General features: G+C 37.8%; 5 protein-coding genes and 1 long non-coding RNA gene across 9 annotated transcripts; 3 read left to right on the top strand and 3 right to left on the bottom strand.

The window, feature by feature from the left end:
• The first annotated feature begins 12,453 nt into the window (after positions 1-12,453).
• On the top strand, positions 12,454-17,245 carry LOC132307826 (1-aminocyclopropane-1-carboxylate synthase 6-like). Of its 2 annotated transcripts, none has more exons than XM_059805701.1 (4): positions 12,454-13,102; positions 13,247-13,372; positions 15,560-15,720; positions 15,815-17,245. In XM_059805701.1, the coding sequence occupies exons 1-4, from the start codon at positions 12,644-12,646 to the stop codon at positions 16,659-16,661; spliced, it is 1,593 nt and encodes a 530-aa protein (XP_059661684.1). In that variant the 5' UTR covers positions 12,454-12,643; the 3' UTR covers positions 16,662-17,245. The 2 variants fall into 2 exon arrangements, with proteins under 2 accessions (XP_059661684.1, XP_059661683.1); XM_059805700.1 differs by having other exon boundaries at positions 12,455-13,102; positions 15,806-17,245.
• Positions 17,246-17,937: 692 nt separating this feature from the next.
• Positions 17,938-21,613, bottom strand: LOC132307825 (probable LRR receptor-like serine/threonine-protein kinase At1g12460). Its single transcript, XM_059805699.1, has 2 exons — positions 19,773-21,613; positions 17,938-19,675 (listed from the first exon to the last, which is right to left on the bottom strand). The coding sequence occupies exons 1-2, from the start codon at positions 20,936-20,938 to the stop codon at positions 18,199-18,201; spliced, it is 2,643 nt and encodes an 880-aa protein (XP_059661682.1). The 5' UTR covers positions 20,939-21,613; the 3' UTR covers positions 17,938-18,198.
• A 2,613-nt stretch (positions 21,614-24,226) lies between these two features.
• Positions 24,227-30,176, bottom strand: LOC132307824 (uncharacterized). Its single transcript, XR_009482321.1, has 2 exons — positions 29,717-30,176; positions 24,227-24,666 (listed from the first exon to the last, which is right to left on the bottom strand). It is a non-coding gene; the product is annotated as an uncharacterized LOC132307824 (long non-coding RNA).
• Positions 30,177-37,117: 6,941 nt separating this feature from the next.
• On the top strand, positions 37,118-42,904 carry LOC132307822 (probable sodium/metabolite cotransporter BASS5, chloroplastic). Its single transcript, XM_059805695.1, has 9 exons — positions 37,118-37,374; positions 37,497-37,544; positions 37,723-37,823; positions 39,541-39,671; positions 40,390-40,583; positions 40,655-40,907; positions 40,993-41,246; positions 41,332-41,414; positions 42,363-42,904. Exons 1-9 carry the CDS (start codon positions 37,221-37,223, stop codon positions 42,423-42,425), a joined length of 1,281 nt encoding a protein of 426 aa, XP_059661678.1. The 5' UTR covers positions 37,118-37,220; the 3' UTR covers positions 42,426-42,904.
• A 719-nt stretch (positions 42,905-43,623) lies between these two features.
• On the top strand, positions 43,624-65,135 carry LOC132307823 (uncharacterized). 3 transcript variants are annotated; one of them, XM_059805697.1, is made up of 4 exons: positions 43,624-44,139; positions 44,244-44,322; positions 46,775-46,843; positions 64,805-65,135. In XM_059805697.1, exons 1-4 carry the CDS (start codon positions 43,814-43,816, stop codon positions 64,829-64,831), a joined length of 501 nt encoding a protein of 166 aa, XP_059661680.1. In that variant the 5' UTR covers positions 43,624-43,813; the 3' UTR covers positions 64,832-65,135. The 3 variants fall into 3 exon arrangements, with proteins under 3 accessions (XP_059661680.1, XP_059661681.1, XP_059661679.1); XM_059805698.1 differs by lacking the exon at positions 64,805-65,135 and adding an exon at positions 62,615-62,962 and having other exon boundaries at positions 43,626-44,139; XM_059805696.1 differs by lacking the exon at positions 64,805-65,135 and adding an exon at positions 62,621-62,962 and having other exon boundaries at positions 43,628-44,139.
• Positions 65,136-65,578: 443 nt separating this feature from the next.
• On the bottom strand, positions 65,579-66,616 carry LOC132310385 (protein LITTLE ZIPPER 2-like). Its single transcript, XM_059808563.1, has 2 exons — positions 66,173-66,616; positions 65,579-66,066 (listed from the first exon to the last, which is right to left on the bottom strand). The coding sequence occupies exons 1-2, from the start codon at positions 66,274-66,276 to the stop codon at positions 65,823-65,825; spliced, it is 348 nt and encodes a 115-aa protein (XP_059664546.1). The 5' UTR covers positions 66,277-66,616; the 3' UTR covers positions 65,579-65,822.
• Between the last annotated feature and the right edge of the window lie 5,117 nt (positions 66,617-71,733).

The following is a 71,733-nucleotide window of genomic DNA, read 5'->3' as shown; positions in this document are numbered from 1 at the left end:
CTGATCTCTAAAATTTGGTTGATGTTGTTTGTTTGGAGCTCACATTGGTCACTGGTGAAGCACGTCGAAAAATGTGGAGTTTGAACGCTCCCGTTGTTGAAAAAGATAGATTTTTTAAACTGAGGCAGGGCATTTTAGTCCTAAGGTGATTAAAAGGGCAGTTTGGTCAGATCAAGTAAAATATTATTCTTCCCATTAGTTTTAGACGAAAAATTAACGGGAAAGGATGATATGATAGACTTTTTAAAACATTAAGGGGTAATATGATAGTTTCTTTAGTTGAGGGGTTAGTTGATAGTTTTTGTAAATAATAGGAGAGTTTTATGATATTAGCCCTACAATATATATAGAGAAAGACGCATAGTGGAGAAGAAGAGGAGGAGAGAGAAAGAGAGGAGATATGAAAGAAGGAGAATAAGAGGAGGAGAAGGACGAAGATGAGAATGAATTTAGAGACAAAATTGTTTAATGAGGGTAGATATGTCTGTAATGGACATTAAATTTTAAATGGTCACTATTTAGCAATTAAGTTTTAAAATTGGTAACTATTTGACATTTTTAGAGTTTAAGATATTTATTAAGCATTTCTTTTTCAATTCTGGTCACCAAAATTTAATTTTCCCATTATTTTATTCTAAAGTTGGGCTATTGCTAGAAACATTTAGGGCCACACCTATATATATATATATTGAACTATCCCGCATTCGAGGGGAAAAAAAAAAAAAAAAAGAGAGAACTGCAATAACCATATTCCCATCGTTTAGATGTTAGCATAGTATTAAAAATAACTATCTCTATTGAAACGAAATGAAAAAAAAATGAATTAAAAATATTTTTTAATAAAAAAAAGTTGTCTAAAATTAAGTTATAATCTTATTATGTACAATAGAAATAATTCTATCCATTTTCTCCTATTTAAATCCCCAAAATGGATCACCCATGTACTTCCTCAAACGGTAAATAGATATCAAAACATAACATTAATATTTTATGTAAGGCATAAATGACTATTTTGTTTTTTTGTCCAATTACTAAAGAAAATTAAAAGGCATGATTAATCTACAACTTTTTTTTACAAAAAGTACTTGAAATCATAGGTCGGTATGGAGCTAAGCATTGGGTATTTAAAAAGGCACAAATATAATGCATTTATGTAGCGAACATGAGAATGTTATGTTAAATGAATAAATTATTAAAAAAAAATAAGATAAATAAAACATGTATGCGGAACAATAAATCGAATGCTTATAAATAATAAAATTTAGATAAATAGACTTAACTGGTATAGTCATACACCCGAATGTTGTACCTGTTAATGAAAGAAGAGTTATTTATTTAGAAAGTAAGCAACAAAGAGGGCAACTAAACTAAAACTTAAATGGAATGAGAAAAGAAGAACGAAAAAACCACTTCACAAAAGCCAGGTTAGGATTATAGTTCATGAAAATTCTTTAATAAAAGCTGAAAAAGTTCCAAGGGTTTCTTTCACATTTTGCCTAAGTCATTTAATGTGGTCGCTAACTTTCAGTACTAACTGAGAACAAATAATGAGTCTGCAAATGTGCATAAATTTTCAGGTGACCTTAACCTAACATAGACTATGCTGTGACATTTGACATTTAACTTCTCCTCAATAATTGCCCTTCAAACTTCAATGACAATCCACTTTTGTAACAACTTAAAAATAAAAAAATAAAAATAAAAATCCACTTTTGTACCAAATATTCACTCATGAAACAATGTCAGTCGCAAATTTTCACAAAGTTTTCAATTTAGGGTGTGTTGAATTGCATAGAATTGAATCTTTAGAATTGAAATTGATGGAATTTAAAAATAAATAAAAAATAGTTCAATTTACTTAGATATTTTTTTTTCAAATTTTACAAATTTCAATTTCAATACTTCAATTCCATCCAGCCGAACATATCCGAACATATCCTTAGATAATTTTGTAAAACTATAGGTATTTGATTAAAGATTAAATGGTGCAAAAAGGAAAATGACTCGGAACAGCAAAATGGCCGCTTTAACGCTAATCAATCACATAATCTCAAGTTCTCATTTCAGCAATTTAGTTGGCAACGAAACATGGACCAAAGAGAACCAATTCTTGCAGCATTGTTAATCAATAAATTATTAGTTCTCACACTTTTTTAATTTTTTAGTTTGAATAAATCATATATTTCAATTTTCTCTACCTTCTAATTTTCTTTTCTTTTTTTATTTTGTGACAAAAATGACAATTTCAACTATTATCATTTACCAAAACCACGATAAATCATAGATCGAAACACCATGAAAAAAAAAGATCAAATTCTATCATATAGCTTTGTTTGGCAGCCAGCCTAAGGGTTTGTCCTTTTGTTTAGAGCTGAAAACATAAGAAAAGACAATACATCCTCGGCCTAGACTAAAATGGGCTGACAAATATTAAGCCCAAATCTGCTCCATCATGACCCATGAAATTCAAATGTTATTCCACTTCATAATCTCTAATATGCCATTCAGTATAACCTTACTTGTTCGAATCCCTCGTGAATGATGTGTGTGTGTGAGAGTATTTATCGGAAAAAAAAAAATATTCAATATCAGCTTCAAAGTAATTTCACTTAAAATTCAAATTTATGGTTTTTTACTCGTAAGTTAAAGGATTTAAACATTAACGTTAACAATGTAACGTATGGATTAGTTGATTCTCATTTGCTTGTTATGCCGGACAAGATGGTGCAAGACAGGAGTGTGATAGATGTATATTATTGGACTCATAAAATTTTGTCCAATCCCTTCAAGAGTCAATTATGTTTTCTCAGCCAAACACCCTAAATTATGAAGATTTAGACTCACAAGAAAATAATAACCAATCAATTTTTGGTTACTGCTACAACACACGCAACAAACTTCGCATTCAAGCCTCAAACATCCACATCCATCATAACACACACACGTAAGTTTATTTGTTTTATTGAGACTTGAGAGCCATTCTGTCACTTGTAAAAGCCTTGGCAACCCATTTTTTCTTATCCAAGGAAGGAAAAAAAAAAAAAAAAAAATCTAGATATCAAGAAGTTTGTGGTTTTCCTGAATTTTTTTAAAGGGCTAAAATCGTAAATAAATAAAACCCCTCTTATTTTTTAAAACATCATATAACACTCTCAATTATCAAACAATTACCGTTAAGTTATTTCGAAATGACAATAATGCCCTTGATAGTATATTAATATTTTATTAAATTGAAATTATAGTATGAGAATGGCGATTTTGTCATTACGAATTACAAGGTTATTTTTGTCAACAAAATGATGCAACTATTGTACGTGATTATCACGTGATACAATTCCGTTAGTTTTAGACAGAAAACTAACGAGCAAGGGTGATATAATAGACTTTTTAAAACATCAAGGTTGATATAATATTTTCCTTAGTTGAGGGGGTAAATTGATAGTTTTTAAAAATAAAATGGGAGTTTTATGATTTTAACCTTTTTTTAATTAAAAAAAAAAAAGGTTTAGTAAGGTGGAGTGATCCTCATTCAAATAAATTCTAAATCTCCTTATTTCACTAATCAATGTGAAACCGTAACATTTGTTACATTTTGCATAAGATTTGGTAATGGGACTTTGCCAAGTGTTATGCACATGTATGTAAATATAATATATGATCGAGAGTTGGGCAGAACCAATACATGCCCAGGGAGACATGTGCCCCCTCTGACTTGACTTGCCGACTATATTATTAAAGTTATTTTTAATTTTTTTTTATATATATATATAGAAATTTGTATATAATGGTAGTCTAAAATTATTTTAGTTTCTAAAATTTTCTTTAATTTTTTTTATTTTATTTTCCATCTCTTTAAATTCCTTTATTTTTTTTTTTTTTTCAAAATTATGTCATTCATCTTCTTCTTCTTTTTCTTCTATTACCTAAAATTCTTCTTCTTATTTTTACTCTTTCCTTTATTTATTTATTTATTTTTGTACTATGCTCCTTAATTAAAATCCTGGCCCCGCCATAGTGGAGAGTCATGTGAATCTATCCCTTACCCTACCTGTATTGACCATGAAAGTAGTTCTAAATCAACAAAGCTTGTGGCTCATAAAAACATTGTATTTTATATGATCCTCGCTAAAAGGTTTAGACAAGCGACCACTGACCAGCCATCGACCAACGTCCATAACATCTAAAATTATATATATACATATACATACTATATATTATAAATTAAATACAACGAATGTCCCCATTGTGTTATGATTTTTATGGTGGGTATGTATGTGAGCTGGGCTGAATTATTTTGTGGTTGGCAAAAGAAGGGACAAAACCGGAATTTTGTCTTACGCAACCAACGACTTCGACAACCGAATGGTAACCAGATTTTCTTTTGTTTTTGTATGGAGATTCCTTGGAGTTTCAAGTTGAGGCGGAACCATCCATTGAGGTTTGGATTAGAACAATGTTGCTTACCTGTAATAGCATTCGATGTGAAGTCTCATTGTCACAAGAGAAAATTTGTATCATATTAGACTTGAATGAGAAAATAATTGAATATAAATGGGTGATTATGCAGGGCAATCTAACATTTTAATTTTTTTAATAAATGAATAAGAACTCTCCTTGTAACATTCTTTGCCAACTGAACTTGTTATTATGAATATTTTAATAAAAATATATAAATAATATTTAAGTGGTTTAGTTTGAATATATGAGTTATTATTTCAACCGAACTTGTTATTAAGAATATACGAGTTAAATTATAGTTATGGTAGTCATTATTTCAATCATAATTACTGATAGGGAAAAATAAACCCAACCTATTTTGACCTAACGATAAAGTCAACTAGGTGGGATAATGACAAATCTTATAAATGATAAGATTTTCATGGGATAAGGATTATGATATTCCCTTATCAAGAAAAAGGAAAGTGACAATAAATAGGAAGACGACTCGGGAAAAAGGTACGATGAAAAAACTATTATTAAATCCCTGCCTTTCTTTTAGACCTCCGGTGACTAACTTAATCGTCGGAGAGCTCTTAGCAAGCACCACACCGGTACCGTCAAGATTCATCAATCTTCTACTATCTTCTTTGTAGGAAAACGGTATCGTATCAGACCGCGTGGATTTCACCCTCAACAGTTGGCGCTGTCTGTGGGAACGACAATTCCCTTAAATCAATTACTCGGTTGGGTATATGCACTTGCAGTTCGGTATGATAACTGAAACAGAAACATCGTTGCAGGGATCCAATCAAAGAGAAGGGTCGGGTGAGCACCCAGACGTCCCGAATGACTAGGAACGGCTTACAGCGTTAGAACTACAGGTCCAAACTCTGCATCAGAGCATGGACCAGTTGATCCAACAAAATGCAGAGATCCCGCGACATCTTATCCCGGCGGGACCACCACCTCAACAAGAATTGTCCGACCCATGTCCTCCCAATCTGAATAATGGGGGACAACATGAGGAGGACCGAGAAAACAATCATTCTCACAAGTTCGAGGCAGAACAAAGCCAAGTCGGAAACCGACACAGAGAACCTCCTTCCCCGTCTCCGCGGAATCTCCAATCTCAAACAGGCACAACTTTCTATGTTAAGGAAAAGACAGAGAAAGTTACCTATTTCGACCTACAGATCGAGGATCTCAAGGCAAAAATGGAAGATGTAATGCAGGCTATGAAAGGGAAATGTCCAGCCGCCATAGATGACCCGGTACAGAGGACCAACCTGCCATTCAGCCCCGCTATTATGAAAAGCCCCCTGCCTAGCAAGTTCAGGATGCCCTCGTTCGAAAGCTTCAATGGGACCAAAGATCCCCTCGATCACCTAGAGACCTTTCAAGCTCTTATGCATTTGCACGTCGTGCCAGATGCAATCATGTGCTGAGTTTTTCCTACTACACTTAAGGGATCGACAAGAGTTTGGTTCAACAAGCTGAAGCCAGGAACCATCAACACTTTCGAAGAACTGAGTAAGCAATTTGTGAGCCACTTCATTGCAGGTCAGAGGCGTGGGAGGCCGGCCACCTACCTGTTTACCGTAAAGCAACAGAAGGGCGAGTTAATCCGGGAATACATTACCCAATTCAACACAGAGAAATTACAGGCAAAAGAGGTGAACGACAATGTAGCTTTGACCTCTTTCATAGGAGGACTCCAAACCTCCACATTCTTGTTCGCCTTATCCAAAGAACCTCCCACCAGTATGGCAGAGTTGTTGATTAGAGCGCAGAAACACATGACCGCTGAAGATGCCATGAATGCACGGAAGGGAAAGGAAGGAGAGGACAAGAAGAGGTCAGCCTCTCTCACCAGGGATGAAAATGATACCAGCTATAAGAGATCATTCTTCAGCCAAAATGAGAAGATATATAGTGAAGAGAACTTAGATAAGTATACCGATTAACAATTATCTCACAGCTAGAATTAACCTTATCAAGTCATTCAAAATAAAGACTGGGGGCATCTCAGTTCATCATTTCACATGTTATTTTATTTTCCAATAAGGTTACCATCACCATTGAGATAGATGACCCTCAACTTTTACGCAATAAAATATTACGTTTTTAGTTACCTACCTATGTGGTAATATTGAGCTCATAGTAATCTATTTTTCTCATTAAAGGAACCAAGGGCCAACAACACATTCTTCCCTCATTAAAGGGACAAGAAACCGATTACTTCTTCTACACAGAAGGGTGAGATAATTAAAGCTTCCTTCATTTAGTAGAGAGACGAGACGACTACTTTTTGTATTAAATGGGTCACCCTCCTTCAGACTATACCTCTTTCCCCCATAAAGAAATGAATGGTCAACTTCATCTTCTTCCCTCGGTAAAGAGACGGAGGGTTAACTACTCCCTTATTAAAGGGTGAGCTCACAACGCTCGAGCAAATCTACTTCCCTTATTAAAAGGGGCAAGAAAGTAATCATCAAGCATGCTTAGCTTAGTAGGACTTGGCATTCCCGATGTTTGACAAAAATTTAATTCCTTTACTAAAGGGAAGAGCTGAGTGAAGCTCGTAAAACCTAATTCCCTTACTAAAAGGACGAGCTGAGTGAAACTCATAAAACTTAATTCCCTTACTAAAGGGATGAGCTGAGGGAAGCTCGTAAAATTTAATTCTCTTACTAAAGGGACGAGCTGAGTGAAGCTCGTTCCCTTATTATAGGAGTGGCAAGCTAAGTAAAGCTCGTAAAATTTATTCCCTTGCCAAAGGGATGGGCTGACTGAAACCCATGAAGTTTACAACTAGTATATTGGATTTTCAAAAGAAAAATCCAGTTTTACATCACTAAGAGTCATTGACCATGGGTTTGAATCCACACCCTTCCAAAACAGAACTTTGATTTGGTATATGTGTTAATTTCATCATTGGGAAGAGTACCCAATGGAACATTACCCAAGGGCAAAGTACCTAAGGGAACAATACCCAAGAGAAGATTACCCGAGGGAAGATTACCCAAGGGAAAGAGTACCTAAGGAAAGATTACCCAAGGAAACATTACACAATGGCAGAGTACCCACGGGAAGGTTACCCAAAGGAAGATTACCCATGGGAAGAGTACCCAAGGGTACCCAAAAAAAAAAAAATGTATTGTTCAATGAACAGTACCCGCAGGCACTATACTCGAGGGAACAGTGCCGGGGGCAAAAAAAAAAAAATTACATTCCTAAAGCTAGACGAGTAAGTTTGGGAATGGGGGGCAACTGATAGGGAAAAATAAACCTAACCTATCTTGACCTAACGATAGAGACAACTAAGTATTGACCAGCCACCAGATCTTTTCTACTTTCGAAAGATAATATTTCGTTATCAAGGATAACGATTTCCATTGGATAAGTTCCATGGGATAATGACAAATCTTATCAAGGATAAGATTTCCATGGGATAAGGATTATGATATTCCTTTATCAAGAAGAAGGGAAGTGATGATAAATAGGAAGACGACTCGGGAATAAGGTACGACGAAAAAACTATTATTAAATCCCTGCCTTTCTTTTAGACATCCGGTGACTAACTTGATCATCGAAGAGCTTTTGGCAGGCACCACACCGGTGCCGTCAAGATTCATCAATCTTCTACTTTTTCTTCTTTGCAGGAAAACGGTGTCGTATCGGACCGCATGGATTTCATTCTCAACAATTATTATATCTCACCGTTACATATTTTTCCTATATATATATAAAGCATCCACTATGATTAGGGATGGTAATGGGGCAGGGCGGGGCGGGGATCTCATTCCCCATTCCCATCCCTAGTCAAATTTTTTACCCCCATCCCCGCTCCCCATACCCGTTTAATTTTCAACCCCTTCCCCCATCCCAGGCCCGCCACATTAGCCCCCATCCCCGCCCTGCCCGTCCCGCATAACATTTTTTAAATTCCAATTCACCTTCAACAAAATCAACACAACCATAATATTTTTCAACCTAATAATTTAATAAAACTTCAGCACAATTATAACAATTTAAAATATGAACAGATATTTGATGCACAATGACTATGTTTTTTCTTTATGGTACAAGGGAATAGAACTAGGGTTTCACTTTCAAAAGTGAATATATTATACATATAGCTATGTAATTTAGTTATTTTTTAATTACATGTAAGGGCAATTTGGTAAAAATGCACTATAAACAGGGCAGGGCGGGGCGGGGTTACCCTCCCCCCTCTCTCGCCGGGGTTTCAAATACAATCCTCATCCCCTCCCCATTTACATAAATGGGCCCCCAAACCTGTTATAAACAGGGCGGGGTGGGTCAGGGACCCGCTTGGTATGGAAATTTCGCTATCCCTAACTGTGATGGGGCGAAGGTGATATATTCAAAAAGATGAAAACTCTACACCATGTCTTTCTCTACACTTCTTTCTTCTACGAGATATTATTCTATTTTATATACTCATTTGTCCCCCATTAAATGTCTTTTTTGAGGAGTTAAACTTTTTAAAGGGACATGCAATTATTGTATTGTTTCTTTAAAAATTACAAAGCTACCCTTTCAAGTTTAAAAATATATATAATCAAGTTTGAATTTTTTTTTAAAAAAAAATTTAAGAGTATTTTATGAAAAGATGTGAAATATGTTGTTTAAATTTGGTAAGTGGACAAGTATATTAAGATAACCTAAAAATGAAAGATGGACAACTAAATTGGGATAGAGAGAGTATTGTGTTTATGGGTGCATGGAAGAGATTCTATTCCGACCTAATTGGGTTGTATCTTGGAACTGACTAGTTTCGTCATTACTTACATAAATAGGAGGAGTATCACCTAAATGTATTTACACATACCTCTATAATCATGTCAACTTTTTCTGAAACTCTATTTTACTTATTATTATTTTTGTATAAGTATTGCATCTTTTATTTATTTATTTATTTATTCATAGCTTTTATGTTATTAATTATTAGTACGATTCATGTTCTAAATTTGTCCTAAAGGGTGTTCTTTTACTTCACTATAAATTTAGTATCACTAATATTATTTTATTCATGTTGCCAATTGTAATTGATGTATTATTCATTATAGCGAGACAACTATTGATTATTGTATATAAATAAAATAGGTGTAATTACCTCCCATGAGATTTGGATAAATCTCATATGGACAGAGCGTTTGAGGTTTCTTACTCTGGCCTCTCTTAATATTACAAAAAGTTAATTATACCCTTATATGTAATATATTTTTATAATACAAAATATATTATAAAATCTAAAAAAAAAAAAAAATCAATTTTCTATCTTATTTCTCTTATTACTTTCTCTCCTTTTTCCACCACCGCTAACCACTCTTAAAAAAAATATTGCAAATAAATAAAAAAAGGGTAAAGTACACCAACACCCCCTGAGGTTTGACATAAGGACATGTAAATGAAAGTTGTCCTATTTTTGGACATTCACACCTCCTCAAGTTCGAAAAAATGGACTAAGACACCCCAACAATGGTGAATTGACTTTATTACCCTTTGACATAAAATTGACAAATACAATTGACTTAAATGCCCTTGAATCAAATAAATTTAAATGGGTTATTGGGTAAAACCCATATAATAAACCCAAAATCCTTTCCCTCTTCTTCTCTTTCCCCTCTCCTACAACACAGACCCAACCCAAACAACTAATGCACACACATATATATATTGTCTGTATATTACACATGCACACACATATGTCATCACTACTGCAAATCACGCACATGGAGGTGCTCTACGCTCTGCCTCGATTTCTTCAACCCTTCACTTCACCACACACACACACACACACACACACACATATGTATATACAGATACGCACATATATATATCCACACACACAAGGCAGCGACAAAGGCCCATACACTGTAATTTTGATCTCGTTTCCACAAATTGGAGATATAAATCAGCATCAAATCACAAAGGTTTTAAGATTAAAAAATAATAATAATAAAAAAAAACCAACTCAAGATTGAAGCCATGGTGATTTTGACTGGATCTAAAATAATAAGAGAAATTGATTTGTTGTGTTCTGTTTGGGTAGATAGGTGATTGACTGAAGAGGAGGAAGAGGAGCAATCACAAACTCAAACACCAACACCCAATCACAACCTTAAGCCATAACCCTTCACCACCAACAGATGATGCCAGAGTCATCCTTTGATCATAATCGTCATCGGAATCAAGTCATGTCTTGCCTCCATCGTCGCCGGAAGCCATTGTTGGATGATGATGATGATGTTGACGGGCGGCGGTGATTTCGTCTTCCGTTTCGGTGATTGCGGCGATGGTAAGTGGTGTGGGGTGGAATCGTGGAGAGAGAGAGATAGAACGGGTGGGCGGTGGTATTGGGATGGTGGGTGGTGCTGGAGCGGCAAGAGAAGGAAGAAAGAGAACGGAGAGAGGAGAGAGAAATGGGTTGTGAATGGATTGTGGAGGAGAGAGAAAGGGGTTGGGTAGAGAGAGATGAAATGGGTAACTTGGTCATTTAACTATTTTGATATTTTATAATTAAAATTAATAAAATAGTGAAGGGTAAAATAGACTTTTCACATATTTTAAGGCTCTGTTTGGATGGCAAATTTTACGAGGGGGTGTGGTTATCCAAAAATAGGTAAACTTTCATCTGGCTGTCCTTACCCCAAACCTCAGGGGGTGTCTGTGTACTTTACCCATAAAAAAAATTAGTGTAAGAGCAACTTGGTCATTTTATGATTTTTTTTTACAAGTTTTGATGGAGATGGGGTTATTGAGCATGCACCCAAATCTCAAGGGAGGTCAAAACATTGAATCTGAAACGCTTCACTTGTGTGAGATTTGTCCAAACCTCATGGGAGGTCAATGTAATTTACCCAACAAAAATATGATGTATTATACTTTATATTTTTTCTTTTATATGTGAAAATTTCACATCACTTGTAACACCCTCATTTTTCGTTGTAACAATCTTCTCCATCCGAACATATAACGCACTCGTTGCGATCAGACGATCCTGCCTACCCGGACTATTGACTCGGACCCCTCCAAACGTGACACCGAATTAATGAGTTTGGCTTTGATACCAAATATAATTAACTGAGTGTTTCGCGATCCAACTCATAATATTAAACTATTAAATTGGACAAACACCCAACTCATGTATACGTATTTCTCTTTTTATTGAACTCAATGTGAGATAAAACCCCCTTATAATAACTAGCAAGATTGAAAATCAAACATCATACAAAATACATAATCAACTTAAAAAATTTAATACTAAGAACTCAGTCGAGATGGTGTCACCTCTTCCCTATAAATAGGAAGTTGAATGTTCGAGTTAGAATAATAATGAGTAGGGATGGCAATGGGGAGGGGCGGAGATCCATTCCACATCCCCATCCCCGCTAAATTTTTCAATCCCCATCCCCGCCCTTATCCCTGCTTAAAATTTCACCACCACCCCTATACCTGACCCCACTCCCTAACCCTTATCCCCCCGACCCCGATTAACATATATTATTTTTATTAAAAAAAAACATAATTTTTCTTATTTTCATATATATACTAAATCTAATTTAGTAATAAATTATTAAATGTAAGAGTATATTAGTAATTTCACACTTAATTGGGACGGGACGGGTTTACCCCATTCCCGCCTCCGCCCTAGACATTTTCATCTCCATTTACATAAAAGAGTCCCCATTTCTACTATAAACGGGACGGGACGGAGATGGGGAATTAGCCATCCCTAATAATGAGTGGCTTTGCCTGTGTTTTCCTTTTTAATAATAATTAAAAAGAAAAAACTTAAAGAAGTTTGTTTTGGTAAGTATTTGAATTAGTAGTATTAACTAATTTCGACAATTACAAACCCACCAAAGGGGACATTTCGGTAAACTCACACGATCCCCAAAAAAATCCCAACAACTGGATCCACTCTCCGCCCCGCAAACAAGGAACGGCGCAAAATCGTCAATTATCAGTAGCAAATTGAAATTGAATATATATATAGAGAGAGAAACATGTACATATAGAGAGAGAGACAGTCAGTCACCCTCTCGCTTCTACTCCCCATCAAAACAAACAAAACATTCTCTTCTACGACACTCCTTCGCACTCTCCGTCCCCTCCGGCCACCGCAACCACCATTTCTTGTCGTCAGATTCCGGCTGTTCACCATGTCCCAACCATGACCCGGACTCGAATCCCCATCGCTCAACCCGACGAAGACACCACAAAACCAACCACCAACACCGCAGGTGGCGGCGGAGGAGCTACTACAGCCATGAGGGTCATCGTGCCCTTACAAGGAGTGGTTCAGGGCAGAGGAGGCCTCGTTCTGGGCTCAGTCATACCCTGTGCTCTCTTCTACTTCTGGCAGCTATACCTCAAACGCAACCGTTCGGACCCACAACCACCGCCGTCGGAGGTGACGGAGTTATCTTCTGGGTTGTCCAGGTCTCAATCTCGGTCTGTTCTCTCTCCAAGAGGGTCAAGTGGGCCAGCTTATATATCTTCCAGGGCTAATTCTATTGGTAAGCAAGCGGATAGTCCTTACCATGTTGGATTGAAAAGGGTTTCCGAAAATCCGTATGATGAGGCAAGTAATCCTGATGGTGTTATACAGCTTGGATTGGCTGAGAACAAGGTGAGTATGTGTGTTTATGTACATGTACATACAATTACATATACATACAACATTGATTGGGGTTGATTGATTGATATTTATAGTTTTTAATTGATGATTTTGCTGTGTTTTGATTGATGAGTTTTGGGGTTTTGGTGAATATAGTTGTCCTTGGATTTGGTTCAAGACTGGCTAGCGAAGAATGCGAAGGATTCAATTATTGGCAGAGATTTGAGTATAAGTGGAATTGCATCCTATCAGCCATTTGATGGTTTGATGGAGTTGAAAGTGGTATTGTTAACTCTTTCTCTGTTTCAATGGATCCAATGTGTCCTTTTTGAGAAGTATGTATATTCATTGTTGCTTATATGTTTTTGTATTTCTTATATACTCAGTCACTGTTACAATTGCATTCAATCTGTAGTTATATTACTTTGTGATTATATCCAGACAATTTTATAATATAACTAGACATTATAATTAATCAAGTAGTCACGAGTCAATCTCATTCCCTGCTTAGATGGTTTACTCGCACAATCTTTCATGAGTGTATTAATAACAGTAGCTTATGTGACACTTAAGTCTGTTGCAAAGCTCATTCACTTTTACAATTGCAATCAATATGCAGTTATATTACATTGTTGGTTATATCGAGACCAAATTTTAATTTAACTAGGCATTATAATTAATCATGTAGTCATGAAGTCAATCTCATTCCCTGCTTAGATGGTTTACTTGCACAATCTTTCATGAGTGTATTAATAACAGTAGCTTATGTGACACTTAAGTCTGTTGCAAAACTTTTATACAGCTGTAAACTCTACTTTCTTAATACATGACTCTCACATGAGATAGATTTTGAATTTTTGATGCGATGTTATTAGCCATGAGACGATGGTGTTTGTTTACTATGTCAATTAGCTTATGGAATTGTTAATATCCTAGCAAAAAAATCATTTTAATAAATGAGGAATCATCATGTTATTTGAGTGAACTATGTCACTGATCATATATGAAGTATTTGTTTACTTAAAAAATATTGCAACCTGAGGATAATGCGGGCTGGATATAATGCATGCATAGTAGGTGAAAGTGTGGGGCCCAATTTTAGGTCCTTCTAAATCTCAGAGAGTGCTTAAATGAATGAAATTACAATAAAATTCTTACCTATTTTTATGTGATTGGTATTGGGTTTATAGGAACTAGGGCTAGAAAAAGAGCCGGTTTGGAACAAATTCATGTCAATTTCGATTCAAATCCATATCTGGATCTGATTTCAAGTCGGGTCATGTGGACATGATCCATATCAGACCCATATATAATTTAAACAGCATCCATATAGAGTAAAATATACTTAATTCGGGCGGGTCTTGAGTAAAACTCAATCTATTTAAGAATCACCTAAATCACATCCAGCTCGAATCCACAACAGACCTTTCAACGAAAATCCATACCCCGCCTGTTTTTCATTTGGATTCAGTTACAATCAAACTCGTTAAAATGGACTTGGGGTTGGATAGGATCTCAGGTCAAATCCGCTCCATTTCAAGACCTGATATGAACTAACCAACTTTGGCAATTGCTACTTTCTTAATTTTTATTTAATTGACAAACTTCACCCCTCCACTTATGATCTTTTTATCATTATGCTACAACTGCTTTTTCCTACTTAACATTAGAATTAAAAATTTAACAAAATTTTGTGTTGCAAAACTTGCTTAGTATGCAAAGCCTGTTTTACCGCTTTCTTTCAATTTGATCTTTGCAAAATGGAAGAGTGGATGAAATTAGTTTGGGCCTGGACAGTTGGATAGTTATATCTCAATAGCCTGTGATGCTTGGATTCTTTGACCCTCAAACTGTATCAATAAAATGCAAGGATTTGATAAGAAAAATGTATCTGACCATTGTATCCACCTTCTGATAGAAGTTTTCCCATATTGACCATGTGCATATAGTAACTTTAAAATATTGTTTTATGAAGTCTATTTTATAGTTTTACTCATTGTTGTAGTTTACTTTTGTCTCATTATAGTTAAATGTTTGCTTTAGTGGCTATGTTTAATGCCACTTTTTCTTGTTATTATTTGTTGTGTTCATAATTCCTGGTCTCAAATGATCAAACAGCTGCATTTGTATATGAGTGTACACTAGTCAACGTAAATGGAAGGTCTAATTTAGATATGGATTTCTATTAATTGTTTTAATGTATCTCTCCTTTTTTTATGCCTCTTTGATGAACTCTTGGATTTCTGTTTATATATAAATTTTCATGGATGCCAAATTTTTTTTTTCTTGGCACATACTTGTTTACTATGTATGACTATGTATTGTAGTGTGCCTTTTGTAACTTTGAACATCATGTTTCTTCCAATCCCCGTGGACAGTAGATGATGCTTTCCTGTAAAGGAATAGAATTTGTTGTTGTATCTCTTTGAATTGCTTTGTGCTCCTATCCTAATTTCAGGTGTACTGCAGGCTGTGGCTGGATTTATGTCTCAAGTCATGGAAGGATCAGTGTCTTTCAGCCCATCACAAATTGTATTAACAGCTGGTGCAACCCCTGCAATTGAGATGCTCAGCTTCTGCTTGGCAGATGTGGGAAATGCATTCCTTGTTCCCTCACCGTATTGCCCCGAGTAAATTTTTTATCTCCAAAATAAATTTCTCCTTTTAATCGCTATTTATCCATTATAGAAACTGAATTCGAAAATAAATATGCAGTCTTGACAGGGATGTAAAATGGCGAACTGGAGTAGAGATCATACCTGTTCCTTGCCGCAGTGCAGACAGCTTCAGTTTAAATATAACTTCTGTTGATCGAGCATTTAACCAGGCAAAGAAACGTGGCCTAAAAGTTCGTGGGATTATAATTTCAAACCCCTCACATCCTGTAGGCACTCTGCTCAATCGGGAAACACTTTACAGCCTCTTGGACTTTGCTACAGAGAAGAACATCCATATTATCTCCAATGAAATATTAGCAGGATCCACTCACGGAAGTGAAGAGTTTGTCAGCATGGCAGAAATCATTGAGTCGGAGGATTTCAACCGGAATAGGGTTCATATAGTTTATGGACTTTCCAAAGACCTATCCCTTCCTGGTTTTAGGATAGGGATTTTATATTCCTATAATGAGAATGTGCTTTCTGCTGCTAAAAAATTGGCTAGATTCTCGTCCACATCAGCTCCAACCCAGCGTTTGCTTATCTCCATGCTCTCAGATACAAATTTCATTAAGGAATTTATCAAAACCAATAGAGAAAGGCTCAGCAGGATGTATATTAAGTTTGTGGCAGGATTGAAGGAATTGGGTATTAATTGCACAAAAAGCAGTGGAGGTTTCTACTGTTGGGCTGACATGAGTGGATTAATCCGCTCATACAGTGAGAAAGGAGAGCTTGAGCTTTGGGATAAGTTGTTGAACGTAGCTAAGGTTAGCATAACTCCTGGATCATCCTGTCAATGTATTGAACCTGGGTGGTTCCGGTGTTGTTTTGCTACGATAAGTGAAAAGGACATTCCTGTAGTTATGCAACGCATTTTGAAAGTCTCTGAATTTTGTAAAACTCGCAGTTGACATGGTACTGAGCCATTATATTTCCAGTTACAGAATCATATCACCCAAAGTCTAAGTTGCCTTGGGTAGAAGATGCTTTTTTTGATCACCCACAGTGCACAGACTAACCTGCCTTGGGTAGAAAATGCTTTTGTGGTGATTTTTGAGTTGCAGGCACAGTTTAGAAGCATTCGTTGCGCTTTAGGCCGAAGTAAGAGTGCTGCGAAAACAATGGACTAAGTTGCCTTGGAATTGTTATGTCTTTTGAGGTTTATATAATGCAACTTGTGCGCATCTAAAAGATCTGAAATTGAAATGAGGTGGTGTTGTTGAGTTACTTGGTAAGAGAAAGTGATTCAGAATCGTAGAGCCGTATATCAAATGTCATGTACCAGTTGTTGTCTCTTACTAGTCACCACAGTTTATTCTTCATTCTTCTTTGTCATCTCTAAATGCGTAGATAATCCTTTCCCATATTTTGCAATTTATCAACCCTACATGCCTCAAATTGTGAAGATTGTAGATAGGCTTTTACCATTGATGCAAAAGCATGCAAGTAGTGACAATATTTAATTAAATTCATTCCCCAATCTTTCTGCAGAATATATACACATGATTTGCATATACTTGAAAGTTACATATGGTTCTTTCTTTGATGAATGATTCTTTTGTTGCAAGTAGAGACAGATGTTCAATGAAATTCAGTTCCAATAGTTTTGCAGAATAAATATAAATGATTTGCATATACTTCAAATTATAAAGGATTCTTTCGTCCAAACAGATTCTTTTGCTGCCACTAAATGCTGATTAATCCACTTCACAGACATGTGAGAAGAGAATTTGCTTTCCACTTTATGTATGCAAAAATGTTGGATAGCAAGCAGCCAACCATTGGCACTACATGTCACTTTCTTTTTATTCCAATTCAAGGCACTGATGTCCAAATGTAGTTGATGACGAGAGAAAAGTTGAAACCAAAAATTAGGTATGGGTTCTAGATTTGAAAATAGAATCTTCTCTGAGCAGTCTATGCCAAATAACCCAATATCAACCATCCAGATTATCATAGCTCTCTCATTATAAGGCTGTAATTACTTTTGGTAGCAACCAAGACTTGGCCGGTGATAATAAAAGCATGAAATGGTAACTCTTTCCATCAAATCATCCAAATATTGTGGCAAAGGCATTCTTAGAAGCCCGCAAAAGGCCTGTTATCTGTTTCATTAGAGGTGATTTGTCTAAAAAATAACATTGTATTTGAGTCAACTTCATCAAATCCTTGTGTCTGCAAATGAGATGCACCAAAAAAATGAATGATTTATTGAGAAAATTACAAGAAACAATTGATGATGGTAATCTCAAAAAACTCAAAATGAATACAAAAGAATTTTTCTGCTGTTATTTTGCTCTAATTGACTATGGTCTCCTATTCTTTCCACCAACCCAAATTTCATTCCAGCTTTGATTGCTAGACTACCATCTTTCATCTCTTGTATCAGGCACTGCCAACTCCACAAAGGTGGTCCAACAGAGGCCCTCCATTACATTCTAATTACTACTATTCCACTCCTGATCTGATGGACTCGAGCACCTGAACAACTTCAGCCATGCTTGGTCTCCTGGAAGGCACCTCAGAAGTACAAATCAATCCCAACTTCATGACCTGAATCAACTCATTCTCTACAAAACCGCGCAAGCTTCTATCAAAGCAATCTGAAGCAATGCCACTCTCTATCAAGCCCCTAACATATTCACACAAAATCACAACCTCATTCGCTGCCGGACTTTCCACTGGCTTCCTCCCTGTAACCAGCTCTAATAGAATCACCCCAAAGCTATAAACATCACATTTGTCGCTCAGTCTGAGACTTTGAGCCAACTCTGGAGCAACGTACCCAACTGCATTGTGAAATTTTGTTAAACCATAGTTATCGAGCATGGGAAGCAACTTTCCCAACCCATAATCAGACAATTTGCCCTCATAGTTTTCATCTAAGAGTATATTAGTGGACTTGATGTTGAGATGAAGAACTGGAGGTTTACAGTCGTGGTGGAGGTAAGCGAGGGCTCTCGCTGTCCCTAGAGCAATCTGAAACCTCCTAGACCAATTCAATTCACTATTGCCGACACCAGTACTTGTGCCAGGATAATTGAGTCCATGTAAATTGTCATACAAATTTCCATTCGGAATAAATTCTGATAAAATCAACTGCATACTAGAGGACCAATAGTAACCTTGAAAAGCAACAAGATTAGGATGTTGAAGGTTTCCTAACCTTCCAATCTCGTGCTCAAATTCTTCTTGGTTTCTCATCCTTCCCAAAGTCTCAAGCTTCTTTACTGCAATTGAGATGCCACCTTCAAAATTTGTTTTGTAAACTGTTCCAATTGATCCGCCGCCAATCAGGCACTCCTTGTCAAGCAAAGCTTTGGTGCCAGCTTCCCAATCTTCATACCTTGAGGGCACACTTTTGCTGAAGAGAACCAACTTCCCAATAATGACATTTGAATCCGTGGAACCAACTGGAGTGCTCTCCACAACCACTGTCTCGTCGTCTCTTCTACTTCTGCGAGCCTTGATGTTCACAATGGTTATCACACAAACACCAGTAAGAATAACCGCGGCAGCAACAATTGCTACAATGGCAGTAACACTCAGCTTAGGTTTTCCCGACGCTGAAGTAGTGCCATTGCCTGAGCAGGGAGTGTCCAATGGGGCACCGCAGAGCCCTGGATTGTGAAAAAATGCTGAGAAATTAAAACGTTGGATGGTAGCTACCGAAGGAATTTCACCTGAGAGTGTGTTATAAGAGATATTAAAATGAGTTAAATTTGCCAAATTCCCAAATGATAAAGGGATTGGCCCAGACAGTGAATTTTCTGACAGATCCAAAACTTTGAGGTTTGACAAATTCCCAATACTGGATGGTATGCTTCCATTGAGCTGGTTATGATGTAGATCAAGAAGTACAAGGTATGACATGTTATAAATGGTTTGTGGGATTTCTCCTTGTAATGCATTACCAGAAATATCCCTGCAGCAACATTACATAATTGGTTCAAGTTTGATTCTAAGCAATGTTGATGTAATTGGACTTATTCATCGAAAAAAAAGAGGGTAATTGGACTCACAGCTGAAGAAGAAACCTGCATTTGCTTATATCGTCTGGAATTTCACCAACAAGGTTGAGATTGTGCAAATCCAGAACTTGAAGCAATTCAATGCTCCCAAATTCTGACGGAATTGTTCCACCTATTGAATTATTCCCCAATCGAATGACCACAAGGCTCTTCAAATCCGCAATCTCAGTTGGTATACTGCCATTTAGCCTGTTAAACCGCAAGTCCAACTTCTCAAGGACATTGCAACTTTTGATGCTCAATGGGATTTCCCCATACAAATCATTTCCTGCAGCATCCAAAGTTTCCAATCTCTCACTACAAGTTTCAATCTCTGGAATCTGCCCCTCAAACCTATTATGCGATACATTGAAATATGTAATATTGTTCAATCCAACAACCCCAAAAGGGGCCAACCCAGTGAACAAATTGCTTCCAATATCAAAGAGTTGTAAGCTCTGGCACGCCGAAATCTGTTCTTGAACACTTCCGGTAAGCACATTGCTTCCCAAAGATAAGTACAGTAAATTCGGAACATCGCAAATTTGTGAGGGCAGGCTTCCACTAAGATTATTGAAAGACAAATCAATTCCAAGAAGATTGGAGCAATTTGCTATGGAAAGAGGAATTGAACCAGAAAGATTATTTCTAGAAAGAGAAATGTACTTGGTTTTGTTACAATTGTTGAACAAAGCATTTGGAATCTCTCCACTATACCCATTCCTTGACAAATCAAGAAATCGAATGTTGGGCAAATCACCAAGAAACTCTGGAATCGACCCAGATAAGGCATTGGAGCTCAAATTGATCTTCCAGAGTGTCTGAATCTCCCCGTATTCGGACGGAATGTTGCCGGTGAATAGATTCCCAAAAAAGGAAATAATCCGGAGAGCTTTCAATCCCGACAAGGACGGCGACAGAACTCCGGCGAGACTAGTGTTCCACAACACAATCTTCACCACATTCCCATCGGAATTACAGAACACACCCTTGTAATCCTCACAAGGGCTTTTACCTGAATCCCATGAATTCAAGCTGTTGTACGGATCACTCGAAATGTCGGCTTTGAATTGAAGCAAGATCTCCTTCTCGGTGACCGGAAACACTACGGTGAACTCCAGAAAACAGAAAACGAACCAGAAGAGAATGCGAGGGAAACAGAGCCCGAATCTCTTCATACTCGCAACAGAGTCTCATAAATGCCGGATCGAATTGCGAAAGGTAGAGATCTTCGCTTCTACACATAAGCTTCTGGTTTTATCTAAATTGGTTTCGATTATGAGAAAATGGCAATCGCAACTAAACAGCAACATGTTCACCGTTGAGTCACATTTAAGAAAAAAAGGTTTGCTGAGATCACAATCAGCTTTAGAGTGTCTCTCATTTTGGATCTTATATTGGAGAAGACACATAGATATGGGGGGTTTTGGTAGCTTTGTTGGGTCTACCAAAACCCTAAATTGTATGTTTCAAGTGTGTGTAGAGAGAGAAAAAGAGAGAGTTTTAGAGAGAAAGGAAAGGGTTGTGGAATGAAAGAGGGGGAAGTTGTGGAGTGATGAATTGCGTTGTTGGCTGGAAAGAGTAACCGGTGAGACAATTAAATACTAACTGATCTGTAAATCAGACAATCGCGACCACGTGGTGTGATGCGTCCCTCTCTGTGTGTTTACGTATATCTTATTTACTGTGTGTGCACATACGCACTACTGTAGCACTAACATTTTAGCAAAGAAAACAAAAGCTGGGTTGTTTCTATCTCTCCACCACCGAGTAGGGTCTGTCTCTTGAACAGCATTTATTCCCTTCACCAACCACCCCACCACCACGGTCACGACCCCCAACACCACCACCACAGACTCATGTGAAAAACCGAAGTTACACACACACGCGTATATATAGGTTCTATATATAGATAGAGTAAAAGAAAGAGGTTGGTTGGTCGAATGTCCGAAGTGATGAGCTTCTTTGGATTGAAATTTCTTCAGTCTAATGTGACAGGGACTTTGAGAAGACATTCGTCTGTTTTTTAAACGTAAAGATAACATTTTCTTTTTAAAAAAATTAACTTGTTTAGGAGCTAACGTACAATTTGTTTGGTGGTAAGTAGTTTTCTAAACTTTAAAAAAAAAATAAAAAACTAGTAGTTTTCTTCCCCTCATCTTTTTTACTAAATTACTTTTTGCCCCTACATAGTCCATTTCATGTTGATTGACTCTCAAAAGATAACAAAAATGAAGGCAGATAAAACATCCTTTCAGTGGGTCATATATTATCTTCTAAATTTATAAGATGTATTACTGCTCTAAAATAAAAGAAAAAAGATTTTCACTGAATCGAAGCTTCTCGTTTCAGATTTTTTTTCTCAAAGTCAATCATCATGAAAAAAAATTCAATTGCATTGAACTTTTTTTCCCTTCATATTAGGGATTAATGGGTGATGTAATGATAAAAGTTTAGGACAATGTTCCCTTGAATAATGGTAAAAGTTCAAAATAATATCAAATATTAGGGCAAGGAATACATATTTCATTATAATACTTGTATGCAACTAGAATCATTCTCTACATGAATTTTGAATAATTTCTTAAACCATGCTATTTAAATATGTAGTAACATTTATAAAGCTCTCAAACCAATTTATTCATATCATAAAAACTTAAATATAATTATTGTTGAGGTTGTGGATGGTTATACCACTTATTGAATTACTTTCCCAAAGACTTCGACTGGTTTAAGTTTTTTCAGCTCGCTCAATATGGTTACAATTCAAAAAGATTTGTTACTGAAAGAGTTCAACTTTTTTCAACCCGTTCAACTTTACATGTTAACCGGTTCAACGATAATTTCGTCAAGTTCAACCGGTTCAACTAATCTTCAACAAGTTGAACTCCCCTGTGAAGTTGCGAAATTAGTTTCCAAGATGATTTTTGACTTTCCAAAAGACTAGACTTGTTGGACAAGTTGTGTTTCTTTGTTTATGACTATTAATATCAACCCTAATAAGATTTTAGGGTGGTGATGAGAATTGATTTGTGCCTACACAAGAGAAAACAATTCAGATCAGTAGGAGAATAGAATTCGACACACTTGCTTGAGGAATTGAACGCTTTACCATTTAAACTACTTAATAATACTCTTCTTTTTTTCTTTTCTTTTTTTCAGAATTGGTACTTACATATACATATTTACATAGAGATTCGAACCCCTAACTTTTTTTTTAAAAGTAAAAACTTGATATCCCTATGTCATTGTCTTATTGATCATAATAGTCTTCTTTAAATATATGAAACCTTGATTTTGTTTATTTTAAATGATTCCATCCAATTGTGGTTTTGGATAATTGAATACCGTTAAAGAGAGTTTTGAGCCTCATTTGATGAGATGCCAATTGTAGGTAGTATATTTATTAGACTATTAATAGTAGTTGGGAAATTATTGGGGGTGGACTTCCTCACGGTGGGTGACGACGCACTGCAGCCTTTGATTTTTCTCTCTCTTAGAACCCTTCTGGCTTCTACCAATGGAAAACAACTACTGCCAAGTACTTTAATACGGCTCCAAATGACGACTAGGCCTTTGACGGTAATTTACGCAATCACAAAGCGTATAAAACATGCAGCGTTTTGAATAGAGTGCAAGTGGTGTGCGTGTGCGAAACGAATTATGTAGGAGCGTCACCTACATCACTGCTCCATACGTACGTACATACATATATATATATATATATATATATATATAACTATATATGTTCAAAGTCTTTCCGGACACATTTGCTGTGTATGGTCCACGCTACGACGGACTCCTCACGCATCTTGGACACCGACGTCTATACCCCGTCAACCGACCCGATATTAAATTTAGTTTTGGTTGGATTTTTTAAATTTCAATGCATCAATTCAATTTCATAGCATAACTTTTAAAATTAATCATTATCAGGAAAGTTTAAAGTAACGACTCTGAATTAACTCACAAGTCATGCGAAGAAGATGTAACTAAAAACCCACTTGTAATCAAGCTGTTATGAGTTTTGACCATTGTGTTTTAAAATTTTAATGATCAAAATGGCTACAAATATATAATGAATTCAAGGTATCAATAAACCATTTCACATTGAAGAGGTGAAAGCTGTAGTCGCATTTGTCACCCACTTGATATCAAAATTGTCCGCAGATCACTTCACATGCAACAATAAGATTTTCAACAATTAATTTGGACGAGAGTGGGCACAGATTTTTGACCATCGAATGGGAACAAAAAGATGGGGCGACTCCTGCCATTGAATGATGTGTCTCTCTCCATGAGCTGCCATCTCAACACTAAATGTTGGAGAAAGCGATAACACACGATGGAAGAAAAAATCCATTTGGTCTCGTTCTAGACAAAGTGACAATATATCATTCCAAACATACATATTTTCCGCACAATTTAAATCATTAAATTAAACCTTTGAAGACAAGTCAGAGAGAGAGAGCAAAGACAAACTATAATAGAACAAACAAAAATTGAAGTCACTTTTTTTTATATAAATGTAAATCAACCATCTCTCTTTCTCTCCATTTCATACCACGTTGTGTTTCAGTGCCATAATATAAATTATACCACTGATCTATACTAGTTGAAGTGGGTTAACAAAAGAAAAATCCTTGTCCAGCCATACATCGTGTTTAAATGTGAAAATCTGACCTTGCTTCGTTGGCATATGATTCCCTGCCTCGACCCAGACAAATAATCAAATCAAAAGGTTACTGCAGTAATACCTCTCTTCCCTTTGTAATGCGTTGAGCCGGGTTTTTGCGTACACCAGCAATCATAGCGGCACAGAAACCAGCCACATTGGAGATCATTTGTGATGCTGAGGGAGTGTCGATCATGTGATGCATCAACCAGTCATCATATTAGAACGCCACTGCAAATAATTCAAAATCAAAATATGAAAATGCTCATTGGGTTGGGAGAATTCGAGGAAACAAGAAAAACCTTCATGATTTTCCATCATCAACAAACAGACAGCTACAATACAAAAGGATTAATGTTGCATTTCCATCATACCATATATAGGAAGAAAGGGAGAATTTACCAAACAAGTAGTGGAAATGAAAAGACAAGCAATCAAAGGGGATGAACATAATAGATGACCGGATAATCCTTCAACAAGATAGAAGAGAAACGTATCATTACCAAACCAATTCCTGATAATTCTCAGCTTTGCCAGCAGCCCAAAACTAGCAACCTAACCATGTAAAATGATACACATCTCAGGCAACTGGAAGTGTGATCTGAATCTCAGGTTCAATTCTGAACACCAAACTTCCTTCCCCTCTCCAAACAAAATAATAATAACAATAATAAATATTAAGAATCCACAGCTAATTAAAACTATTCAGTGAACATGATTCAATGGCATATTGGCTAAGATACACAAGGACAGTAGATATCACCATTACTTTGACAACCACATGTCCACATGAAACATGTGCCAACCCATGTCTGACACTTGCTTGGGCACATACAATCTGCAGTTTGATTTACTTAAATCTGTGCGATGTAGAGGTATTATACCATTTTGTTTAGGGTATCTGAAATGCAACCATTATTTTAAATTTGTTTGGCTCGCTATCGGTTATTTTGCATCCACACAATTGAAAATCAATAAATATATTTGTCCCGACTAATTTTTTGCAAATACAAATAAAACATATGCAGATCCGTCTTGTGTCTAGATTCAGGGAGTTTTTGTGTTTGATCTCCTGTCTCTATGTATACTTTATCGAAGTTATCTATTGTAGAGAAGGGTACCCAAAAATTATGAGATGTAGAGTTACTCTTAAAGGAACACTCTGGCTCTCAAAGTACCAAAATCAATCTTGCTTGGTGCAATGATAAAATTTTCTAATTGACAAACATGAAGACACAAGTTGAAGTCTCAAAACAGTCATTTTGTGGAACAATAACAAAATGTTAGATCTGCCATTAACCTTCATGACCATATCTGCATAAAGCACTTCAATCATTTCAAGATTTTTCAGAAAAATGTCAATATATGGCCTTAAATAGATTGTTTGGCTAGCGGAAGTAAGAAAAGGTAGACTGCAGCACTGCTGCAGAAAGATTACCAGGCTCAGGGTCAGAACCAAGAATTTCATTGAGTAGGGTCAGCTAACAAGAACTAACAAATTTAATACAATAAAAACCTAAATAATTCAATTTCAATTCATCATCACAGAAAAACTAATAATAATTAGGAAAAATGGTTTACATGTGGAGCTTTTAGTAAAAATTTATATGCATGAATAATGTGATAATGACATTTTTAATATGGTACTTTGTTTGAAACAATATGGAACCAATATAGCATCTCCTTAAATGTGAATTTCAAGTCATAATTATTTTTGTTTAGCATTATTAAATAACGTAAGCAGGAAAATTGGAAATAATAACCCTAGACTATAAATTTAACCCAATAAACAATTCATTACATGGAATCATAATCTTTCAATCTAATAAGTAAAATTTGAATAATGTTTCTTTTTCTTACTTTTATGCTAGACTTGCTAATTGAAGAAAGATAATTACTGCAAGAGGAAAAATCCTTTTAATTATCTCCTACTATCCTCTCCCTTCTTTCTTGCTTCTTCCCCCCTCCCCCTTCTCCTTAATTTGCTATTGGGAACTAGGTGAGTAACTTTAAAAACATATTACCGCCACCCGTCAAACTTGGCTTGTATGCCTTGCCAATTCCTTTCGCTATGTCTAAAAGAAAAGAAATAATAACACTAGTTATGAGAGAAAAGAAAGGAAAGGATACTGTTAACCTCTCATCCTGTTTGGTTGATTAATAAGGCAAAAGAAAGGAAATGATAATTATTGTAATGAATTTACCACTATACCTTTCAGATTTAAAAGACAAATATAAAAGTCAGAAGTTGTAAGATAAATAAAAAAGATTGTACTAAACATCATTCAAACCAAAGTGACAATTTGAAAACAAATAAAGGTTAAAGAGAATAAAAACATGCCCTGGAACTCATATGGCATTAAGATTTTGTCTTTTATAAAAATATGGGCAAATCCAGTATTATAAAAGTTTCATTAAACTTTGTAGCTCTTTCCTTCCATTTCCTCCCATTTTGGGAGGATAACTAATCCTATTCATCATGCCTAATTTGTATCCCCCAAATCCCTCCATTTCCTTTCTTTTCCTTTCAAAATTTACACCAAACACAGCATACCATTTCCCACCCTTATTTTCTTTCCACTTCTCTCCAACCAAACTGGACCTAAGGGAGATGTATGATTAAGTAAGGGAAAAAGAGAAAGGATTGAGAGAGGGTTAAGGAGGGCCTGTCCCATTCTATGGCCCAACCAAAAGATAAAGAAAAACATTCCCTGAAGTTTTCTCACAACTTCTCAAGATCAGGTATCGGACCCACCTTCTAATTTCCACAACATCAGAGAAGATCATTTTTAGGAAAACCATTTTTTAACATTATAGAACAGACCCTATCTTTTTCATATCAGTGGTGTCAATTGAACCCTCTCAAGTGGTGGGACTTGGTTGGGTCTAACCTGGGTACCCCGAACCTAACCAAAAAAATTGGCGGGATTGCACAGCATATTTGAGATCTCGAGATTTGGATCTGGTCCAAAATTAAGAACCCTGAATTCATTTTGGATGGGACTTGGGTAAGAGTTCCTCCAACATGAATAACCCAAAGTATAAGAAAAATTCATATTTTTTTAGATTTTTAATACAGTATGTTAATTACATATATTAAGGTTAAAGTTGCACATTTTACCCTTTGGTTATATTGTCCTTTTGGAACATGAATAGTTGTCATTATTACCGTTATAATTATTGTTTATGCTGTGATAAATTGTCTGGTTGCTTTTATTACAAGTTAAAATGACATGGTATGAACACTTCTATTACAGGTTACACGGATATAGTTCTATTATTTAATAAAGAGGTAATTTATGTTTATTTCATGTATATAAGCATTTTATATTTACCCAAAAAAACTCACTCAACTTGTATGCAAACTGAGTAACCCAAACAACTGAGAAACCTATAGGAGATGGTGCGGTTTGAGGTTTATTGGATTTCTTGGGTCTTGGGCTCGGTGCGAACTCAAAGGTTTACCCCCCACTCACTCTTTTGTAGTTCCAAAACTGAGTCCAGGATTAAAATCAACTGCAATCTCACAGAGCCACCAATTAAAGGGAAAGAAAATTAGATGCTTGTGAACTACCAGGATTGGCATCATAAAACATGCAGGTATAATAGGTTAATAACTGTGGAGATTGTAGAGGACTCTCTTCTCCTGAGAAGGCAGAAGGAACAGACACAACCCCTGATAGATGGGGGCACTCACCAACCTCAAAAAGCCTCTCATCTGGCCAATAGTCCAAGAAGATTTGTCAATAAATCAAGCAATGGCAGGGTCATGCATCCTGCTATAAGCTCACAGTGTAGCAACAGTGTTATGAGTTATGACGTTTTCGAAGTTAAGTGACACTGGAGACAGAAAATGCACAGTTGTTTGCCCTGAAACAAACATCCACCTAAAGATCAGGAGTGTTACACTTCCCCCTCATTTATCCAATAAAATTCTAAAACATACATTAGCACGCAATGTGAACTTTTTTTTTTTCATAAAGTATCAGTCGTTTCTTAATATGCAAGGTCACTTACTAAAAAGAAATACACAAGGCCCACACAAGCCAGTGAAGCATAGGTCTCCCCTTTAAAAAGAATGTTTGTCCATTGTATGAAGATCAGAGAGCATATGACCATGAAGTGCAAACCGATGAAGAAATAGTAAGCAATATAATGAAAATTATGGGGAAGAATTTTCCATGTCAGCCACAAACATTAAAACAAAGTGTGGACAATGAATTATCATAAAGCTAACATGATTTCATATTCAATGTAACAGAAGCATGACATCACATCTTTTATACATATATTTCATTCTATTCCGTGGAAAGTGATTCTCATAACACGACAAACAAAAGCACTTAGTGAGATACATCAATATCAGAGGTATGCACTTACCGGTGCATGCTTTCAGGTGTCAAAAATTAGAGATGGCCAAAAAATTACCCTGCCTGATTTTCATTAAAACAAAAATAAAAATAAAAAAAACTTGGGTAAACCTCCCCAATATATGAAAGAAAAAAATATCATTAGTTAAAGATCCGACTCCACATTGACCACCATATTGATTCTCCTTGAAGATCGAGATTCATGAGGTTTGTTTGAGTCAGTTAAAGATCATGACATTTGCACCTGTTCGAGTCAATCCAACCCAAATTGCAGGGTTCTCTCCATCAACCCTATTAGGCAATCGCATTTGCACCTGTAAGTTTAGTTTCCCAAAAAATTTCATTCTAGTTTAGGTCATCTCCCAATTTAGACTTCAATTTCTTGTGAATTTTTTGCTGTGTGTTGTTTTATTTTGTGATAAAGATGATGGCTTTACATGCCTAGGCTAGATTTCTGTCGGCATTTTTGTATGGTTTTGTGTTGAATAAATGTATAACATAATGATTTCTTCTCATCATATCTTTTATATATTGCAGATTACACCCTCAAAACATGAATGACATAGCATAACTAATGACATTTTTTCTTAATAAGTCACGAATTAATTGACACTAAATAACTACGTCCAATGGTACTTCCAAAGCCTTTTTTCTTGGTAAGGAAAAAGATACTTCTAAAACATATAGACCGATTAGACAATTCCAACATATACAAACCGAAAAAGAGTACGAGCTGTGCAATCATGACAGATCTCTCACTGTAAACAAAATATCCTACAGAAGATTTTGATAGTATAACTATTGTCTCATACGTATAGAAATTCTGTAAAAAGCAGTTAAAGCAACACTAAATCAATGTGTGCGTGTGTACTTTTATTTATATATATATATATATATATATATACATATACCTTATATGAAGAAGGGGCGGACTCATTTGAGATAAACAACGGCCAACATCCCACAGAAAGTGAAGACCACTTTAGTCCAGCACAACCGTCCGACCGATTCCCTCAATTTCATCAAATCCCCATTCCCTCCACCTCAACTGCGGCACCACACCGTCGTCCTCATCATTTATGCAATATGTAATCGCCAATGAATCAAACGTAGCAACTGCTGGACAGTTGATCGATAAACCCCATATTCAATGGCTGACAATAGCTGCTAAAACATTGTAAATAAAATGAATCGATGAACGAATTTACGATGGCTGAACGGGTCTTTACTACCCTCCTGACGACCTACGTCTGCCGCTCCCGCCTCTTGCGTGCCTTGGATTTTGTCATTTTTTTTATTTGTTCTTTTATTTTTATCCTCAGATTTGTCGATTAAAACATATTTTGTTTAAACCCATGAGCTCACTCTTTACTTAAAGGGGAAATTACAAAGTTTCATATTTACTTAGAGGTTGAATCAAAGTTTCATATTTCTCTAAAATGGATTACTGAGGTGGCACATAATTTTTTACTGTTTAGAAATTGTGGTGCCTAAAATACCCTTCCGCGAAGGTACTACTTTTTCTTCGAAGGTATTACTTTTTTTAACTGAAGGTACTACTTTTTGACGTCCAGGTACCATGTTTTTTAAATACTCGCGAAGGTACTATTTTTTCTCCGAAGGTATTACTTTTTTGAACTGAAGGTACTACTTTTTTGTTAGGAAAGGGCATTTTAGGTACCATAATTTTCTAAACAGTAAAAAATCATGTGCCACCTCAGCAATCCATTTTAGAGAAATATGGAACTTTGACTCAGTTTCTAAGTAAATATGGAACTTTGACTCCATTTATATATAATTTTCCTTTACTTAAATTTGTTTAAACCCATTCTTCACTTAACATTTTTGGTGAGGCCAATATAAAACATATTATGAGCGTGTTTGGGATTGCTTTTTTACTACTAAAATGTTCCTTTGTGACCACTAAAAAGTATTTTTAATTTTAAAAATTAGGTAAAAAAACTAAATACGTTTGGATAGTAGAAGTTTGATTATAAAAGCAGTTTACTTTTAGAATTACGTATTTGATAGAGGTAGATTTTTTTAGATAATTATATTTTTTTAAGACAATTTAATCCCTCTTTATTTTTTTAAAATACAATTTATCCCTATTAAAAATAATATATAGTGATTCTGCAAATCAAATTTGTGTTGTCTGGGACTCTGTCACATATCTGTACCACTGTACCACTATTATTATTGTTATCGAATCTAGTATCACCCCTTTAAAAACTTATATTATAAATTCAAATTATATTAATTCAAATTATATTAGAAGTTTTGTTTACTAAAAGTTTAGTTCATTTTTACCATCATCCAGCCAGGAATTAAAGAAAATTCACACACCTGTAGCTAGATCGGAAATCTTATTGGTCTAGTCTATTTGAGTATCTTGTAAATTTTATTTTATGAATTAAAAAAAAAATAAGCAATATTATTTCTGGAACTTCTATTCTGATTGTGATTATTTCCTATTTATTAGGTGAGTTCATTTTACAATATCTATCGCAGTTAAGTTCTAAAATGTGCAAGTGTATCCAAAAAAGGGTTTGGATGGCCAGATAAGGATGGATGCACAAAGCATGCCTGCTCAGCTGAATAATTCTGGGAGATGTTGGAAATTGAAAATAAATTGGATTTCACTATTGAGTTAACTTTATTTAAAATTAAAGTCACATAAAACAGTAATTAGTATATTCATGAAAAAATTAAGCTATAATTAGTCAAACTAAACTTCAATATCTTGAATCTTATACAATTTGAATTTCATAAAACATGAATACTGATGATGTTTTATTTTTTTCTTTTGTAAGCAAAAATTAATCTTATATAGAACGGAAAAATACATATATAAGATAGGGATATTATTAGTAAAATCAATAGTAAAAGTGTTTTAAACAACATTTTTATCAAAAAAAATTTAAAAGTGATTTAAGTATAAAAAGTGTTTTATACAATTCATCACCAAACGCATAACATGTTTTTTACTGACAGCAATTTTATAATAGCTCTACTAATAAAAGTGCTTTCATCATTCTAATAGCAATCTCAAACGGGTAAATTTTTTTTAAACTTACTAATAAGTTTTATTTTTTGGCACATCTTTTGTTTTGAAAGATGAAAGAGTACCACTAATCTTAAATTATTACTTAAATTTTGCTCAACATTTAATTTTATTTTGTTTAACTATTCAAACATATTTAATATTTTGATAAATTATAGTTTCAATGATTAGACAATTAGTATATTTCAGAAAAGAAAAAATATTCAAATATTTTTCAAGCTAAAAAAATGTATTACTATTTTAGAAATAAACTTAAACTTCTTAGAGAAATTTAAGATTAACAATTAGTATTCAATAAATTGAAAATATGTAATTATAAACTATAAACTATAAAGAGTAATTGTTAAAGTGTGTGATGTTTAGGACATGCATACTCCGTTTGATAGGAAAGAAAAAAATTGGATGAATATGAGAGAATAATTGATGGATGTCCCTAGGGGAAGAGTGTAATATTTTTAATTTTTACCATTTTTCATTTCTTGTAATTTTTTAATTTTACGAGGGCAATTTCATCTTTTCTCGTTTTGCGTGTCGGACAGCGTAAGGTGTGGTGGGTGTGTCCGAGAGTTGGTTGGGGTGTTCCATTGAGTTTAGAACTCTTGGAAATACACCGGTTGCTATTTAGGCATTTTTTAGTTTTTCGGGCCAGGAGGTCGTGGGCAGGACCCGCAACCGGTATTGTTGGTGCACGGAATTATTTTACGGGGCTATTCCACTTCATATATTATTATTTAGAACATGATTATGTGGTTGTGTGTATAATTGTATCAATTATAGTGTGTATAATGTATATATAGATATAAGGAGGCAAAAGAGATTTTTTTTTGACACGTGGGACCTGCTTGGATAAAAGGTGATTATATATCACCACACTTATCGATTTTCAGCTAGAATTTCCTCTCTCTCATGCAGCATTTGTTTCTCTCTCTACAAGCTTCTTTGTTTTTGTTTTTCTTTATTTTTAAGCTTCATTTTTGTTCTCTTCCATTTTTTGGCCAATTGATCTTCCGGTCTTGGTTTCTTGACGGAAAATGTTCATCTCGTCGTTCTCTATCACATATTAAAATGATTTAATTTTTGGAGGTGCAGTGATTATTTTACGAATTTTTGAAATTTTCTGATTTAAGACTTCGGAGGGGGTTTTGGGCCACTTAGAGTCGGATTCCGAAGCTGAGCCTTTGGAACAGTAGAATCTCCTCGTCGACGGCTATGTTCCCACTAAACAGTTTTCTGTTCCGCACCCGTTGACCGACGTTGACTTTTTCGGCCGGGGATGTATTTTGGCTACTTTTGAGGTAGGGGTGCTCTAATTCACAATTTCTTAGGTTTTATGTGAATTTTCCTTCTTAAATTGACTATAAGCATGTTTAATTTCAATTATTTTGATTATGTGATTGTGGTTGATTATATGTAAAGTGGTGGATGTATGCTATGTGATAAATGAGTTTGTAAATTTAGTTACATCCTTATAGTAAAGAAGCATGCTTAAAAATAACAAGTTGTTTACTTATGTATTTCAATTGCCATAGAAATTTGATGTCATAATCGTATAAATAAATGTTTAAAATATTCTTTTACAAGTTGTGATTATGATATGGGTAAAATGTATAGAATATAGTTGTTGAATTTGGCATTTGGAATCATGAAGCATTTATGCATCCATTGGGAAAGAAAAAGGGGAAAAGTATATATTTTTAAAACCAATGAAATTGTTTTAGGAAAAAGTTTTTGAAAAGTGTTTGCGAAAACCCGGACACCTAGGAGGCTCCTAGTGATCCGTGGTGTTAGTGTGGTCTAGAGAGAGGACTAGGGAGAGACCCTAGTGTGGTTGAGCTAACCAAGCCGGATGCGACGCCTTGGAGGTGCCTTGTGGTTGTGGATGGTTAGCCAATCCCCCTTTTATAATGCCTTAGAGGTGCCTTGGGTCGGATTACACTAACGGTTTGAAAGTTGAAACGGTATGGTTTCGGAAACGGGGAGTGACATTGCATGGCATGGCACATCATTGGCATACGTGGTGCTTTTGGTAATTGGTTGAGATATGTATGTTTGTTGATAATACAGTGGTTTTACTTGACTCCCGATATATGATCCCGTTCTCTTGTTTTATATTCTCTATGTGGATTCACAGGGTCATAAGAGGTGTGTTTTAGACACTTCCTACTGAGTGTTTAGCTCAATTCATCATTTTAACATTTTTCTAGTCACGGGAAGGAAGTGGCAGACGACGTTTTTCCATAGGTTTTGATCGGTTAGTGGACCGTTTGATATATTTTGTAGCTATGATCTCATTTTATTATTATTATTATTATTTATAAATCCTGGGATGACACGTATATTATGTATTGATATAGGAAAGGACGGTAATGTTTTTAGTTAACCGAGGGTTCAGGTAAGGACCCGGTTAGCAATTCGGACCCTCGGGTTCGGGTCGTTACAAAGAGTGTGTTTTTCATTGTTTTTGTTAGTTTTGATGGAAGATAAGATAATGAGCTCACAATTTATTATATTTTTTAGAAAATAAGGAAAAATAAAGTTTTAAATTGTTTTTACCATTAAGTCCAGTAATATGTATAATATTGTAGTTGAAATGATAAAAATTGTGTAATTTAAGATAGTATTTAATTTAAAAATTCTATAATGATCCACTTTTGGATGGATGAAAATTTATAAAGAAGAAATGATGGAAAATTTCTCCTATTTTCCTTTATTTCTTTGTATCATCTCTTCTGAACAGATGGAGTTTGTTCATTTCTTCGTATTTTCTTTTTACACCTCTTCCTTTATTTCTACCAAACAAAATAAAATGAGAATGATTATTCCTTTATGTTGCCCAATAATGGACTCTAGAGGGGGGGTGAATAGAGTCCTTGTCCAACTAAAGCAAATTTAAAGATTTGAAAAAGTATTCTTAGAATAACTACTTAAGCTGATATGCAATAGTGAGATAACAGAATCAAGTTAGATAAATCAGCATATAAATGTAAGCAGTAATGTAAAGGGGAGAGATAGAGATATTACAAACATAGACACAGCGATTTTAGCGAGGTTCGGAAGCTCCTATTCCTCGGCTCAAGACCCCTCTTGAGACTTCCCAATCTAATATGGCTCTTCCTTACGGGTGGAGAGCAAACCTTGAAAGAAACAGTTTATTCCTGCTGAGAGACGCTCTCTCAAAGTCTTAGGGGCCAAACCAGCCCTTACAGTAATTGGACTAAGAGAATTTCTTCTCCTAATCTTACAATGAAATGAATAAGTGTGTTACAACAATATTTCTCTCACAGTTTACAATTCACTCTTTCTAGAGAATCCAATGATACAAATAAAGCTCACTCTCTCTAAATGAAGTATGTGTGAAAGAAAAATCTGAAGTTTAGCTTTGAGAATTAAAGAGTGGAGGGTAACCAAACTTTCTTTCTCAGTGAGATGATATGAATCACTTGTTGAAAATGAGGCTTGGAGACTTGTCTTTTGCAGCTTACTTCTCATAACATTTATAAAGCTTTTTCATAGACCATAAACGTTGTAAGCCCTTGACTTAGCCGTTGAAAGTCCTTTTCTTGATTAAGACTTGTCATGGCACATTTGGTAGAGAAGCTTCCTATAACAGAGATTCCTTGTCTGACAGAAGTGTTCAGTGCATAGGGCAGATAAGATTTGAAATCATGTGTATGATCCTTTAATAGATAAAATGGCTGTTGACATCAAGACAAGAGCTAGAAGACACACAATATGTCAGTGAACCCATGTGAGTCAAACTGTAAAAGCATAAAGAGAAGCACGGGTTGAAATATGGAGGATTTCAATGCAGATCTGGTTGACCATCAACTAAGTCGGCTGGGTTGGGTTCAAGAACAAGTCGACTTGGTTAATAACCAAGTCGGCTAAGTTGGATAAATTCAAGATTTTCAAAATGCATAACCTCGGCCTAACTAAGTCGACTGAATTTTCAAACTGAGTCGGCTCAGTTGTGAACTGAGCCGGCTGATTTGTTAATTGAGCCGACTGAGTTACCTTCCTGAATTTGTTGAGTCTCGGCCTAATCCAGTCGGCTGGATTGCTGACTGAGTCGGCTGAGTTCAATCTTAACCTATTTGATTGCTGCTGTGTGATGCCTCAAGGTTTAGATACTTAGTGTTAATGATTTGAACTTTGATATGCATGAGTGTGATGATCTGAAGTGTGTGAGAGATGAATGATCTTACAAAGAGCTTCAGATGATCTCATAGATTCTTTACATTTAGTTCCTAAATCACTCACCAACCTGTCTACCCCATAGATAGGCTTTTATGATCTTTGAAGTTACGTACACTTCCTTGAGCCGGTTGTATCTTGATGAATGTTCCAGTGTGATTTTAGCTTCAGTGAGTTGGATACTTCCTTCCTGTCCTTATAATGTTCCTTTTGATATGGAATTGAATTTCAATGAAAACATTAGTCCATTGAACATCATTAATGGTTTGTTATCATCAAAAGTACCGAATTGCCCTTAGGAGAAATCCGTAGGGTCAACACTTTATAATGAAAATTCATTTAATATCTAAACAAATGAAATGAAAATTCATTCTAAGAAATGAAATTTTTTGCTGCCACTATAATCCACCACCACCACAACTACCGCCTTATGTCACCACATTCCTCCACCACTGCTACTGCCACCCCCCCTTTCTGCCACCCCTTCTCCTTCTACCACCGTTGTCTCCACTGCCATCGTTTCCTATTGCCGCCGCCACCACCACCATCACTTAAAAGTGTGATTATCGATTCATTCCAACATCATTTCATATTTGCAATCAAATATGAGAATGAGAATGACTATTTCATTATATTCTCATTCTCAACTTCATTCTATTCCCATTAATTTTATTCATGCCTATCAAACTAGTACTCAATGAATTGAGAATATATAATTCGTAAGTTAAAAGTGTTAGGTGTTATAAAATGTTTTTAACAGTAGCATCTAATCATGTTGTTAAAATTGATAGGATTTATATCCAAAAGGGAACCCCTCTTCAATAATTGTAGCCTAAATTTTTCATATTGAAAATAAAAAATAAAGAATTAAAAAAATTATAAAATTTACTTAAACCGTGCTATCTAATAACTCAATCACTAATTAATTATGAATAATAAGTTATGTGATTCTCTCATTGAATGTGTTTGATGATGTAATTTAAATATCATTAACAAAAAAAATCACTTAATTAAAATTAAGCCGTTTCTACTATATGTACAGTAGCTGTATAATATTGAGTTTGTTAGAGGAAACTGGAATGAGTGGGATGGTTGAAATTGAATAGTACTGAATTGAGCCGGAAAAGCAAGAGTAGTTAGTTGCCGCCGTTTCTCAAATGAATCTCAGCCGCCAGCTTCTTCAACACCAACAGTTGCACATCCATCATCATCATCAACCTTCATTCTCACCTCCGCTCCTTAGGGATCTTCGTATCAAACATCAACATCCGCTTCATGTATTCGCGCGAAAATGTCTCAACTCCTCATCAGGTGAACCTATTCTCTCTCTCTATACACACATTTGTATGTCTATTATGAAATAATTTAATGACTATGAAGCTTCTTTCTACTACTTTTGTTTGATGGTTCGATTCTACTTGTTCGCATAGCAGACGAGCATTCTCTAGGGTTTCTGAATCCTATTGATTTGGTTTCTCCATGTAAGTTTTCCGATACTCTCTAATTTGAGCTTGTTAACATAAGCTTGGATTTTTTTTTTTTTGTTATTCTTCGTTAATGGTTGTTCTTATATATATATATATATATATATATATATATATATATATATATATATCTGTATGTATGTGCATTTTGAGTATTTGTTTTGGTGAATTTTAGGTTGGAGATCAAGACTATTAGTCAGAGGACGGGTGTCGGATAAGTTCTCAGATGCGTTTGATCCTGATCAATCCCCCAATCATGTTCCTGAACCAACCCAAGTGACCCTCTAATTTTACACACATTGCTCAATTATATACATATTTTTCAATCAATTGCTCAATAAATTTTCCTTTTTTTTTTGGTCATATCTGTTGCCCTAACTAATATTATAACATGCTTGAAATATTTGCTTGAATAACATCACATCTCTCGTCTATCTATCTATGCTACCTCTTTATTATTTAATTTGGGTACTTCACTCTTTTTGAAGCATTAATACAGTAAAAAGAACATAATAAGAGAGTTTTATGTACAATTTCTGAATTATTACATATGACATCTGGTGCCGAATGATCCAATATCTCCTCAATGAGCAAGAAGTCTTGTAGACTCTTGAGCATGTGATGGCTGAGCCAGAGCACGGCAATGCATCTCAACATCGCCGTGATCTTGAGGCCTACCAGACTTAGCACAATAAAGATCGTTGCATGCGCTTTACTATGTTAACAACATTCACAATGGCAGAATCAATCTGCCGGGAAGAGAGAGATGGCATTTTTACAATTAGTGGCAGATGACGTGGCTCAAGCCTCTATTCTGTGGTTTCTTCGTTTGGTAATTCCCTTAGCCCCTCTATGTACAGGGACCGAAACACAACAGGTTCAGTTTCTAGGGTTGCTTAGGTAATTCTAAGCGGACATTGTTGGATGCATATCCCATATGAGTAACTAGGTGTTGTGTCCAACAGGGGTACTTCATGCATTTAGAAAAACTGAGATAACACAGCGATATTCACTTCTATATACTAATATAAAATCATATAGTTTTAATATGTATAAATGTCTTTATGTAGTCCCTAAGTGCCTATATACCAATATATGTTCATATATATTACTATTCTCTTGTAGATATACCCCTACATACAAATAATCTATGCTAGCTTATACATTCCTATGATGTGCCCAAATAAGCATACACGTACATGCCTATATATGCATAAAAACTCATTCATGCAACTCAACTCGGCAAAGCTAAATTACTTGGGTCGGCTGCATAAATCATATTTTTTCATGATGCTCTATCTACACCCATCGCCACAATTAAACGATATTTTGTCATATCTTTCTTTACAAAGTATACCATGATACAATTTAATCTTCCCTTTCCCTAGTATTATCCTCAATGTGTACCATGTCACTCCTCTTAACTAGAATGGTCATCTTTGTACATTTCCAAACCATCTTAACTGATTTTTTCTCGTTTTATCTTCAATGGGTGCTGTTATTTCTAATTTTATGTATACTTTTCTTGTCGCACATTCATCTCAACATTCACAATTCTGCAATACTCAATGAAATATGGTGTTTGCTTTTTTACTTACTAAAAGGACTTAAAAGCATTACTGAGCAGTGCCTAAGCTGTGAAACCCCTACCGGTCTGGTTGTATAAGTTCCAGTGCGTTGTGAGGAGTAATTGGTGTTGCACAATGGGGATCCATTGTAGTTGGTGGTACCATTTTATTTAGCATTAAAAACTAAAGATGAATAGATAGTTTGGTAGCACAAGCACCGTAAATAGACATACTTGGAGACTGGAGGGAACTGTCTACCTCTCTCCGCCTGGGAAAAGGAAAATAATACTAACTGAAAATAGATGTTTATGTGTTCTTTGTTGGTATATGGCAAGAGTCGATATTTTTATTCATTAATTAATGTAAGGCATTTGCAAAGTATTATAGTCCTCACCTTGATTATAGTTTTATTTGTTCTGTTTCAGGTTCTGAAGAACAAGGAAGGTACATTTTTTAAGATCTTGAAGGGAGCCAATTCTGTTCTACCTCAAGTAGTCCTTGCCAGTACAATTTTGGCTCTTATATATCCACCTTCATTCACATGGTTTACTAACAGGTTGTTGAAAATTTATTAGATGAATAAATTGATTGTGTCCATTTGCATGTTCTGTTGCATCTGAGAGCATCTTATGTGGAAGAATGTTCCTTCTGCCGCTGGTTTAATCATGCAATATTTTCAGGAATTTCTTCTAAAGCGATTTCCTATAATGAGAAAATTTACCTTTTTGCTTGGTGGATAGAAAAACCACAAAAATGATCCTGTGCACAATCCTACTCCTATGCTTCCATGGGCAGAGATTCATCCTAATGCTATAAGAGCTCATGGAATGACTTTGCTCCAAAAATATATATTCATTGGCTGATACTCATTTCAGATGCTATAAAACCTTATGGGGATGAATTTGCTTCATAATTATATCTTTATAGTTGTTGCATATTGATTAACTTTAACCTCCTCGTGAAAGAGAAAAGAATGAATTAAGTGCAGCAAAACTATATATAAGTTTGTGTTTATTTATATTAGTGTTCAGAAAATTGCTTTGGTGCTTTCACCTTTACCTCAGGAACATGAAGAGGATATATTAGATTCGACTGCATATGAAACTCCCTGGTGCAACTAATGAGGTACAGGAATGTAAATGTAATTTCTGACTTCGTAAGATGGAGTCAACTTAGTTGTTGCACAGGGGCGATCGTACGCAATAAAGAAAGTAAAAATGAATTGAAGTTTTGTGCCAATTTAATTCTGTAATACTTCTATGAACTGTTTCTAGGTACTATGCCCCAGCATTAGGTTTCTTGATGTTTGCTGTGGGTGTTAATTCAAGTGAAAAAGATTTTCTTGAAGCATTCAAAAGACCAGCAGCTATTTTTGCTGGTTATGTTGGCCAGTTTGTTGTAAAGCCCTTCCTTGGTTATCTGTTTGGCACAATTTCAATGACAATATTTGGTCTCCCAACTTCCTTAGGTAAGGAACAGTTTATCTTTATATCACAAAATAGGTGACTCTATGCTAACTTTTGTAAATCTATGAATCAGGTGCTGGGATCATGTTGGCTTCTTGTGTCAGTGGGGCACAACTATCAAATTATGCTACTTTTCTAACAGACCCACCAATGGCCCCTCTAAGCATTGTGATGACATCATTGTCTACTGCTACTGCGGTGTTTGTCACCCCAATCTTATCTCTGTTGCTTATTGGAAAGAGGTTGCCTGTAGATGTAAAAGGAATGGTGTCCAGTATTCTGCAGATTGTAGTTGCACCCATTGCTGCTGGCTTGCTTTTGAACAGGTGCACAAATTTTTTTTTTTTTTTTTTCCCAGGTCAGATAACTTCAATAAGTTCTCACCTGTCTTGCATTCTTTTTGGGTTACAGATTATTTCCCCAAGTTTGTAATGCTATTCGGCCATTTTTGCCTCCACTATCAGTATTCGTGACAGCTCTTTGTGTTGGAGCACCACTTGCTATTAACATAGATTCTGTTATGTCCCCATTTGGATTATCTGTGGTGTTGCTTGTCATTGCATTTCACTTGTCCGCATTTGTTGCTGGTTATGTCCTTTCTGGCCTTGTCTTCCGCGACACACCTGATGTGAAAGCGCTTCAAAGAACATTATCCTATGAGACAGGTTTGACACTTCTTCATTCAATATAATATAGGTAGATTATATTATTATAGCTAAGTAATCCTCATCCCTCTCTCCTCTCTTGCAGGAATGCAGAGCAGTCTTCTGGCCCTTGCACTTGCAAATAGGTTTTTTGAAGATCCACTAGTGTCTGTGCCTCCGGCAATCTCTGTAAGTTAATGATATGGTTTATAACCAATTGTTTACATTGTTTTTCCAACAATGAAAGCTGGTGCAAAACTTGTGATCTTTTGTACTGTAGCAGAGGTTTTAGTCCCTCATATAAGCGATAAGAAATATGACTTCATTATATAATGACTCGACCGACTATCTAGTTGTGGGTTGATATTGATGCCTATGGACCTATGGTAATGGGTCCTTCCCCATGTTCTTTTGGAAATGGAGGTGATTGAGTGGGTAAATCTTTGAAGGTGTTAAAATGATTGGATGATTCAGATTCTAGTTATCTTTATTGTCAGTTAATCCTGCTTTGCTAATGTTGTATTACACACACACACACACACACACACACACACACACACACTGATCATGTATTCAAGGTATCTCATCTATATCTTGCATTCTCACATCATAACCTAATTTCAATGAGAAACAATATGGCTAATGTCAGTGAGAAACAATATGGTGAATAACACTGCATAGAAAAAGGGGAAGGCAATGAAACTTGTGCTGAGATATACTCGTGGATAGAGGGAATTCAAAACATGTACTTGGGAGGAGGCTCAGTTGATGTAATTGGGGATTTAGCAGGGTTTAGGAAGATGCATGAGGTAACTCGTATTGTTTATTCGATTAAGCCTTTTAAGACGTGAGATGTTGAACTTGTATGATGACTAAGAAAATATGAGATGGCTATATAGAGGACTATATTTTAGAAATTATTGATCATAAGAGATTACATTAATGAATAACTGTTGTGGCATAGTGGTTTCTGAAGGGGAGAGTGTGTCGTGGGTTCAATTCTAGAAAAAAATATTCCATGAACCTTTTACTTATGTTTTTCTGTCTCGTCTTTTTTAATAATTGGCTTCCAGAATATCAGGTATAAATGATTTGGTAACATTTTGAACAATAACCACTGTCTCTATTGTTTTGCAGGTTGTAATCATGTCGCTGATGGGATTCTCTCTTGTCATGCTGTGGGCTAAGAGAAAAGAATAGAAACGTGATGAAATAATTCCTGCCAGCAGAAGCTGACAAATATATTTGTTAGGCTATTTGCTGTGCGAAGGTTCACATCCTCGCAGAAAACTGCAATAAGGCACTTAAAGATGGTGCCATTTGAAGGCGTTATGTGGTGGTATTGTTGGATATCCATTACAGAAGACTGGAAGATGTTTCTTTAAGCACTGTTCATACTAATATTTGATAGAAGGGGGGAAAAGGGTAAAAGGAGAATTTATAGAGGGGACTTCATAAGGATCTGAAATCGTCTAGAATTCTTTGTAGTGGCAAAACCAGCTTCTTTCTTTTACTTTAGCTCTTTTTTCCTTCCCTCTGTTGAAGGAAAATGTAGTAATTTATATGTGTGTGTGTGTGAGCATGTGAATAAAATTTTCATGCCTTGAAAGGAATATTGCTGAACACTTGTAAGCTTGATATCTCTTCCTTTGAATGTTCTATTGGCAAAATGCAAACAAGGTATCAATGGCCACTGTTTTTGAAGAGTAATGGAGGAATAGATTAAGAACTAAAGAAGTAAACTTTTTAACTAGGAAATGGTGAATTCACTCAGGTTTATCAAGGACTTGAAGCCATTTCATCTTGAAATCATTCCTACAAGAGGCATTTGAACTCCTACTAAAAGGAGTGTCGCGGAGTGTTGTGGGCTAATTTGTAAAACTGGAAAGGAAGTTTGTGTGAAGTTGAAACTGGGCATTTTTGGGAAGTTGCTATTGGAAGCCATGGCAGGGTATAATCTCTCTCTTGTAGTTGGAGGATGGCAAATGTTCAAAGAGTGCAGGCTACCTGAATGAGCAAATAATGTAATATTTTTTTCCTGAAAGCAATGCAGATTTGATCTTGCAAATTTCAATCAATCAGGTGGTGAAGATAAAGAGTTTGGAAATTCTCAGAGGATTGTAATTTTAGTGTGAAATTTGCAGCAAAATTGAAGATACATATGGAGGATTATTTGCAGCAAAATTGAAGATACATATGGAGGATTAAAACCAAGTAGGAAGTGAAGCCTTTTATTGCGTAATAGATGAAAATTTGACGATTAAGACAATTCCTTGTGATTACATTTCACAACATGTATAAACAGCTCTCATTAATTTTTTATTTTTATTTTTTTTCAGTCTTCTTCACTTTTCCTTTCTATTTAATTTGAGGATATTAATTCCTTCCTCTCATTTTCATTTATTTTCTCTCCATTTCTTTCCTTTCCTTTTATTTCCGTCCAGAAGTAGTATAAACTTTTATTAGCAAAACGGCCTCAATCTATTAGCAAATTTCGAAATCAGCCACCTGCAAATCTGCTTTGGAATTGGACCTCACTTGCTCGTCTGACGCGGACTCCAAAAATTATCCGGAGCAAAAACCAAACTATGTCGTCCCCAACCTTCCTGTTTTCTTCAATACCCATTTCTCCTCGAAAACCCACACAAACCCATCTTTCATTTCCCATCACATCACCATACCGTGAAGCTGCAACTCAACGAAACCATACGCTAAAACCCATCATCATCAATGCTATATTTCAGAACAAAAAAGCCATAGCTGCTCTTTTGGGAGCTGGGTTTGCGCTAACCCTAGTGGGATCCGCCACTGCTGCTCAATTGCCATTGTTGGGTTCTTCTTTGCAACTCGACGAACCCGCAAATGCGCTCTCATTGCCCACCTGGGCTATTCATGTCTCCAGCGTCGTAGAATGGTGAAAAGACTCACTCTGTTTATTTCTCGACATATATATATATATATATATATATATTCAAAGTTGAAGTTGTTTTGCTAATTTTGGAATTCTTCATTTGGAAGGATAACGGCAATGGCATTGGTGTGGCAATATGGGGAGAAATCTGGGTATGAATCATGGAAGGGCCTCTCTTGGGGTATGGTGAGTCTTCTTCTCAGCCTTATTCATTTTGTTCAGTTCACATGTCATTCATTGTTTCTAATTTATGATTGCTATTTTTGCCTTCATTTTTTGTGTATTGTCATTTATGTTTAAACAAGTCTGTGTCTGGTGATGAAATTTTATATTTTGTCCAAGATTTATAGGAAGTGTTCATCAATACCACTTCATTGCTTAATAATTTATTTTTTGTTAAGCTGCCACGACATTAAGAATGGTACGTTGTCAAATTTTCTTCACTCTCTGCGTGTAAATATCACGTCATATCTGGCAGCGATCTCATGGATGAGCATTGGATGAAATTCATCCCATTCAGGTTGCCATAGCATTTGAAATCACAGCTTTAATTTCTGGAATGGGTAATTGCAAAATGGAATCTTTGGAAAGTAATATGAGTCATCAAAGATCATCATCATAACAATTTATTTTTTTTCCTGAGTGGAGGAAAATTTTATAGATAAAGAAATTTTGTACAATTACAACAATGAGGGCATACCCTCACATGGAAAAGCCCATAAACCAAAGGGAGAACAAAAAAAGCAAGGGCATACCCTTGCTGCACAGAAACTCAACTAAAACTAGCCTATCATATGACATCTTGGAGGCTTACCCCCAAGACATCCCACACAATACATTTGGTTAGCAATGTTAGGAAATTAGACACAACTAATTTCTTTAGGACCCTGGGGTCAATACTCACAATAACATGCACAGAAACACAAGACAAGAATTATATGTGGTTCGGCCAATTATGCCTACGTCCACGGCGCGCACCAGAAATTCACTATATCTGCTGAGTAATTACAAGATGTGGATCAGCAGATCCCACACACGCATACATCGTGTGTCTCTCTCTTCTGAAAAATACACTTTGTGTTTTCTTGCTCACTCTCTGAAAAATACTCACACTGTATTTCTCTCTTTTTCTTCCTCTCTTATCTCTCACTCTGCTCTGCTCTTTGTCTGAGCTATTGAGCTTGTGTGTTTTTGTGTTTTTTGCCTTCATCTTCTTCGTTCCTATTTATAGCTGAAGATAGGAGACATCTTTCCTTAAATATAGCCTTGAATCAAGACACTATGGTAAGAAAAAATGCAAAAGCAAAGTGGGTGGGCAGTAAAACAGTTGCAAAGTGAACCAACATTAATGGCCACCGAAAAATGAGCAGTGATTGTGGCCATGTCATAACAAGCAAGGCAGGCACTCTAGGAGCATATCCATGGATTCTTCCATTTCTTTCAGACCATATGTAGTAAAGTGTGGTTGTAAACACCATGTTAAACAATTTGTGTCTCTGGTTCTTGACTGTAAATTGCTGAGCAAAAGCATGAACCACTCCCAAAATAGAATCAGATCTCTGTACTTTCCACTTCAGAACATCAGCAAGGCAGCATCACAGTTCTCCAGAATAGTTACAACCCCAAAGCAAGTGATCAACCTCCACATGAAGTCCATACAATACACACCTAGAAAAAATGGAATTTCACATGCGACAATTAAAAATATGGCCTTCTTTATGTTACATGGAGTCATGGACTCGCATACAGGTATCGAATATGGGTATATGTCTAAGTTTCAGGCGTCCTTAAATCCTAGATATTATGATATGAGAACTTGGTTTAACTGTGTCCAAAATGTGTGTAAGGGTATATGGACATGTCTTGCACACCTTTTTTTTTTTTTGCTAAATTATGTCTTGCACACTTAAGGACATATATTCTATATAATAGCGGATCGTATAATGTTAATTATTTTATTTTATTTTTTCATGGCAAGAATGTTAGGGTTTAAGGGTTATTCTATAAAAATGTTGTTATTCTATAAAAATATACTCAACTATAATTTAAATTAAATGAAATATGGTGAAAAAAGGGATTGCATCTATCTGAGATATTTATTATCAAGTTTGGAATTTCTTCTTCCATCATTGTATGTAGAGGATTCAACTATTCCATTTGGATACATGTGTCAGAAACATATCCCGTATCCATGTCTTGTTGTGTTGGCATGAATATGTTGAGGGGAATAGAAGAGTCCATGTAACAGATTTTTACGATTTCTCTTGGTCTGCTAAATCTAATAATATAGCTTGAAACATTGTGCGTATGGCTTTCCCTAGGTTAAATCTCTTCGAGTGACAGAATGTAAAGCATAACTTAATTTAGTTGGGAAAAATTATTTCATTTTAGTGGATTTACTTTCAAAAGGAGCCATGAATATCTTAATTGTTTACTGATTGCAAATTATGCTCAGTTAAATGTATAAAATTACATAAGATATGCAATGATGCTTTTAAATTGCCAATGATAGAACAGTAAAGTAACTTCTTATAGGTATCTCGTTTCAAATTATTACTTCCTCTACCTACTGAATTTAATTTCAAATTATAACTTCCTCTACCTACTCATTCTTTATATATTGTGTTCACTGGTTTAGGTACCCCTACTTGGTGGAGCGTTTTGTGCATGCACATGGCATTTCTTTTATAACTCCGAGGCTCTTGAGGTGAGAAGAACTGAATTCCTTTTCAGAACTTGCGATCAAAATATTAAGTTCAAACATTTTTCCTAATGAATAATATTTTTGAAGAAGTTTAAATGTTAGAATTTTGATAAATACTCATATAGAATCACATGCAAATTAATACAAGGTTAAGTAGTTGTGTGACACATATGCTATATGGATATATTCCTTTGCTGTAGCAAGGAATGTGGAGGTCACTGCATCTTCTTTATCTTATTAGAACTGTGCCATGAGATAGGGGAGCCCACTATTTTGCGGGAGTCTTAGGGGTTCGGAGGACAACTGATGATGGCTGGAACATGCAGTGAAACACTTGAGTGGAGAAGCCTGGTTGAAAATTTGCCTCAGTGATCTTCATTTTGGCCTTCAAGACACAAAATCCTAGGATCTAAAAGGGGAATGCGATAAAAACTTGGAGAGTTCAAGGAACTCAATGGACCCTGATCCTGACCCAATCATGCATAAGATACTAGGGTGCATACTCTTGAAGGCGGCTTAGATGGAGGCCAAGATGACACGGAGAGAGGTGATGTAGATAGAGGTCGAGATAATAATAGGAGCAGGAGAAAATCAATGTGCGGTGGGGGATTTGTGGTTATGAAGATAGCCTTAGCCTAAGGTGAAGTCGAGGATCAAGGGTTTGCATGTGTGAACCATTAAGGGACCAACATGGCACACCTGTGAAGATGTCTGATAATGTTGCTATTCCATGCACCATTATTGTGAGGTCAGCCTCTTAACATCTAAAGGTCATAAGGATTTAGCTTAGAGAAATTTTTAGCATATAATACATCAAAAGTAAAGAAAAATAAATACAATTATTTTATAATTTTTTTAATTTAATTCCATATTACTAGTTTACCCCAAATGAATAATTCTGGCTCCGTCCCTATTATATCACCATACGAGTGATATGACAGGAAGTCTGTTTATAAGTGATGTTGGCAAGCTTTTATTTTGTAACAGCTAAATGGTAACAACTTTCTAGGAGCTTGTATGAGAGGCAAAATTTATTGATTATTATATGTTGCAGTGGTTGACCTAGGAAGCCCGTAACACCAACCTCTTTGGCAGGGCTTTCCATGGTATATATCAAATCTTGGGACCAAACTATTATAATTAATGGGGTTTTCTTCCTTGCCACGGAAGGCATTCGCAAAAAGACGTGAGCTTTTCTTCTTTTCTATTTGCCAAGGGGGCTACACTCCCAGGAGGACAACTCCATTGATTTCTTCTTTGAGAAGTTAGGGTGAGCACTTGGGGGTTCTTGTTAGAAGAAGCAAACTCTGGAGGTTGAGGTTTTCTTCATTGGCAAGAAAGTCTCTGTATCTGTTTGCTTCTCTTAGGCAAAATTGAGATTTCCCAAAGGATGAACTCAGGTGTCTGCTTTATTTATGGGAGAAATTATAACCCTTAAATCAGTTCAATAACAATGCTGGGATTTGTATTTACCAAACCATCAGGAGCCCTTGCCTAGGGCCGTAGAGATTGATCTCTATAGCAGAGCATCTTCCCGGATTACATTTGAAGCATTCAGTCCATGGGTGCCTTCCTGTGTTACAGTTATGTGATTAGCTTGTGTTGAAGGTTGTCCTTAGTAGGATGGGGAGATCGTTCCACGTAAGCCAGGAGATCTGAGATCAGCATCCAAGTGGAGATCTAAGCAACACAAGGGACTCTTCGATAGTGAAGATTAAGAAAGGGAAGGTCGATCTCGGTATCCAATAAGCTCAAGCTTGACTGTTCAAAGTTCTAGAGTGGTGGTTGTTGCCTTCTTAAAAGCTGATTAATGCTCTTATTTATAGTGCTTACTTCCTCGGATAATGTCCCTTGGTCTTTTGGGCGAGCCCGACTTTATCCTAGGGTTTACGGGTCTCCCCCTCTAGACAAATGGGATGTTGACGGATGAACCGTGGCGCTTTGCCCCCCAGTCCAAAGGGGTAATGGCGCTCCTTAATTAATGCAAATCTTGTCAAATGTCTTTCGTAATTAATGCTCTCTTTATTACCCGTAGCTCGAGCTCGAGTACCGAATATCCTTTCCCCCTTGCATTGGCCTCGGACCGAGGCGGTGCCTTGGATCTCAGCCACGTGTCCACATACCCTCAGATTCCCGAACTCTGTATAGGAATGGGCCTTCTCCGAGATTCTGCCTTCTTAACCTCTCAAGGCCACATTCCAACAACATCTCTAGGTCCCTCTATCCGTAAAGGGAGGGGTTCACAGAGCAGGAAGCTCGAGGTCACTCCGGCGGGGAGTGACCACGGAAGAGCAGGAATCGTCGAGGTCGCTTTAGCAGGTAGTGACCTCGGAAGAACAGGAAGGATGGGCCTATCCAATTAGAGCGGGGCGCGTCCTTGGGCGAGGAGGGGTAGCGACCCCCTCCTCCTTCAGCGAGTCGAGTCGCAGGACAAGTAGCTCGAGGATACTTGGTCCCTTCAGGGGTGAGGCATGCCAAATAAGTATTAGCCAGGTGTGCTTATTTTCAGAGGTGGCGCCACTTGGATAGCCAGCATGGCGCGATCATCAACATTTTGCCCCCCTGCTCGAGGTCGCCGAGAGGGGAGCTTGAGTAAGCCATTAAAGCTTTACTCTTTATTTTATATTGTTATAATTATGCCTTGGAATCGAGGGGTCACATCGCCTCGACTTCCCCGATCCACGTGTCGACTTTTTATTAGTATGTCAGATCATGGCGTTTCGACTTTCGAGGTACTTCTTTTCATTTGTCAGGGGCGCGGCGTTTGGGATGCCCAATCCCTAACTATTTAAGCCATACTTCATTTATCCAAGGCATAAAGAACACTCAAAGCCCTCTCCTCAAAAGAATTTTTTTTTAGTTAAGAGTCATGACAGCTCGCGATGATGTTCCCGATGTCCCTCCTTTGGCCGAATGGCGAGTTGCCCCTTATTTTGGTTCGAATTATACCTTTTGGGCGAATAGTGACATGCTGAGTGAGGTGGACGAGGTTCAAGAGGGCACTTTTCTGTTTGAGGGCGAGCCCTATGCATCCACTGGAGTTCCCATCCAGCCTAGCTCGATTTTGCGATTAAGGGTAGAGCGCGACGACTTCCCTCACTCGAGTCTTGCTTTTACGAGTCAGACTGGTCGCGGACGCGGGTGGGACTCATGGACAGATGCCATCCTGTCTGATGTCGAGTTTTCCAAAATCTTGCAGTTTTTGAAAAATTACAGACGCTATTCGCAACACCTGGGAACTGACCATACCGCGAGACATTTACGACCTTGCGCTCCTCTTGTCTCGGTGGAGTTGAGATACCCACACCTTTGTTACCTCTTGGGGGGAATTTACCCCTACTTTGGAAGACGTGGTCCAGCTTATGTGTTTGAACGTGTTTGGTGAGCACGACCCTAGCTCTTGGTCCATCCCTGAAGATGAGGTTAAGCTTGCGGCGAAGCTTCAGGGGGGCCTTACCTCTGCGGGGAAGATTGCCTCGCGCTATCAAGATGATGGTCTTCACAAGGAGTTTCCAGAAACAGGAAAGAAGTGCACTTTTGTGTCACTCCTCCGTTATTACTTTCGAGACTCCCCCCGCCCCCCCCGCCGGGGGCTAAGAAGGAGAGGAATCCTTCAGTGGTCCCAAGTGCAAGGACTCAGCTCGCCTCGCTGCCTTCCTCTTGTCTTGGTTGTCTAGATTCATCTTTCCAGGCCCTCTTGATGATGGGCCTTGCCCCGACCTCATCCCTTTGGCTGTCAGATTAGCTTACGGCAAAAGTTTTCCCTTGGCCGCGCTATTCCTGGGTACACTTTACCACGAGCTCGACTTAGCATATGCTCGTATGGAGCGCTCTGTGGGTCGTATGAGTGTGGTCTCTCCTGTTAACGCAATTTTCCTTCAAATGTTCTTGTTCGAGCATTTCCCAAAGTATGGTCCTCGCCCTGACACGCTACCTCGAGACAGTGGCCTAAAACGGTCTGCTCAGTGGCATAAGCATAGTACGAAGAAAAAGCTGGCCGAGTACATTGACAGGGAGAGTTGCTTCGTGGCTCGCCCTTATATTCACGGCCCTCGTGTTGATTGTTGTGCTTCAAAGGACGGCATGATCATTTCAGGCAGGTCTCTGAGGTGCACTCCAGCATTGACCATCCTTGCCATGTCTTTACCAGGCTACCTTCCTGCTCTATTCCCTCCTCACTCTGGGGTAGGAAAAGTCTACAATCCCCACAGGGTAGCTCGACAATTTGGGTATGAACAGGGCCTTTCTCGGGATTACGGCTATGGAGCTCGCCAGGACCACAACACATATGCCTCGGGCTTTTCTCGTTTTCTTGACTCAGAGGAAGCGGAACTCTTGGGAAATCACCAAATTCTTCACGTCCCTGCTACTTTGAGGATGGGGCGATGGGCTGCAAAGACGAGATCATATTGGAAGGAGGTGATAATTTCTTTTAGGCAGTTCATAAGCAGCGCGCCAATCCCTGTTCCTGCTCGTTCTATATTAAAGGGCGACACCTCGTTTCAACCTTTTAAGAACACTTTCATAACCGCGCGCGGTAAGCCTTGTGGTACGGCGAATTTATCCCCTCTGGCTTTGCCAGATACTACCGCTCCCGTGATAGCCCTCCAAGCTACCAAAGCCCGTCGAGACAAACGCAAGCTCGACCGGGATGTCAGCACATTTGTGCCCGCGACTGCTCCCTCAAAACGAGCCAAGGTAAATACATCTCACTTCCAACTCCCTTAGTATCCCTAGTCCTCGCGCTTCATCCTTATTCTATTATTATGATGATTATTATTATTATTATTATTTTTAGGCCACCTCGAAAGACACTTCCATTGTCAAGACTTTTACCGTTCCCACTGGCGTTTCTCGCCCATTGACTCGCGCTGGGGTTTCCTTAAGTGCGAGAACCTGCCCTGCTCCTTCCGAGGAAGCCTCTATCGCCGTTGTACCTATCGAGGACACAGCCCATGCTTCTAAAGCTCGTGCTGGTCTGGACATTCCTTCCGACCCCCTGCATACTCTTGTGAGTGTTATTGAGGATCCTGAGCAAGTAGCGAGAGCGATCTTATCATCCGACCTGATCTCCCCCCCCCCCCCCCCCCCCCCCCCCGGCGCTCGCGGCTTGGGATGGGGAAGGAGCTGATTCCCTTAGCAATGGGTTTAGGCCGATTTGATGAAAACACGGGTGAGATAAATACTGAAGCGGACCCTGCCATGGGTACCTTTAATTTCGAACGAAGTCCCCGTTACTCACCATCTAATGCAAGTATCCCCCCCCCCCCCCCCCCCCCCCCCTCTTTTTTTTTTTAAATTGAGGTTTACGTTTTCTTACCTCCCCCTCTTTTAAGATTATAAGAACATAAGTCCTATAGTCTTTCCCTTTTCGTTGCAAATGCCGAGGCAGTTGCATCTGATGTGGCCGAGGTCGTTGCAAATTCCGAAGATGACCATTCTAGCCGCGAAGGGGAAGGTAGCGATTCGGACTCGGTCGAGGTTACCCATGTGTTGCCTCGGGAGCCGATTACCGAGCTGCAGCAGATGGTAGACACGGCTATCAAATCTCTTCCCCCTCCTGAAGAGGATAGTCTGGATGACTTAAGAAGTTCAAACTCTAATGAATCCTCCAAGGGTAGGGCCTCGGGGTCAACTGACTCGAGGGCAGTCGGGGATGATTCGATCGAACCAGCCTTCAACAAGAATACGATTGAGAGAAGAGATCATCCATCAAACGAGGGCAGTAATGAAGGGACCGTTGCAAGGCCAGAACAAACTGTGAATGCTCCCTCGCTCGTATCGTGGGGTGGGACAATTCTTTCCGCAGATGAGGCCAGAGTCTTAGACTAGGTAAAGGCCAAGCATCCCCAAACCTTTGGGAACCTCGAGGGGGCAATACCTTTCTTTTTGGACTTTGTGCACAAGACCCTATGCAAACTAACCGTGACCCTCTGCGAGGCCAGAGTAAAATCTTTAAGTGGAGAAGAGCTTGATTCTTTAGACCGGCTTCTCGCCAATTTAAAAAGGGCCTAAGTCGAGGTGGGTTGGGCCGAGGATATACTTGCGCGGTTAAAAGCCTTTGAAGCGCGAGAAAAGATGGTGGAGGAGATTAAAGACCTTCATGATCGAGCGGAAGAGGAGAGGCAAGCGCTTCATTTCGAGAAGGCTCGCTTGGTCGAGTTACAGGAGCAAGTAACTGTAAGGGAGCAACGCATCGCCTCTCTGGATAGCGAGGTCGAACGCAAACAGTCATTGCTTGGTCTTGCCACCCTCAATTTAAGCGAGCTACCTTGATTGATTTTTTTGAAAAGTTGTATATTTATTTCGGTCAAGAATAGCCATGTTGCCTTGTTTAAACTCTAATGGACTGTGTACTTTTACGAAACTCATAGTTTGTTATGGAATGGGAATTATATATATATATATATATATATATATATATATATATATATATATATATTTGCCAGATTATAATGTCAAATGCCATAAATTATCTTTAGTCCAGGAGTTTGCATAATTTGCATTTGTCATTTGACGACCTCGATCAGAGAGGAGGTGGCCACAGGGACAACAAAAAAACAAAACCATGTATAGCAGTAATCTTGGGAAATATAGAGTCCCTCGGCCCTATTCAGTACATTTTATTTTCAAAAGAATAGGGACGAGGCTTTAACAGCCCCTTACAAATATAAGACCTCCAGGGAGATTGTCTGAAATTTAAACATAATATTTCTTTAACCACTTGGCATTGAACGAGCCCAGAATTTTGTTGCTACCAATTCTTCCGATCTCATAATATCCGCTATCATTAGCGGCCCTGATCTCAAAGGGGCCCTCCCATTTTGGGGTAAACTTAGGTGCCGATAGGTTTCTTATCACGTGTACTGCTGATTTCAATACCAGATCCCCTTCCTGAAATGCTCGAGGTCTGACAGTGGCGTTGTATGCTCGAGCTATCCTCCTTTGATAAACTGTTGAGTCTGTTCCTCGTATGTTCTCTTTGTTCTTGCAAGCCTTCGAATTCTCCAGTTCTGGAGTTAATTTGAACCTGGCTTTGCTCAGCAAGACTTCCGAGAGGGACTGCCATCTCAACTAGGAGAACAGCCTCAGCGCCATAAACCAAAGAGAATGGTGTCGCGTTAGTAGCACCCCTAATAGTAGTTCAGTAAGCCCAAAGCGCGAGGGGAAACTGCTCCGCCCATATGTCATGTTGCTCCTTCAGCGTTCTACTTAGGATCCGCAAGAGGGTCTTGTTGGTCGCTTTCGCCTGTCCATTACCTTTGGGGTAATATGGTGTGGATTTACGATGGGTCACCTGGTACCTTTGTAGAAGTGCGCGGACTCTGCTGTTAACAAAGGGGGTCCCATTGTCAGACAAGATAACTTGAGGTATGCCAAAGCGGCATATGATATTTTCCTTGATGAAATTCGCCACCACTTGCCCTGTCGCCACTGATAAGGCCACTGCCTTGACCCATTTAGTGAAAATTTCCGTCGCCACGAGTATCCATTTCCTCTTCTTAGACTTTGGCGAAATTGGGCCTATTAAGTCTATGGCCCAAGTGTGAAATGGCCAGGGGGCCTGTGTAGAATGCAACTCTACTGCCGAGGCATGAATGCTGTGGCTATGAATTTGACATTCCCAGCCCTTTTGGGCATGCCTCTTGCTGTCCATCTGCATTGTGGGCCAATAGTAACCCAACTGTATAATACGATTATGCAGCTTCTTCCAACCTTGGTGCTCGTCTTCATGAGCCTGTTTCAGCACCTCACAAGCTTCTGCAGGGCCTACAAATCTCTTGGCTCTGCCATCGAAGCCTCGTCTCATCAATTCACCATTGCATATGAAAAATCGTCTTGCTTCCCTTTTTATCAGAACGGCCTCCTCGCGGTCCCGCGGGAGCGACCGCTTTTCAAGATATTCCACATATTTCCGTCTCCAGTCTTCTTCAACACTAGCCACACACTGGGCTTCCTCGAGCAGTTCTTGACATTTTGTACATGCTTTCTGTATAGCCGCTGCGTCTTTCGCCATTGTCGGCCAGTAGTATCCCTGTCTTTGCACCCTCCGATACAAGCTCAAGGAATTGTCGCCACACGTGTGCTTATGAATTTCAGTCAGCACTTGGCTAGCCTCCAGACTCCCGACACATCTTGCCAAAGTTCCACCAGGCGTTTTGAAATATAATACCCCTAAATACAATGTGAAATTTTTGAGTTCCAACAAATGAATTCCACCCGTCAGCCCCTTCAATTGTGACTAATACGGAGTTTGCCAGTCATCCTTGCTTTCTTGGCCAGCAAATTCTGCATCGTACAAGCAGGACTCGTTTTTCTTATGAATGCGGATGTCCACCGATTCTCCCGCAATCTCAACTTTGGATGCCAGTGTAGCCAAGGCATCCGGATGTCGATTGGCTGTTCGGGGTGCATGAGTTATACGGGGTGCATGAGTTCTATATGCCACCAAGGCTGGCTCTTTGATAGCATAGGAACCGTCTAACTGCCTCACCACTAAGTTTGAGTCCCCTTGAACATGCAACCGCTTGACCTTAGCCTCCCGTGCTCCAAAAAGACCAAGCACTAAGGCCTTATATTCCGCCGTATTATTTGAACATCCGAAAGTGAGCTTATAAGAAAGATTTTGGGCTTTCCCTACTTTGGGAGTCAACACTACCCCCGCGCCTCCTCCCGTAGAGGTTGATGACCCATCAAATGACAATTTCCACATCACATCCTTGTCCGCACAACAAACCGACTCAAACTCATCATATGGAAGATCATCACACACTGGCTCAAAGTTGCCAGCAGGAAATTGAGCTACTAGATCTGCTATGGCCTGGCTTAGGATGGTACGGGGTGTGAGGCATTGAATGTCAAACTCTGCCAACGCCAAGAGCCACCGCGCCACTCGTCCTGAAATAATTGGTCGCGAAAGCAAATACCGCAATGGGTCACACGTTCTATCTAAACTCAGACCTTCCCCTCATTAGGCTACCAAAGACATGTGTGACTTCGGCAAGAGCCGGTATAAACCGCCGTAGGTACGAAGCCCGTCCTACCAAACTCTTGAGTTGTTTAAGAGAGCGGGGAAGGGGCATCTCCAAAATGGCCCGAACTTTGCTTTGCTCGACATCAATGCCCTGCCAATGCACTATAAAACCCAAGAATCGCCTAGCCTCTACTCCAAAGGCGCATTTCAACGGATTCATTCTCAGCTTATACTTTCGACACCTTTTAAAGACGCTTCTCAAGTCAGCCAAGTGCTCACTTCTGGCTCGCGACTTCACCACCAATCATCCACATAATCTTCCATTTGTTTATGCAACATATCATGGAAAATAGCCATTATGGCTCGCTGCTAGGTAGCCCCAGCATTTTTCAATCCAAAAGGCATGACTGTAAAATGGAAGTTACCCATGGGAGTGCGAAACGCCGTCTTCTCTGCATCACATTGCGCCATTCTTATCTGATTGTATCCGCCGTATCCATCCATAAACAAAAACATCTCATGTCCTGAGGTTGAGTCGATCAAATTATCGATCATGGGAAGTGGAAAGTCATCTTTCGGGTATTCCCTATTCAAATCCCTGAAGTCAACACAGACTTTGATCTTCCCATTTTTCTTCTTTACTGGGACGACGTTGGCCAACCACGTAGGATGCTGGATAGGCTTGATGAAACCGGCCTGCAACAACTTTTGCACTTCTTCCTTGATTTGCAGCTCGAGCTCCGGACGAAAGCTCCTTTGCGCCTGCTTGACTGGGCGTGCATCTGGTCGCACATTGAGATGATGAGCCATTACCTGGGGATCTAATCCAGGCATTTCTTCATACGTCCAGGCAAAAACATCTTCAAATTCCTTGAGCAAATTTATCAATGCCGCCTTCCCATCGCCTTTCAACCTTCTACACACATAGACCACCTGAGGGCGGCCACCATTGGCTAGATCGACCTCTTCCATTTCGTCTTGATTAAGCCGAACCGGCTTGGCTGGCTCCACTTTTGCTCCCTCCTCATAGTCCAGTAATTCCGCCTGACATGATTCCACTCGGGGGCGTGGTTTCGCCCGAGGTCGTGCCCCTCAACACCGTCATAAGCGGTAGATAATCCTTCCATCAGATAGGCATACCCTTTTGCAAACAGCGGGCTTCTTCTGATTGGCAATCGTTCCCGGCATTCTTTTTCTCTCCTTGTTCTATCTTTTCCCACTTTGGCAAAGGTATAGCCAACAGCGGCTGGGATTCCTCTACATCCTCTAGCTCATTAAAGAATCCAGCCTCCACCATATGGGATTCTTTTTTGGTAAACGGCTGATCGGAGTAACGGACCGTAACCTGCTTCCCATTCCAGAACCCTTTCATGCATTGATGGTATGAAGATGAGACAATCCCAAACCTATGCATCCAACCTCGGTCCATGAGCAAATGATAAGAGGTATCCGAGTCAATGACATGAAACTTAACTGGACCTTTGAACTTTCCAATGGCTAATTCACGTGCTCCTCGGTCCTCCGGATATCGCTTCCAAACCCAGCAATCTCAGTCAGTTTCTGAATAAGCTTCTCGTCTGGGAGCCCACTTCGACGAAAGACTTCTAAAGGCATGATATTAAGAGACGAGCCATTGTCTAAAAATGCCCGTTTGAGCTCGACTCCATTGAGCGACGCTGTAACATATAACGGCCTGTTATGCGGGGTAGGGACGCATTTATCCTCTTCGGCAAAGACTATGACCGATCCAGGCGACCTCTGCGGGACTGGGAGTGGCGTGATTGACGCAACTTCTTTAACGCCTTCCTTCGCCGCTAGCAACAGAAACTTAGCTATTTCTTTATGAGCGAGGGGAGAAAAATCCATCTTCTGGAGGATAGATTTAACAGGGGCCGTTTCTAACAGGCGAAACGCGTTGAGGTCGTCTCCCTTGACCAGCGCGACCTGGGCAGGACCATTCTCGGCCTCTTCCCCGGCGACCGCTTCGCCAGTCACCATCATTGCAACACCTCGATCATGCATAGGGAAAGGTTCCTCCCTCACATCCCTGGGAGGGAGAATAAGCTCGCCATTGGCGATCCTTCTGTGGAAAACATTCCGCAAGGCCCAACAATCATAGGTTGGATGACGAGTATGCCGATGATACATGCAGTACTTGGGATTGGCCACTTCTTCTGGAGCGGGTCGCGGGCAATCTCGGGCAATTTGATATCTCCACGTTGGATCCATTTCTTGAGGATGGTTTCTACTTCTTCTGGAGTGCATGGGAACGGGGGAGGCACTTCGTCCGGATTCTTTGCTCGAGAAGCGTGGGCTGGCCTCATATTCCTTTTATTGGGAGGCGCGTCTGCGGCTGAAACTTGGGGTCTACGCCTGCCCCGATATTCTTCTTGCATGGCCCCTTGCGCACAAATGGCGAGATTACTAGCCAAATTCCGAGATGCTTCTATCAAATCAGCGAAAGTAAGGAGCTTCAAGTTAATAAGATGGATTCGGTAGGACCCCTGCATGCCTTGTATGCAAATTTTGGCCAGCGCCTCCTCTTTATGCGTTTCATAGCATTCCATAGCCCGATTGTGGAATCTATGTACATACGTAAGCAAGTCCTCTCCAGGCCCTGAACTTCCTTAGTCAAAGATAAAGTAGTCATTTTTTCTTTTGCCTGAAAAAACTTGGTGTGGAATAACGTAGCGAGCTGGCTCCAGGTAGTGAGCGACCCCGATTCCAGATTCACGTACCATTTGTAAGCTCTATCTGTGAGAGTCTTGGAGAACTCCCTGAGCCGCACAGTGTAGTCGTTTCCAAAAGGTCCCAAGGCTTCTATAAATCGTACCACATGTTTACGCGGATTGCCCTTTCTTCCATCGAACTAGCTGAATTTGGGGGTTACATACCCCGGAGGATACGGGAGAAGCGCGACAGACTGCGCATATGGTGGCTCGGGGGCAAATTCTTTAGTCAGAATGTTCTTTTCATTTTGCAACAGCGTCTGCAGATCTGCCATAGTCACATAAGGTGACTGCTGATTCAAACCCTGCTGGCATCCAAATTCCTCCGAACCCCTATCTCCGCGGATTACCTCCCTTCGACTGGTGCTTGGCGTGTTCAGTCTTGTTGGTGCCGTGAGTGGGGTGCTGAAGAGAGTTCGGCGAGCATGCGGTGGTGTGTCCTGTGGCTGTCTCCGTTGGCCAGTAGAATATCTCACCTCAGCTAATGATGGTTGCACACGTCGCGCGAGACTACCTGGGGTCACCTGCCCCCCAGTGAGTCCGTCAGAGAAATCACCACTTGGCCTGCACCTTGCCGATATACCCCTCTGTCGACAATCTCCCGTAGCAAGCTCACCACCTCCTTCTGAGTGCCCTCAAGCTGTTCCATTCTGTATGACAACGCATTATGGGCCTCTACCAAAGCGTCGGGATAGATGATTCTAGTTCCGGGAAAGTATGACCCCGGCATACTCACGGACCCCTCGTAGCCTTCCCCGAGGGCGGGACTAGTCTGAGAGGGTGGACTGATCTTTTTGAAACGACCCTAAATTGATACCATTTTTTTTTAAAAAATTTGGCACGACTTCTCCTAAAAAGGGGACTACAACCACCTGCTCAAAAAAAAAAACGCAATGGCCCTTCCTGACCTTTCAAAACACCTCCAACCTGCCCCAACACATAATACAATTAATATACTCCAACATCCCATCCATCCGTTCATTATACCTCAACATGGCTCATCTCATGGTGGAACATCTACATACCGTTTAATCCAAATTATCATAATTACAATCCCAAAATATAGTTACAATAACAAGAGTTCACAAATCTCTATACTAAATATAACAAACTAAGATTTTACAAAAATATGGGACTTAATACAAAAATAGCAAAATGAAGTCTTCTAATCCAAATTAGGCCTATGGTGGAAAGTCATCCGCCACTTTTTTCCCGTTTCCTGAAAAAAATTATTAAATAATAGGGTGAGCATAAAGCTCAGTAGGTAGCACTTAAGACACGCTTCTTGTGTCCCCGTGAATCCAAACATAGAATAGAGCAGTGAGAATGGGGATCAGGCCATGTAAGGAAACCACAATATAATAATCAATCTCCACATAAGTAACATAATGCAATGGGAATGCAATGCATGCCAATGTCGCTCCCTGTTTTCAAAATCAAAACCATCACTTGTAAACTGTTAATATAACGCGCCCTTTGGTGATCCCGCAGCGACACGAGAGAAGGATTGGCTAGTGTCCCTGACCCTTGGTATCCTTGCGGCGTCATTATGGGGCCCAGCTAGCTCAACCACACTAAGGCAATCTCCCTAGTTCCCTCTAGGCTATATTAACCTTCCGGCCCTTTGGTACCCCCGCGGCGACCGGGTTTTCACAAAACCGATTCATTAAAATACTTTCCCAAAATTTTCTTTTTCTTTTCAAAACGATTTCTTCCTTTTCATGCCCAATGCCAGTGCATGAATGCATCAATGCTATGTCCATGCTCATAATCCCATGACTAGTTCAAATGTAACTAACAAGGCATGGTTCACAAAAATTCCCAAAGGATTTACCACATAACTGCATATAATAAGATTCTAACATTTTTGGCATATGAAAATCAACACATAAACATGCTCTTTACATAAAACATTTAATCCACATAGTTCCATGGTTATCATATAAGCATGCTTTTCATACAACATATTTAACACACATTCTCACATGTTCATATATCTCAATCAAGTCAATTTAAACTATAATTAACATAATTAAGCATTCTAAGACACAAATCAAGTAGATTAACTCACTAAAGCACAAGATTTCATGAATTAAGGGCCCCCACCTCAATTTGTGTAAAACCCTCAAAATGGGTCTCCAATTTCGAAAGCCAAGGGGATACTCAAAGCTGAAATTGTTGGTATGAACGCGTAGAGCTCGCCGTGCTCTCCGTTTTGCCTCAAACGGCACTCCAATCCACCAAGTATTGAGTGAGATACCCTCATTCAAAGATTGAAAGAGAAAAGAAAAAGAAAAAGCACAAGAAGAGAGTAAGAGAGAGATTCAGCGGGGAGAGAGAATGAGGGTTGGAAATGTGGTCTCTAGATCACTCTTGATATAGTGATGGGTCCCACCACTTTTAAATTTCTTTTCCCTTTTCATTTTCTTCCATTTTACACCTCACACATATAAATGCACCACATACAAATACCACTTAATCCACATAAATTAAAATACACAAAGTGCAATGGACCCAACTAAAAACCTGTACACAAAACGTGAAAAGACCGAAATACCCTTGCATCAACGAATTACCGGAAAAATGAAAAATGTAGAAAATTAGAAACGTCACACTCTTGCACGCTAATCTCACGTATGCTTGACATCTGTGAAGCGCTCCCTCCCACTGTGGTCGCCAAATTGTTGAAGGTAGACCTTAGTAGGATGGGGAGATCGTTCCACGTAAGCCAAGAGATCTGAGATCAGCATCCAAGTGGAGATCTAAGCAACACAAGGGACTCTTCGATAGTGAAGATTAAGAAAGGGAAGGCCGATCTCGGTATCCAACGAGCTCTAGCTTGATTGTTCAAAGTTTTAGAGTGGTGGTTGTTGCCTTCTTAAAAGCTGATTAATGCTCTTATTTATAGTGCTTACTTCCTCGGATAATGTCCCTTGGTCTTTTGGGCGAGCCCGACTTTACCCTAGGGTTTAAGGGTCTCCCCCTCTAGACAGATGGGACATTGACGGATGGACCGCGGTGCTTTGCCCCCCGGTCCAAAGGGGTAATGGCGCTCTTTAATTAATGCAAATCTTGTTAAATGTCTTTCGTAATTAATACTCTCTTTATTACCCGTAGCTCAAGCTCGAGTATCGGATATCCTTTCCCCCTTGCATTGGCCTCGGACCGAGGTGGTGCCTTGGATCTCAGCCACCTGTCCACATACCCTCAAATTCCCGAACTCTGTATAGGAATGGGCCTTCTCCGAGATTCTGCCTTCTTAACCTCTCGAGGCCACATTCCAACAACATCTCGAGGTCCCTCTATCCGTAAAGGGAGGGGTTCACAGAGCAGGAAGCTTGAGGTCGCTCCGGCGGGGAGTGACTCCGGGAGAGCAGGAATCGTCGAGGTCGCTTTAGCAGGGAGTGACCTCGGAAGAACAGGAAGGATGGGCCCATCTGATTGGAGCAGGGCGCGTCCTTGGGCGAGGAGGGGTAGCGACCCCCTCCTCGTTCAGCGAGTCGAGTCGCGGGACAAGTAGCTCGAGGATACTTGGTCCCTTCAGGGGTGAGTCATGCCAAATAAGTATTGGCCAGGTGTGCCTATTTTCAGAGGTGGCACCACTTGGACAGCCAGCATGGCGCGATCATCAACAGCTTGTTTGTTGATTTTAAATTTGACGAACTAATTTTTCAGCAAATTGTCTTGAGCATAGTTTGTATCTCTGTCCGGCTCAATGGTACTGAACCATTTAGTAACGGGCTTGAGGGGCCTAATTGAACCACTTTAAAATGGGTATGAGATGGGTCCACTTGTTGAATTGCGATATGCCACGCCTTCAAACTTCAAATAGATATGCTTATTCATTAGGTGCTTGCCACTCTGTGGGGACCCATAATTTTTGGGCCTTAAGGAGGTTTTGTAGCCCACTTCATTCATAAACTTTCGTTTATCTGTTGAGCGTCATAGTTATCTTTTTGCATATGTTGAGCATTTTCATTTTCATAGTTATATGATCCTATTGATTCATTACTTTTATCTTGATTTCGTGCCATAGATGACATCTGGATTGACTTGATGTTTATCTGCAAGTTGTAGGTATTGGTCGCTCTTCAAGCAGCATTGACAGTTATAGGTAACACCACCATGTGTGTTGCTGCATACCGTATCTATAGATTATCACAGGGGGATTCTAAGAATTTATAGAGCTCTTTTATGTACATACTGTTCACGTGATTGAATCCTTGGTTTCTGTCTCCTATTCTGGTTGTAGGTACATCAATTCTTCTTACTAGATATAAACCTAGATCATGGTCATTGGTTGAGGACTAAGTGACAATACTGGATTACAATCTTATGACTTTTTGCCGAAGATGTAAAATATGAAACACGATGGAATCTTTATTTACTTATGGTGGGAAAAGAGTTCATTTGAAACTATGAACTAGCACATGCTTTGTTATAATTCCATTAGACAAGAAAATGTTTTCCCCGTCATTATGTTGTGATATGGTTGCGAGGATTTTGAGGCGTCACCATGTTTGAGCTGTGTCTAAAAACGAGAATTCTTCCTCTCGTGATTGTCAACCAAGTGGTCTGACCGTAGCTTCTCTAATTGCAATATTATAGTCAAAAGTTTAGATAAATCATCATAAGACACCTACATATTTAGACTTTCGGAGTTATATTAGTTGCCAGGTACATATGTTGTCTGAACCTTCAAGGTCCTACATTTTCTTGAGAATTTTAATATTATTTTATGATAAGTATGTCAACTATAATTGCTATTTTGACTGATATATTGAGTGTGAATTGAACCAGACCACTTCAATCTGAAATGGCTTGAACTTGTCTAGAAGGTTGTGAAATTTTGCAATGTGACTCTTCCATGAATTGTAATAATGGGGTTTTGACATGTGTTACATAAAGATAGGCAAAAAGTAAACACTAGAGGAAGATGAGTACCTGGACAAAATACAATAAATTAGTATCAGCAATTTGTCAATGAGTCATTATGAAATAATTCGGCGGAACAATTTCAGTGCATTCACATTGTATGTTGCCTGAAAAATTGTAGTGGAAATAGTTCATTTATTTGCATTAGTGATGAACTTAATCAATAGATTGTACATTGAATTTCTTTGTTAATTATTCAAGGAACAAATAGTCTTATTCATTTTGGTTTTCATTTCTTCCTACTTGTATTGTTTTTTTTTTAATTAAATTCTTTTATGAATTCTGAATTTAGAAAGGAAAATAAAAAACAGAAACATTACGAATTTCATTTGGTTTGAAATTAGGTTAGGTTGGTGATTTCTGGATAAAAATCTTGAAATGCAAGAAATAGGGTGTGGATTGATTGCAAATGCAGAAAAGGTAGTAGACCTTGTAGGCCATGTGGTTCAAAGTTGTATTCAAGGTTATACACAAAGATGGATTGAAGGTTAAGAATAATAGTAAAATAGAGAAGCCTTTGTGGAACAAAATAGTCCCAGGGCCTAATTTCCTAGGTCAATGCATTGGGATGCTCCCTCCTTCCAATGCCTTTAGGGTGGAAAGAATTGTGTGAATTCATATGATATTATGATACTCAGGCCACCATTTTGACTTTGCACTCATCTTTTTGGGGGCCTTGGAAGATGGTTCTCAGTATCAACATCAATTATGTACTTGATGCTTGTTAATAATATGTTTAACCACTTGATTCTCCATTCCATTGTCAAAGAAGAAGGGCGCTTAAGGATGTTATAATAGTATTTATATGTGCGCGCGTGTGTGTGTGTGTATATATATATATATATATATATAAATGACATTATTGTCCTTGACTTGATTCATGAAATTCAAGTGTAAGGGGGCGTTTATGTCCTTTTCTTTTTTTCTTTTTTCTTTTTTTTTTTTTATAAAAAAAAAGCGAAGTTTAAAGATATCAGTGACTGACATTTTTCCATATAGTACAGTATATACATGTGAGAGCATCATAAACAGGATAGGCACAACTTGCATATAATGTTTATACTCCGAGTCTCCCAGAGTCCCAGGTATTGGGAAATGAGTAAAATGGCATTGATTAAATAATGCGGAAGAAAAATGACCCGTACATACATTTATAGAGGTTTTATATGATATCATATCGTCAATATCTACTGGTTAGTTTATTTTTAATTTGATAATTCGGTTTATATATATATGATATATATTTGTTTAGAAAAAGTTTTTCTTCGAAATGCATGAGTATATACAATAATATTTGTGCATGGAACATCTGTATTCAATGTGCAGATATGGGGTTTCCAACCGTGGATTTAACTATGGTATGATCGAGCTGTATTTTAGCTGTAAAAATTAGGGTTGTATATATGCAGAAAGAAAGATGAAGATGATGATGATGATGATTATGATAAATTGATAATATAGCAAGTATCTCGAGCCAACAACCCTAGGACTTTCGTGGGTCTCCATTCCTGATTTTGTTGCTTCACGTGTTAACAATCCAACCATTATTGGCTTTAGGCTTTAGGGTTAAGAAAAAGCAGAAAATTAATTTTATATTGTATATTGTATTCCAGATCAGAAGTATATGTTTCAGATACAGGGTTGTAATTATATACAACATGGTTTTGAGGAAATGGATGAGATAGATAATCTGCATGTCATTACTTCTAATGCCTTCCCAAATGTCCTTCAGAAATTAAACTAGATTACAGTACTAAAACTCTGATCAGCTTCAACTTTAATTTGAGTCCTGTTTGGTTCCTCCAATTCATTGATATAGAGTATTCATAACCTTTTTATATATGGTTTCACTTTTGTCAGACATTTGCCCTTTGTTTTCCATATCAAAAGACTCCTACAAGTACACCTGTGAGGAGCAATTATATATATATATATATATATATATATAGTTGCATCTTTATCTTCACAAAGTAAAAGCCAATGCTCAGACCCTGATCATCTCACTTGAATAAACCTAAACACAATCCCAAAAATGGAAAGTGAAGACAACAACTTGGGTCCTCAATTGATCACAAGTCATATATAGTTGTTTCACAGTCATCCAAACATTAAACTATTTCATGCAAAATTAAATCTCTTCATCTTAATATATCCTCCAATACAAATAAAATACAAAATACAGGGGGGTACCCATTAATACATAAAATTATGAATATCAGAGAAAGTAGCCATTAATTAGATTTCACATTAAAAATTCATCAAGCAGAAATATATAAAATGCTAGACAAGCTCATCATACTTTGCTTATTTTAAAATTTAACCAAATTCATGAGAGAGAGAGATACTAGTGTTTGGGAAGTAGAAAAAGGGTGGTGGTGGTGGTGGTGGTGGATGAGACAGAATTGGAATGATGAGAGAGTTTGTTGTGCAACTCAGACATCAAGGCGAGGTTCTCTTGATGGAGGAGAGTAGCTTTCATTCTCAACTTCTGGTTCTCTTGTAAAATAGACATGTTCTCCATATATAGCTTCAAGTTCTTTAGTTCTATGTCCTCCCCAACCTTCTCTTCACATGATCTTCTCTTCCTCCTGTTCATTCAACAAATTAGACACTTTCACGATGCATGCAATAGTAATAATAATACCAAACAAACAAAAGAAACAAGTATATATATATATATATATATAATGGTACCTGTTGAGCCTATGAACTCGAACCTTAGGTCGCTTTGATCCTTGTTTTCGTGTAGACGAATCGAGTGTGGGTGGTGGAAACCATTCTGTGGAGCCAGTACACATTTTTTCTGCAGTTTATTTACTTCTAAAGTTTCTTCTATTACAAATACAAGAAGAAGAAGAAGAAGAAGCAGCAAAGTGGTTTGGAATGAATGAGTGGGAAATTGAGAAGAGAGTGGAGGGTTAGGAGAATGTATAAATAGGTGGGCTTGCAATTATATCAGCATTTGTAGTATGTGTGCTGCACCCATGTGGTGCCCCTGGCTTGGTTTGTAAATCTTGAGAGAGAGATGTGGGGAGAGAGAGAGAGAGAGAGAGAGATTTCAAGAGGGGTAATGATGGCAAGAGGACTCATGATTGCAACGGGCAGCAACCCCATGTATATCCATGAAGAAAAAGCCTAAGAAGAAGGAAAGCTCCTTTAATCTATGCCCCCTTCTAGCTTTCCTCCATAACATTTTTGGCTGACTTGAGGGCTGCCATTTTCTATTTCACAACTAACAAAATGATCATTGTACCCTCTTCTATCCACCAATGGAACGTCCAAATGAGGGCTTTTTCGTCATTCCAGAAATCTTGCCGCCAAGGATTTGGCTTCATTCGGAATTACTTCCTAATTGAGAACATCCATGTATATTATAATATTTGTCAAGGTTGTACATGCAACTCAAATTATGGTAAACGAGTTTATAATGAGATATGTGCACGTGGCTCAGTGTTCTCACTCCTCATATATGCTTCTATTATTCCATTACAGTATTATTTCTGTCTTTTTTTATTTTTTATTTTTACTTTTTACTTTTTACTTTTTAATTATTTTTTTTTAGTGATACTTTGGGAATTTGGTGATTATATTCCTTCAAATGGAATGGAAAGGAAAAGCCTACAATTAGAGCACTCTCATGTAAGTACTATTCTTAAATATATATTTTTGTTTGTCCAAACACACATATGCACATGAAAACACATATGCATTAAGTATATATTCTATTTATACATATATATTTGTATTTATGTGTCATACCATAAATGAGTTTTTATTTTTTATTATTAGATATAAATCTGTATATATATTATTTGTGTGTGTTCTTCCATCTACAAACTTTGGGCATGGTTAGAAAGAAAAGGGTGGTCGATTCATTCGTTTTTGTCCATTCCTCTTTATTTAATTTAGTACCCGATTTTAGTTATGGTATCACTTTCCCTCCTACAATTTAGCTGCTTCACATGCACTTCTTCTTCCTGGGGCACTATTCACTCTGCTACATTCATACTTGACCCACCAATACCATCATTGTATTTTTATTTTTTAAATCTCATTAAATTAATTTAAATTTCAATTTCACAAAATAAAAAGATTGGAAAAATGATCATCCTTAATATATGTTTAGGTGGAAGTCACTGTTACAAAATTAAGTAGCATTGGAAACTTTTAATGTTATCGAACTGGTAGGTAAACTATATATTTGACTTTATGATTGAATTAGATTTTATTTTATTTTATTTATTTATTTATTTTTTCGGTAGAACAACATTTCCACATACAGGAAGAAATTCTTGTTATATTGTTTGTTTCTAGTTGAGATTCCGTAAACAGAGTAAATTCAGACTAGGGTACAACTGTCAATGTGAGAGTACGATTTTAAAATTAGGAATTATTGCTTAGTGCAATATTGGTTCTGAAGAAAAAAATGGGTATGTGTGTTTGAGTTCAATACCGGTCAAAGTGTGCAAAATAATAACCCAAATTAGGTTTAACCTTCGAAATTCTTGCGTATGCCGGACATAGATATTCGTTCATTTTTGCAAAATAACAACCTAGGTTTATTTACAATTTTAAGCTTATAACATCCTGCATAGGCGAGTGGATATTGGATGAGCCAGTAATATCATGCCATTAGTATACCCTAGCTAATGAACACACACAATGCAATCAAAATAGTCCTACCCGGTGGGTAGTGTAGAGCCTCATAAATACAGTAATGTGGAGTCTCGTTTTTTTTTTTTTTTTGGAAGGGGGACGGGGGAAGAGTATTTTTATAATTTTTACACTTATTATGTTGCCATAGTGTGAAAATATTTAGTCATGCAATCCTTAGACGTAATCTTATTTTTGGATGAGTCACTTAAAAATCTTTGTGTTCTTATTATGCACATTTTCTGTTTAATTTCGCAACACCATCTATACACAAAAATTGCTCTTAATCAACTAAATGGTGCATGTTTATTGACCGGCCATTACCAATGATATAGTATGGTTGGCTCACCTAATATTTTCTTATTACAAGGGATAATTGTTCCACATCGGATCTGGATGAAAAGTGAAATGGGTATAAATGGGTGGATATACAGTATTACCCAGTAACTTAAGTTTTGGGATAAATTGACAACCGTTCACCCATTACAGTTGGTTTCAGAGTCAGACCTAATTCTTGATCTGGTGTCATGCTAAACGCTCGATACGGAGGCGTCCGGGTGAGCCCACCTGGATAGGCAGGGTGGCCCAATCATAATGAGGGCGTTGCGAGTTCAGGTGGAAGAAAATATTACAAGTTGTCCCACATCAAATCTGGATGAAAAGTAAAATAGGTATAAATAGGTGAGTATGCAATACTATCCAATAATTTAAGTTTTTTAACAAATAACCTCAACTCAACTTTTGGATAATATATTTGGCATGCATCGAATTACGTGTTATATATATATATATATATATATATATATATATATATATATATATCATGTATATGAAATTTTAATGCTATATCGGATTTTGGTGTTTTAACATTATGCATATTTATTTTCTGTTCACTAATGATTGCCGGTTCCCACTTGAGAGATGGGGAAGTAGGCTTAAGTTGTCAAGTGAAGGTTTGCATGGGATAATTGAAAGTTAAGAGTTGGACTAATTAAGTTTAACAAGTGATTTCAAGAAAGTTAAGAGTTGGACAAATTAAGTTTAACAAGTGATTTGAAGATGTGACCTCAACCACATGGCCTATCTATCTCTCTTCCCATGACCATAGCGTTGTGGACCATTACAAAGGAGTCTGAGCTTTAGGTTTTGTGGACCATTACAAGGGGATGGTGACATTTTTATTCCACTCTTCTCTGATCACATCCTCTTCTACCTTTTTTATTTTTTTATCCATCCCTCATTATACATTGTTTGAACTCAAATATCTTAGAGTCAAATCTTATGTTGAGAGCCTGTAAAACCTCCTCCTCTTAGTCTCTCTGCATTTGATGGCTCTCGGTTATGATGATTAGCTATGCACATCCAAAATGTGTTAACTAAAGTTGCAAATGACCTCATAGGTTTGGCAGGATTAAAGTAAAGCTTAATCTTGTCTGCTAATTAAATGATTTTGTTTAATAAATGAATCGAGTTTAAACAAATCATAACTCAACTCGTTAAGCACGAGTTGTGAACAAATTTTTTAACCCTTGTAAACATGAATTGTTCATTAGAACTCATTCAAATTTATAATTAGTTTTTTTCTTCGTATTTGAATTTTGGGTTGAACTTGATAATGAGTTTGTGTTTTGAGTTTTAATTTAGTTAAAGGAGCCAAAGAAGTATTAACTCAATCTTGGAGAATAATAATATTAGTCTAGCTCAAACACTCAGTTAAGTTTGAGCTTGAATTTTTTTTTCCTAGTTGGTACTCACACATACATGCCTCTGCTGAGGTTCGAACCCCTGGCCTCTCTTTGAGAAGTAGGGAATTGGTACCACTAGGCCACAGACCTGTTGGTTTGAGCTAAATTTTGAACTTGAGCTTTATCAATTAAAAGTTTGGCTCAAAATTATTTTAGGTTGTATTCAACTGCATAAAATTGGAGTTGGAATTGGTGGATTGGAGAAAATTTTGATTCAATTTTCTAAATTGCTTTTCTCCAATTCTATCAATTTCAATTCCATACAACCGAATATACCTGTAGTCAAATTGCTCCAAAAGCTCAGGGCTTGTTTGGTTTGTAATTATAGAAACAGCTTTTTGTTCTCATAAAACTGATAATCGAAAATAGTACAAAAACACTCTGTTTGGTTCAATTTTTTAAAAACTCTTTTATGAAAACTCAGTTATAAAAATGTCTATTTTCAAAAAATTATAAAAGAGTTACAAACCAAGCATGTCTTAAACTTCTGAAAAAATTTGGTCCAATAACTACTATCAAGATGCTCTTCAAAGGAAATAATCGTATCAAACGGATCTCAATACTCATACGTGAGTGAGTTGAAATTCGTCTGATACGGTACAGCACGAGCGCACCACAGCATAACATCCCAATTCATAATAATGAATGAATGAATGAACAAAGGAATGATTCATAAGTACGCACCTATCTACATTATGGAGTCTAGTGTATACAATATGTGCAAGCTATAATGCCATTTTGAATTGGGGAAAGTTGAGCCAATTGAAGAGTAGCAGAGGCACTCAAAGCTTCACTTATTTCTTGTTTTACTACTGCAACTATTTACTCAATACATGAATGAGAGAAGGCACAATGGAATAGTCAACAAGGAAATCAAACTCCCCTTCCTTGTCTTGGTACTCTTGGCTTTGAGTGTACTGAAATAAATGGCACTTTCTGTCAATTGGGTTTGGTTTGTACACACTATGTGACGTATATAGTTCACATGCATCAATAATCATGATAGACCATGCATTAATCAACAGTAGGTCCAGACCCACCCATATATATATATATATATATGCTCATCTCATCTCTAATATATAGCTATATATATATATATATATACGTATTTATAAATTCAATCAATTTGGTGCAGTGTAATTGATTGCCCCCATTTGAGCACCCTCTTCAATCTTCATCATCATCTTCTCACTACTGCCCATTAAAATCTTAATCACAATCATGGCACTCGATTTTCATAGTGGAAACCCCATATCTAGCTCTATGCCGTTTTCAACTTGTGAATTATGATACAAAGCATAATTTGGAATATACGCCTACAAATACATAGATAGATACAGTATTTGGACCACCACTCCTCTGTATCTATACATACATGTATGTATGTATATATATATATATATATTTATAATATATGTACTTAATAAGATTTTAGCTTGTGGCTATCTCCTTCTGTACCCTTGGAAAATGCTGGTATGTTGCAAAGTTCAAAACCCATTAACCATAGGCTCTTCGTATACAAGTACGGTTTGGGTTGCTAGGGGCCCAAATCGTACATTTTAGATTTTGAGTTTAGGCCCATAAAAAAAGGCAAACCCCAAACTTTTGTTTCGTTTAGAGTAGCCCAGCCTTAGAAAATGTTACAGATGTTTGTGTTTCTTAAATTGGGTTTGTACAAGAGTCTGACTTCCATTTTAAAATTGGTGATATGTGATGGCTTTGGTCATATCATTCTTGTTATTTAATTGGGTAGCCCAACCCAGTCAACGATAGGCTGCCAGCCGAATAAGAAAAACCAAGGCTTCCCATTCACAATTTGGTTTGTGTGAAACTCAGTTTGAAATGTGTTAACAG

Source organism: Cornus florida, unplaced genomic scaffold, assembly GCF_030987335.1.
Source record: "Cornus florida cultivar Cherokee Brave unplaced genomic scaffold, ASM3098733v1 CherokeeBrave_3.0.0_Hap2_Chr05, whole genome shotgun sequence".
NCBI lineage: Eukaryota > Viridiplantae > Streptophyta > Magnoliopsida > Cornales > Cornaceae > Cornus > Cornus florida.
The sequence above is the reverse complement of the archived record's forward strand: the minus strand, read 5'-3'. Positions and strand labels throughout refer to the sequence as shown.

Bases quoted from the DNA above. Each gene is read 5' to 3' on its own strand.
- LOC132310385 (XM_059808563.1), bottom strand. From the start codon at position 66,276: ATGTGTACTGGCTCCACAGAATGGTTTCCACCACCCACACTCGATTCG. The intron at 66,067-66,172 runs GTACCATTATAT...TTGAATGAACAG, and splicing joins CGAGTTCATAGGCTCAACAG to GAGGAAGAGAAGATCATGTG.
- LOC132307822 (XM_059805695.1), top strand. From the start codon at position 37,221: ATGAATCTCAGCCGCCAGCTTCTTCAACACCAACAGTTGCACATCCAT. The intron at 39,672-40,389 runs GTTGTTGAAAAT...AACTGTTTCTAG, and splicing joins TTCACATGGTTTACTAACAG to GTACTATGCCCCAGCATTAG. The intron at 41,415-42,362 runs GTAAGTTAATGA...ATTGTTTTGCAG, and splicing joins CTGTGCCTCCGGCAATCTCT to GTTGTAATCATGTCGCTGAT.
- LOC132307825 (XM_059805699.1), bottom strand. From the start codon at position 20,938: ATGAAGAGATTCGGGCTCTGTTTCCCTCGCATTCTCTTCTGGTTCGTT. The intron at 19,676-19,772 runs GTGAGTCCAATT...ATGTTGCTGCAG, and splicing joins TGCAGGTTTCTTCTTCAGCT to GGATATTTCTGGTAATGCAT.
- LOC132307826 (XM_059805700.1), top strand. From the start codon at position 12,644: ATGACCCGGACTCGAATCCCCATCGCTCAACCCGACGAAGACACCACA. The intron at 13,373-15,559 runs GTATTGTTAACT...GGTGTACTGCAG, and splicing joins GTTTGATGGAGTTGAAAGTG to GCTGTGGCTGGATTTATGTC. The intron at 15,721-15,805 runs GTAAATTTTTTA...ATAAATATGCAG, and splicing joins CCCTCACCGTATTGCCCCGA to TCTTGACAGGGATGTAAAAT.
- LOC132307823 (XM_059805696.1), top strand. From the start codon at position 43,814: ATGTCGTCCCCAACCTTCCTGTTTTCTTCAATACCCATTTCTCCTCGA. The intron at 44,140-44,243 runs GTGAAAAGACTC...TTCATTTGGAAG, and splicing joins GTCTCCAGCGTCGTAGAATG to GATAACGGCAATGGCATTGG. The intron at 46,844-62,620 runs GTGAGAAGAACT...TGCAAGTTGTAG, and splicing joins ATAACTCCGAGGCTCTTGAG to GTATTGGTCGCTCTTCAAGC.